At 36.6% G+C, this 58,414-nt stretch overlaps 4 protein-coding genes across 5 annotated transcripts; 3 read left to right on the top strand and 1 right to left on the bottom strand.

Moving 5' to 3' along the window:
- Positions 1–13,721: 13,721 nt before the first annotated feature.
- Positions 13,722–17,361, top strand: LOC121808792 (protein XRI1-like). The gene is made up of 9 exons (XM_042209372.1): positions 13,722–14,024; positions 14,954–15,009; positions 15,132–15,254; positions 15,696–15,823; positions 16,105–16,168; positions 16,253–16,343; positions 16,452–16,495; positions 16,584–16,667; positions 16,741–17,361. Exons 1-9 carry the CDS (start codon positions 14,005–14,007, stop codon positions 17,010–17,012), a joined length of 882 nt encoding a protein of 293 aa, XP_042065306.1. The 5' UTR covers positions 13,722–14,004; the 3' UTR covers positions 17,013–17,361.
- Positions 17,362–19,052: 1,691 nt separating this feature from the next.
- On the top strand, positions 19,053–21,678 carry LOC121808784 (serine/threonine-protein kinase STY13-like). Its single transcript, XM_042209366.1, has 7 exons — positions 19,053–19,246; positions 19,639–19,988; positions 20,355–20,476; positions 20,557–20,762; positions 20,839–21,013; positions 21,106–21,240; positions 21,311–21,678. Exons 2-7 carry the CDS (start codon positions 19,664–19,666, stop codon positions 21,515–21,517), a joined length of 1,170 nt encoding a protein of 389 aa, XP_042065300.1. The 5' UTR covers positions 19,053–19,246; positions 19,639–19,663; the 3' UTR covers positions 21,518–21,678.
- LOC121808802 (protein RDM1-like) lies at positions 21,671–25,223 on the bottom strand. The gene is made up of 4 exons (XM_042209379.1): positions 25,097–25,223; positions 24,591–24,725; positions 22,301–22,443; positions 21,671–22,220 (listed from the first exon to the last, which is right to left on the bottom strand). Exons 2-4 carry the CDS (start codon positions 24,719–24,721, stop codon positions 21,847–21,849), a joined length of 648 nt encoding a protein of 215 aa, XP_042065313.1. The 5' UTR covers positions 24,722–24,725; positions 25,097–25,223; the 3' UTR covers positions 21,671–21,846.
- A 14,155-nt stretch (positions 25,224–39,378) lies between these two features.
- LOC121808770 (type IV inositol polyphosphate 5-phosphatase 7-like) lies at positions 39,379–43,961 on the top strand. Of its 2 annotated transcripts, none has more exons than XM_042209359.1 (12): positions 39,379–40,040; positions 40,123–40,210; positions 40,724–40,792; positions 40,970–41,072; positions 41,155–41,259; positions 41,358–42,105; positions 42,190–42,383; positions 42,462–42,570; positions 42,659–42,807; positions 42,916–43,119; positions 43,241–43,307; positions 43,387–43,961. In XM_042209359.1, the coding sequence occupies exons 1-10, from the start codon at positions 40,011–40,013 to the stop codon at positions 43,010–43,012; spliced, it is 1,692 nt and encodes a 563-aa protein (XP_042065293.1). In that variant the 5' UTR covers positions 39,379–40,010; the 3' UTR covers positions 43,013–43,119; positions 43,241–43,307; positions 43,387–43,961. The 2 variants fall into 2 exon arrangements, with proteins under 2 accessions (XP_042065293.1, XP_042065287.1); XM_042209353.1 differs by having other exon boundaries at positions 39,383–40,040; positions 42,879–43,119.
- Positions 43,962–58,414: the final 14,453 nt, after the last annotated feature.

The following is a 58,414-nucleotide window of genomic DNA, read 5'->3' as shown; positions in this document are numbered from 1 at the left end:
AACCCCTCCGCGTTCAACGAGCCGTATATATAGAGTTTTTTTAAAAAAATTAATACCGGACGTCCGACCCACGCCACAATGGCGGACGTCCGCCCGGACGTCCGAGGACATCCGACGTCCTTACGGGACGTCCGTATCCGAGTTGCTTCGTTACAATGGCGAACGTCCCGGTCGCCCGTCGCGGATGTCCGACCGGACGTCCGCCATTGGAGATGCTCTAAGGTAGTTAGAAATTAGTATTTGAGAATAAAGTACCTATTCTATCATAGTATTAATATTAACATCATATATGTACCTTGGTCCATCCTACAGATTTGAGTCCAAACCATTATCCGAACTAGTATAAAAAAATTTTTAGTGCCATATTAATTACAGCGAGTTTTTCATAAGTTTAATGTTTTCTAGTAGTACTACCATTTAGTCAAAAAAATATTAACAACACAGACTGAATTTTAACTACTCCAAGGACAAAATTTAATCAAAATTTTCGATTAATTGCAGTACTATCTACCAACTTTTGATTTTTTGGCCAACTATTTTACTTTGTCAAAATCTACCTCTCCATGGTACCTTTATTCTATAGTCCCTTGAAATTTGCACACTCATCCTCCCTCTGTCACATGACTATCTCACATCTTTCTCCTGAAGGCTAAAGTATACATTATTTTATTTATATATAAATTATTAGAAATGTTTGCGATCCGTGTGTATGCTTTCCAAAATTCCCACATTATTATATACAACAACTTCATGTGTTATGATAATGTCTATGCATGCTTGGTCTGGCACATGACAAACCATTCATCATTCGTCTTTTTTACTTTGTGAGATACTGAGATTCACGATTATTAGACTAGGTTACGATAGATAATTATAGCGACTTGGAACTTCGAAGTCCAAATTGTCACCGGAACCTTGAGCTACCTATAATAATATTCAGTCTATAAGGTTATTACTAAATCAGTTACATGCTTGACACATACTTATCCGACAATATAGCTTTGATTAAGAAACTTCTACTAAATGACATCCATTTGTTGCGGGCTTGCTATCTTGATATCCCAATAGCTCGATTTGAAGTCATGTCATGTTTTTTTTTGTTCTCGGGGCGGAGCTAGCCTTTGCCTAGGTGGGGCAATTGCCTCTCCTCACCCCACTCACCCTTCTATATTTTGGTACTAATTTAAAAATATATATCAAGCTCTTCATTAACTATGTCCCCTTATTAAAATTTAAAAAATTGTCCTACATATATGTTTTTGCCCCCTCTGGTATGATTTTCTAGCTACGTCCCTGGTTCTTGAGGGGAAAGTGATGTTATTTTGTAATTTGTATTGCCATTAGTACTATATTGTGTTTAAATCTATTGATTATAATCAAATATGTACCTTCAAAAATAACTGAAATTGTCTTCACACTACTTAGACTTAAATTTGATAAGGGTAAGATTCCATCCACATGTATAATTAAATTGATAAAAAGTTGACTGAATGCGTATAACACTGAATTTAATAAGGAGTGATGTGATTACAAGTGGAAATAGACAAAAAAAGGAGTTGTTAAAGACATAAAATGTGATTAATCTAGGTAGTAGTGTGGAATTTGAGTCCAAGGCACAAACAACCAGCTTAGTTGCATAAAATATCAGTTTTGACAATGTTAGAAAAATTAATTGCCTTTTTATCTCACTGGTTTTTCATGGAAATTTGTGCTAACAATATTTGTGCTGTGGTAAGAATTTGTCCAAACGTAACAAACTAATGTAACCAGCAATACTTGTCCCATTATTACTCTTCTTGTTCTTGTCCAAAAACCACATATATACACACTAGTTCATTTATTTAAAATGGGCCATTTTTTCCTATATATTGTGGCCTTGTAGGGTTATTGCATTAACAATTGATCAAAATCCAGTATTTTTTACCTTAATATCATCCCTGGTAAAAGAAGAATTATCAAAATACAAGGACAATTATAATATGTAAATTCAGAATAACACTGGTAAAAGAAACAATTTTATCACATACAAAAAAAAAATATTAATATAAAAAAATAAAAAATTACAGTCAATCCTGATAGTTCCTAGTATAACAAATAGTATCTGTCTAATCAGAGATGAAACATCCCATGATTACTGTATTATAATTTTATCAATTTGAAAAAAATTCTCATGCAACATGACATAGCAAGATTTCTAACAACCAAATGCTTCATTAATTCCGATTCTTATGCATCACGTGACCAGAAAAATCAAGATATGTTTTAGTTATTATATTAGTCAACAATCATATCTATAATAATTTGTTTGCAAGAAAAGTCTGAATACGTTTTAAATTTTAATGTTATAGTCAACAATCATATTAACAATATACTGCTATTTTATACTCCCTTTGTCCCGAGTTCTATTTAGTTTTGGCACATATTTTAAAAAATGTAAAGAAAATAAGTTGAATAGTATAATTCACATTTATATATATAGAGTAGCTTATAATAAAATATGCATGTAATAAGTTAGTGGAATGTGAGATCTATTTACTATTTATAGTAAAAGTAAAATACTAAGACTTTTAATGGGGCGGACGAAATTGACAAAATAAGACTCTGGTATGTTTTTGTTCTACTTATTGCTTAATTATATTGTTTTTATGATTTTATCATAAGTGGGGGTGCTCATTGACATGTTTTCGTACATTTATTTATTTAATGGCATAGTCGAAATAATTTACAATTTATAGAAAAAATAAATGTGATCGCTAAAAACCTAGTCCTATGGTAATATATAGTAGGAGTAGTACTTATAACCATCTTGATTATTGACCAATGATTGAATGATAACATTTCTTACACCAAATGTGAATTAATCTAAAAAGACCCAAATAATGTTAATATTATTACAAACTTGATCTTTAGATATAATGATTGAGTGGTGGAGCGTTGTCGTAAATACTAACAATTTAAAGAATTAATTAAAGTGAAAGTTTTACACTTTATAACAGAAATAGTCAAACAGTAATTTTAGTTGTTTTTTACTTCAATAGTAAAAATACACTACAGAATTAAGATACAAGATATACAACTAATGTTACTTCTAACTTCTAAGAAGAATTGACAGTCAGGCCTAATTTTGATGACATAACAAGAATTTTATTTACGAGAGGTCTTTAGCTCAAGCTTGCATACAAACATATACTTTCGGTCAAAACTCACATACAAACATATACTTACTCGAATAGACTTATTTGAGTTACAAAAACTAACAAAATGACATATATGATGAATCCAAATCTTGAATTTGAGTACTAATAATATTTTGAATTTGAATAAGTATGTATTAAGTCCACGTTAGTTCATCATCTTTGTCATCACATCATTTTTTTTATGATCCAAATGAATAAAACACGCAGCAAAACATACATGCATGTTACAAATTTATATAGGAACTTGGGTAGTTGAGCAGCTCAGAATCAGATTAAAGAGATTTAACTTCATTCCAAGAAGGTGGTCCCATTTCAGTTTTAGATTCATTATGACTCATCTTCGATTATTAAGTAGTTCATGTCTCAATCTTTTAACTTATTCATTTTTCTGATTTTAAGGCCAATTATTATGATTTATTCGTGGGGTTCTGTACATTAGGGTTTGGAAGTAGCTGGACATATCCGATTAGAATTGTAGGATGAATTAGCAATTATTTGAAAAAAAATATCTATTTGGCCATATTAATATTAATATATCCATGTAACTTGGTCCCTATTCTGCTATAGAATAATTAAATTATTGTTGATTTGAATCCAAGCCAATATCCAAATCGACTTATAATATTTGGGAGTTCAAAGCATCTGAGCTATGAGATTAATAATAATAATAATAATAATAATAATAATAATAATAATAATAATAATAATAATAATAATAAAATAGTGCTATATTACTTTCTTCCATTATACTCCCTCCGTTCCTTGTTAATTGAGGCATTTTTTTCAGCAAGGAGTTTAAAAATAGTGTGTTAAATTGAATGTGAAAAAAATAAGAGAGATGAAGACATAATAAAGTAAAAAGGAGAATTACTTTTTGCTAAAAATAGAAATGACTCAATTAACTTGGAATTTCCCAAAATAGAAAAATTATTCTATTAACATGGAACGGAGGGAGTAGTATATATATACTGAAGAGGATCATGCATGTGTTTAGTACTTACTTAGCAAAATTCTTGTGTTTATTATAGGTAAATAAACAGAAATTTAAAGATCATATTGCAGTGGACTAAAACCTGAATATTAACGATGCACACTAAATCTTGGACTAGGCTATCCACTAATTTTATTTTTGGCTAAATTTTATGTACTTTGTAAAATTGTTGTAAATTGAATTAATGTATCTTTATTCTATAGTCTCCTTGAAATTTGCAAAATATCTTTCATCTGTCACGTGACTAAAGTACACATTAGATTTAATCATGCATATATTGTAAGGTGTTATTAGAGCATCTCCAACGGCGGACGTCCGGTCGGACGTGCGCAACGGGCGACCGGGACGTCCGCCATTATGGCAGGGGAGGTCGGATACGAACGTCCCGTGAGGACGTCGGGTGTCCTCGGACGTCGGCGCGACGAGCGGGCGGACGTCCGCCATTGTGGCGTGGGTCGGAAGTCCGATTTTTAATTTTTTTTTTAATTTTTTTTAAACTCTATATATACGGCTCGTTGAATTTTATTTCATTCGCACCACTTGTGTTAACAAGTTTCTCTCTCTACATCTCTAATTTCAAGTATATCTAGAATGTCTAGTGACAGTGATAGCGAGAATTTGCACCACTTGACGTTGATGTTAGTACTTTTTTTTGTTTTATTACTATGTAATTTTTTTTTCAAATCATGTATGTTTTTTTTAAATGAAGTTGTTAATTTTTCTCGTTCGTATTCGTGTTGAAATTTTATTTCCGTAAACGTAAATTGTTTTATTTGTGAATTTGTGATTTTTTTTATTGCGGGAAGTCCTAGTGAGAAGGGCGATGAGAAGGGCGGATTGTGAAGGGGATGTCCTAGTGACGTGGCACTGGGATGGGAAGTCCTAGTAACGTGGCGAGAGGTGTTTTCGGGATGTCCTAGTGGATGTCCGAGTGGGACATCCGCCCAGTGGAGATGCTCTTAACAATGTTTGAGATTTGCGTATGCTTTCCCAAATTCCCACATTTTTTTCACAGAACAAATTCATCTGTAATGATAATGTCCATGCATGCCTGGTTTGGCACGTGACACATCATTCTTCAATTATTTTCCTACTTGATTTTCTAACAAAAGTTATTTCTTGATAAAAAATTGTTAAAATAAATGTTTCGTATTTACTTAGAAATTAGAATAGTAGATTCAGCATGCCCCCAACAACAAAAAGATAGTAGTATAGTACATTTTATAAATTTTAAATCGTAATTTATTAGTAATATAAATAGTTACTAAATCAACTACATGATCATATATGTATTTATCCAAAAACATAGCCTTGAAACACTAACAAATTATATTCATTAATTAATAAATCACGATCTTTCATAAAAGAGATGCTACTTAGAGCATCCACAAGGCGCCCTATAGCCCGCCCTATAGAGCGCCCTATCTTCCGCTACATCAGCATTTTATTCTCCTATCCATCCACCTATAGTGGGATGCCTTATAACCTGCCCTATACTCCGCCCTATAGCATTTTATTTATTTAAATAAATAAACACTACAAAATTTGAATTAAAAACTTTATTTTATTGAAAGTTCAAAGAGTACAGTATGAAATAAAAAAACTACAAATTCAACTGCCATTACGGTTCCAAATTTCTTCAACCATGTCGGACATGAGCCGAGCATGGTCTTGTTGGTTGCGCATTGAGGCATGTCTAGCTAGAACCTCATTGTAGCCCGCCGCTAATCCTCGAACATGGGGCGGGGTCGCCGTGCTGGAGCTAGATCCAGCTTCATTATCGCCCCAATCAGTGACTCTTCCACCTTCGTGTTCGACTATCATGTTATGCAAGATGATGCATGCATGCATGACATCGGCGATGACGTCCTTGTACCAGAACCGCGCCGGACATTTAACTATTGCCCACCGCGCTTGGAGCACACCAAATAACCGCTCCACATCCTTCTGCGCAGCCTCCTGCTTTTGCGCGAATAAAACTCTCTTCTCACCCATTGGGCAACTGGCCGTCTTCAAAAAAACAGGCCACCTCGGGTATATGCCATTGGCCAAGTAGTACCACATATGATGTTGGTGTCCGTTTGCAGTGAACTCGATGGCCGAGCCGTTGCCATTGCATTGCTCGGTGAAGAGATATGATGAGTTCAGGACGTTGATGTCGTTGTTCGACCCCGCCACACCGAAGTAAGCATGCCAGATCCAGAGCCGATGGTCAGCGATGGCTTCGAGGATCATCGTCGGGTGGCTGCCCTTGTATCCACTAGTAAATCGGCCTCTCCACGCCGTCGGACAATTCTTCCACTCCCAGTGCATACAATTTATGCTCCCTAGCATTCCAGGAAAGCCGTGCACCGTCTCGTGCATCTTCATCAGGGCCTGGCAATCGTCAGTAGTCTTCGCAAATATGTGTTGCTGTAAGCCTCCATAACTCCCCTACAAAATTTCTTCAGGCACTCGTGGCCAGTGGTCTCCCCGACGTGAAGGTACTCGTCGAACATGTCCGCTGTGGCGCCGTAGGCCAACTGCCGGAGCGCAACCGTGCACTTCTGCAACGGCGTAAGTCTGGGTCTGCCGATGCCATCTTCCCAATACTGGAAGTAAGGATCACGTGTCTCCAACGTTTGGACAATGCTGAGAAAAAGATCTCGCCTCATCCTAAACCGGCAGTGAAAAATCGTCAGGCCCCACCGTGGTTCCTCGGCAAAATAGTCTGTGAACAGACGTTGGTGAGCTAGGTCGTGCTAGCGGCGGACAAACGTCCGACGGCGAATCGGCCTCTGGATCTGCTCTACTTGGACCTGCTCCGCCGCTTCACGCTCGCACTCCATTTCGGCCAAGCATTCCGCCGCAGCCTCATGAACGCAATCGAACAAGGCCCGAGTAATGCCCTCATTTTTTTAGTGAGAGAAATATTGGTGTGTGGGGAAAAGAGAATTGATGAGAGATGGGAGAGAAAAGTGTGGAAAATGGAATGAAAAGTGAGGTATATATATAGATAAAAGAAATTTAAAAAAATTGAAAAAAAAAACGAAAATGTTGCATCGTCCGCGGTATCGTCCACGTCGCCCGCAATGAGGCAGACGATACCACGGACGATGCGCGTTCCGACGCCATCTTCCGCAGGACTACAGTGGTGGACGATAGCACGCCCAATGCATTAGTCCCCCCAAATGTGGATGCCATTAATGATAATTATGATATACTAGTAACTAGATTATCCAGTCGACTTAAAGCATGACTTCACCAGTACTTCTATAAATATTTCATGTCTAATTGTTTATATTAGTACTATCAAATTTGTACTACTACCTTTAATCATGAACTGAAAATTGTCTTCGCTCTCCAAGACTTTTGGTAAAGGGTCAGATTCCATTCGTACGTAATTAAAATAATTAAAAGTTGACTAAATACAACACTAAATTTGATAAGGCCGGGAGGCGTGATTACAAGTGCAAATAGAGAAAAAGAAGTTGTTAAACTATGAAATATGATTAATCTAGGTAATAGTGTGGATTTTATTCCAAGGCACAAACAGCCAGCTTTCTTGCATACAATATCAGTTTAATTTGACAAATGGTCATTTAATTATCTCACTGATTTTCATCAAAATTTGTGCTAACAATATTGGTGCTTTAGCTATGGTTTTGTCCAGACGTAACAAACTAATGTACTAACAAGCAACATTTGTCGCATTATTAATCTTAAATACTTGTCCAAACTCACATATATACACACTCGTTTTTATGTTTGAGCAATGCATGGTTTTCCTATTTTTTTTAAAGATTATTGCATTACAATTTATCAATAATCCGATTTTTTTTATCTTTATATCGTCCGTGGTAAAATTAGAAGCATTGACGGATGAATAAATTTATTTTTGTGGAGGTTATATATTCTTAATTAAGCTATGAGTTTTGAGAGATAATTTTTCTATGTTTTTCGTTGTGGTGATAAGAGATTTTGCACAACTACTCACAAAAAATAGCAAAAGTTCAACATTGTTACACAAATAAATAAAAGAATTTCGTTAGTTTGGTGTGGCTTAAACCCCTACTTGTTTTTATGTGTCTGCCACAGTGCCACCGATTAAAATACAAGCACAATCAATATAGTATAAAGAATGATTTTTGTTAGGGATATTTACTCAAATGTGAACAATAGGATCTCCTGAAAGGCGTAAAACACTTTCAAATCAAATCAATTTGGTGGTTCTACCAATATTTGATCGGATACAATTCAGGTTTAGAAGTTTCGTATGTTGATTCTGGGATCACAACTTTGAACCGAAAATGATCAATAAGAAGAGGCCTGAAACGAAACGTCTCGTCTCTTCACGAAACGTCGCGTCTCTTCGGATATTAGCCGATTTTAACTGTTTTTCAAGGGTTTCGAAAATTGCAAATTAGTCCTTGGACCCTAGCCAGGGGCTCTGCCCCTTGGACCCCGCTACTCGGGGGCGCTGCCCCGAAACCCCGTCTAATCATAATGAATTCAAATAAGCGTGCACTCCGCACTTCCCAACTTATATGATGTCTCATTATAACAATATTGATCAATCAAGTTAATCCAATTACACTAAAATAACCAACAATTTTTATCACATGCAAAATATATTTTATAAAAGATAAAATCAACCCTAATCATCCTATTAATATATAGAGAGAGGTCGACCATATTGGGTCGTAGTTTTATACAAAACATGACACAATAAATGAATTCCATTTGCATTATGGGGTAAGTTGTCTAATCAATGTATAGAATTACGTTCCCAATATTGTTATAAAATACAAAGGAAATAGGAGCCATAATTTTGTTAGCAACCGGACATGCAGCTACTCGATCTAAGTCATTAAAATTTTTAGTAGGAGTCATAATATAATCTATTTCTATAGTATAACTTAGAATGTGTAATACCAAGAGAGAGTGGTGAATATATTATCATGTTTCACGAATGAATACGAATATTATGGTTTCTTTCTGATTAATTAATGGACCTATGCGAGACGTGCAACAACAGTTTAGGGCCCAAAGTTGGACTATAAACTATTTTGGTTTCGACAAACTAAATCTTCTATTTTTATAATTATTTTATATGGACGATTTTTAACTTTTAATTCAAAAGATTAAGGAATATGAAGAAATAAAATTGAGAAGTTACAATTTTCCATAAGTAAATGCTCTACTGACTACTATTCGCGATTCATATAACATTCAAGAATATCTTTAAAAAATCAAAATAGTTTGACATTTTTCATAGAATTCAAAAATTCATGCAACTTGTTTAAATTCTATGGATAATATTATAAAATAAGTTTGCCATAACTACGACAATATTGTTAAATGAACATAATTTTAAGGCCGTGTTACCATAGACTAGAACTAGGACCTTTAACCTCGAGCATTAGCCATTCTATCACTATGCTAATATAACCCAATGGTGCCTCAACGTTGCCACTTGAGTTAAATGTCATTGGTGGTAGCTTCGTTAGCTTATTGTATATTAGTCTAACAAACATTGCACTTATATATCATTATATTCGGGTATGGTTTGGCCTACATAAATGCATACACAAACTTTTTTTGATAATGAACTAAATTAATGTTTAATATGGCTTGCTTAAATCAATTACTAACTCTTAATCGGACACAAATATATCATAATAACAATTAATTAACCCTTGATAATATACGGTCAAAATCCTTTGTGTCCTATATTTAATTCATAATTCCCCAAGTCGATTAAACGTATTTTTGTAAGATGAGATATATTTATCTAGTGCTTTCGATTCACACAAATCATCCCTAAAAATAAAATGGTATAGTATCTTAATTATACCTATCTAATTATCTTATTATTCGGCCCACAAACGAGTTATGGTTCATACAAACAAATTAATTATTTGACCAACTATTAGAATTCAATATACGTTTCCGTAAATTATAGGAGTACAATACTAGTAGTTAATGCGAATAATAAATTTTCTTCAGTGATAAAAAAAATTAGTATCGTCAATATATAGATTCCTTATAAGCACAATTAATTAACCACGCCGCGAATTTCTATCCACATTGTTTTAGGTTTTAATATTTATAATCTCCAATTAATTAGAATAAAAGTCATTTGTCTCATATAGTATGAAATTCAATCTCCACTATCCTCTTTTATCACAGAAAAAAAAAAAGAAAATATATAAATCTGGAATTTTATCATCGAGTGACAGTATGGATACCACAATTGAATGCTCAACTACCAAATTCGTTGTGGGTAGATATTTTTTTCGAGTAGAAGGTTGAGTGCAATAATAAGTGTGGTATCATAAATTATTTACTATCTCTAAATTAAACATACTAATCGAAAAACAAAAGCAGTGTGATATCATAAATTACTTACTCTGTAATTTAATCATACTAATCGGAAAACAAAACCAGATTAATTGAACTTTAATGCAGTACTACTCAGTCAATCTTCTGGGCTTACTATTTTTTAAGTTAGTGTTGAAAATATTATAAATTACACCCTAACACCTTTCTTTGATATTTTCAAACGCATAATAAGTATTTTGTCATGAATCATATCCTTAATAATTATATTCTGATGATTCATAATTCTCAACCACTTTACTTTTTCTGACAAATAAACGAATACTAATAAATTTTCACTTATATTTTTACTCAAGTACAAATGGTGTTTATTTATTTTAACTACTGTTAAAATTGTGGCAAATGTCACTCTGGTTAAGAAATCAATTGTTGCTCTGATTTTGATTTGACCAATGTGTAAGCAAAAAGAGAAAAAAATATATACTTACTGGGAGTACAAAATATGAAAATATGATAACGAAAATCTCAATTTCATTCAAACATAACTATCGAGTCCTTAAAACAGAAACTAAAGTTAGGATCACATCCATTCATTATGGCATAGTAATTTTTCATCATATTTAAATATGTACAATATAACTTTGATCATATTAGTACATCCGCGACATTAAAGGTGGATGTCAAGCACGCCCCCTAGCTCCCCCGGCCACCAATCACCGTGCAGCGCAATGTTTTAAAAACCGGACCGACAAGCGAACCGGCGAAACTACTGGTTCACGGTTCAACTGGTCAGATCGGTCCAACCACTGGTCGGACCGTTTTACTGTAGCATATATAATTAAATATATATTATATAAATATATCAAATTTATTATATAATAAAATGTAGTTTTGATCCAATTCATATATATTTTTATATAATTTAGTGAAAAATAAAATATTACTATTAAACTTAATTGAGGATAAGTATAATTAAATTTTGAAAAAATATAAATATAAATTATATAAATATATAAATATATACCTAATATATTAAAACTTATATTTAATTAAACATATACATGACAATATTGAAATTTAGTGTAATAAATTACTATTAAACTTTATTAAATAACAAATTTAATTAACATATTTTATTTACAATTAATTCTAATGAATTAATCAATTTATAAAAATAATAATTAATCATAGAATGAATGATAATTTATTTATTGATTATAAGAATAATTAAATTTATTTTTATGCTACAACAATTGAAGTGGTGGAGTGGTAGTGAAGTTAGACTTACATACATGATTCTATGGTTTGAATCCCATTGGACACGAATTTTTGAATAAAAGCTGAAAATTTCAAAAAAACGGTTCAACCGGTTCCCGGTTTCCAATCGAATCGGCCGGTTCATCCGGTTCAAAACGGCTCAACCTCTCGGCGGTTTTAAGTGGTGGTGCGGCGTGATGCCCACTCGCTAGGGTTGAAAAAGGTCATTTTTTATGACCCATATTTTTATTTAAAACCATAAAAATAAATTTACTTATAAAAAATACTTTTAAATTACTAATACAACAAAAATTTGATAATGGCTCGTACTTAGTCATGGTCGTAAATTAGTAAAAGATCATATTTTATGATAGTACTATGATTCTACATACCAATTGGGGTAATAATACTTTCAATATATGTAGAGAGCCTTTTATAGGTAGATTTTCTATTCGAACATTATTTATGAGTTCGATTTGAAATATTGATGTTTTTATTTAGGAAACTGTTGGATTAAAAAAATAATACTTAGTCCAATAATAAATTAATTTGTATACGTAAGTGATCTGTACGTGAATATAATATGAATATTAAATTTGAAATTTTAATTATACTGCGTATTTAATTTGTATATGTATATTTAATATTTAATGACTTTCATATTTTAATTAAATTAGAAAAATATTTTAATTGTAATGCACGTTAAATAAATTGAAATAAGAAATAAAAAAGTGAATCCCATAAATTGTTGTTTCTTTACTAAGGAGTAATATTAAAAAAATTGTTGTAGGATCGATGAATAACGAATGAAATGAATTGTTTAAGGAATGTAGTCGTAAATTTGCTTCAAATACTAAAAATACTTTAAACGTCCCAGTAAAAAAATTTAGTTTTAATTTATTTGTATTTATAGTATCTTACCAATTAGTTTGTAGTCGCTTTAAAAAAAAATTAAATACACACCTATATTATCAACATTTAGTTAAATGGCATAACATATAAATATGGCATGTATCTAACTTACTATCCCCTATATGAACCTATTAAATTACAAATTTACCATATACCATAATATTTACAAGCCCCAATTTATTGTTAGAGACATACAGTCGTTACTCACAAACTCTAAACTAGATCGTTAGAAGCACGTGGCATCATCGTTTCTTTAAGATTTTGCATTATACCACAACTTCGATTTCAATGTTAAAATTGGAATGGAAATATCTATTTATTAAGAAATATTCTATTCGTAAAGTAGTAGTAGTTGAAATAATGTAGATAATGTGACGCAATCATTGCGTAATGGAGTGATATAATATGCTGTGAATTTTTTTTTTAAAAAAATAACAACATTAATTTCAATAGATAGATAAAAATGATATATAAATAGACTATTTTTAGAGACAAGAAAATATGGACTTATAGTTTTGAAATTAATAAAAACCAAGTAAATCATACCATACACTCCAACGTTCCCCTCTCAACCATCTCCGTTCCCCTCTCAACCATCTCCACCCCATCTTTCCACGCAACCAACATGCAACAACACATGATCTGACCAGCCCCTCCTTAGGCACGGAGCAAGACCCCTCCACAAGTGTCGGCTGTGGTTCGGAGCCGTTCCCATCCCCAACAACATGCGGGACGGGACCAGACCCATTCCACCCTATTATAGATGGGCTAACAACATTGTAACACAATTAATTAAAAATATATCATTCAGTTAAGTAAATCCTACTAGTATTTAGCACAGGAAATGAACACATGCGATGAATCCTAATAATTAGCAACGATTTCCAAATCACATATACTATAATTAACCCAATATTTAGGAGTTTACTAGTTTATAAATCATAATCTTTTATTACCGGTAATTAAGATCTGATTAGAAATTAGAAATAGAAGAAAACAAGGAGAAAAAAAGGAGGTAAAAAAAAAGGAAACTGAGCCCAGTTTCAACCCACTACATCACTCGCTTCTGTCAGTTTTCAAAGCTGATATCTTTTGCTAGTATTTTTTTATGCCCCTTTGAATTTGGCGAATTTCTATTAACATTTCTCAGTTACAGATGAGTTCTCAGAAACTGTGCTCTAATACATGAATACATATACACTCAACGGCTATATTTAATGGTCTTCGTTTGTCGTGGCTGGTTCGATTAGACTCTCTGCGCCTGCGCCCTTTTTGTTTTCTTCTCGATTTGCAGAGGCAAGCGATTGAGTGGAAAAACGGGGGGAAATGATGAACTACAATTGCAAGTGAGTGCTCGCCTTGAATTTCGGTTGAATTTGGAGGCTATGTGTAGATTTAGAGGCTTTGCATTCCTTTTTTGTTGATCTTATTTTTTGTGGGTCTGTGATTTAGTGGCTGCTCTTTTGGGGATTTTGATGTGATTTTGGTAGTGAATGCGTCTTGGGTTTTGATATTTTTGATGAATTGTGCGCGTGATGTAGCGATTGGTTCGTGGATTCAGGTGTGGAAGAGCAGGTTAATGCTTCTAGGTTGTGTGTTAATGAATGATCTGTTGTTTTCGTAATTTTAGCGCTCATTTCTCGTGTGTGTTAACATTTTGCTTGAATATGCTGTGAGGTTTTACTCAATCTGCTGAATGCTGTACATTTTGGTTATTTTTGTCGCAAAGATCGCGTCATGTGTCTGTTGATTCGTGAGTGTAGAAGAGCAAGTTAGTGTTTCTAGAATGAATGTTGCTGAATGATTTGCTGTTGTCTTTACATTGGAGCTATGTTTAGTCATTATTTGCAAGATATTCGATATTTTGCTTGGAAATGGTGCACATTCTGGTTATTTTTGTTGCAAAGTGGTCTCATGGTGAATTGATCGAGTCATGTGGCTATTGATTCGTGGATTAAAGTGTAGAAGAGAGCAAGTATATATGTTTCTAGAATGAATATTGCTGAATGATTTGATGGGGTCTTAACATTGGAGCTCTTTTTTAGGAGATATTTTGCAAGATATTTGATATTTTGCTCGGAAATGTTGTGCTGAATGATGTACTACATTTTTGTTATTTTTGTTGAAAAGTGACGGCATTGTAGTTACCAACTCACTTTGTGTTGAATGCACCCTTTTGAGACTGCAGCATCATGTTCTTCACATATATTCTGGTTTGGTGGATGTATCATTTTGTTACTAATGTTTTTGTGTATACCGATTCACATGTTACTAGTGAGACGTGGGATTGGCAAGGTGATGATTGCAGTCTTGAAGATAATATGAACATAGGTGCATCTGCCTGTCCTACTCTAGATCCATCTTTCATGTTATGTTTAATTGAAGAAGCCTATCTATAATTTAGTCAGTGTTGTAAGACATTGATATTTAGCTTGTTTCCTTACTTTCGGCAGAAATGCCTCCGTGTCTACTGAGTGGGTTGAGCCAAAACGAAGAGCAGCTCCCTTGTTCTTTTGAAGATGCAACTACACCAGTTAAGGCTTGTGGAGATTTAGCTTACCATGTAACCAACAATGGTAGGAGGATCTTGGATCTTACATTTTCATTCTCATTATTCCTATCTGTTATCTAATTGTGATTAGTTTACTTCAATCTTTTCATTTTTTCAATTGAATGACACTTGTCTAAATTATCTATATTACTTGAAGAGGACAATGGATGTAACACTGAGAGACCAGTGCCAAAGAGTAGAGTATTATGTATTGGAATAAGTGATTCAGAATATCTACGCTTGGAGGTTACGGTCCTAATAATGCTTATGCATGTCCAGGATGCTTTTGGTTTAAGAAAATGAGCTTCACTGCCAGAATTTCCGTCTGAATGAATCATGTTTTATTCAGGCATTAAATGGTTTTATGCATAAAGCACTTGCATAATCGACCTAGTTTCTATTAGCACCAAGAAAAAGGTTTATCTCGTGCACAATTGACCTTCAATACATTCTAAATGAAATGCAGAAGTTACGGGGAAAGAGCTAGAGGAGAACAGGGAGCCTCCCTTCCAAGTAAAAAGGCGTAGGCTACAGTTTGAGTCTGAAGTCCTCGATTCTACTCCTTTCCATGAGGAGATGTTTCTGAGATCTAAGGTGATGCTTCCTTATGCTCGTCATTTGAGAATTTCCTTTCTTAGGTTGTGTGCTGCCAAATGTGAATAAAGTATCACTCCACCTTCTAAATCATTTCTTAGAAGTGAATTCCATCTCAAGTGTCACGTTTTGTCTGAGTCTATTGTCATGCTTTGTTATTCAATATTCTTATCATTTTTGCTATGTTAATTTTAGATATGAAAAATATACGTACTTAGCCACATGTCATGTTTATTAAGCCAAAAAACAGTCTGTTCACTGTTGTTCAATTCAATGCTCAGGAGACACAAGATTCACTCGAAGATGCTATTACTGATATGTCAGAGTGGGTTGATGGATTTGCAGGTTCGTTTTCTATTTAGATAGGAGTATAAGATATGAGTTGGACTGATTTGTCGTATCTAGTTATGATTACGATATTTGAAGCAGGCCCAGCTGAACCCAGTGGCGTGTATTTGGAAGAAGGGTGGATCGCGGATTGCTTCATTGATGAGGAGATGAATTTCAACGCTGAGGATACGTACGTCTTCTTAATTTCATTATTCCAGTCGCCAAGAGATGATTTCACTAATTTCATTATTCCAGTTGCCAAGAGATGATTTCACTAACTAGCTTTTCACATCAACAGCAATGGCGAGGCTGGAGCATCTGATGTTCAGGTCAACTACGGAGGTACTCTATACACTCGTGTTTTTCAGTTGTGGCTCTACATCTGCATCTTCTACTTTAATTCCTTATGATGGATAGTGTTATATTGCAGAGCTTCCCAACGCTGCTCCTGAATACGATGCTAATGCAGTCGAGAAACATCCAGTCCATACCCCGGGAAATGTTGTTTTCAAAGGTATTGTTTCTTTTGGTTTGATTATGATGATTCGTGTGGACCTCGCCGTTTTATCCATCTTCGACACGCGCAGGTAGGAAGTCATACATGCGCACACCTCCTAAGCTAGCCTCGTCCGTTGTCTATCCATTCACCTTCATCAAACCATGTGGCGTGCACGGAGACGTGACCTTGAAGGACATAAACAAGCGGATACACACTCCGCCCAAGTCAAAGCAAAACGAGCAGGACCCATCTGTTCCTTATCCCACCTCAGCATTTTCTGGGAAGCCCGTTGTCGGGAAGACCAAGATCCGCACAGAAGGCGGAGAAGGCAGCATTACAATTCTTCGGACCCGAGGGTAAGACAGTGACTTTACCGGCTGTGCACTCGTTTGTTGTCGCTCATGTTAGTTGTATGAGTCTCTGCAAGAGGCGCTAACTTTATGATTAATATTGCTCTTAGAGATACGTCAATATGTGGTTCTACTCTACTCCCCAAGTTTTTCTTGGCAGAGCTGTGTTATTTACATATTTTCTGTATGCTTTGGGAATTACATGAGGATTTTAAGCTTTCTACTTATCTATTTGGTATGCTTCTCATGTGAGAAAACCTATAAATCATGTTTGTACTAACTTTTTAGTCATTGTTTTGTACTTAGAGCTTGAACATTGTTTGACAAAATAAGGTTTCTGCTCTCTAATTTTCTATTCACTTTCTCACTTATAAGCTCAATTATCAATTATTTTGTCTATTTCTAAGTTTTACATCTTACAAGCCTTCAAACATCTTCTAATCTGTTATGTTCAGGAGCTTTGGAAATTCCCAAACAAAAAAAATGGAATTAGAGGTGGCTTGCTTGATAGTATAAGATCTGTATGTTAATGTGTACTTGTGGAGTTGTTGTCACAAGATTTTAGTATTTTAGTTAAACTACTCTCACCATTAGTAAAATGTTGTCCACTTTTGCCATTTCAGTCTGGATGCTGTCCACTTTGTTTTTTTGTTTTTTTCCCCAATTTTTTTGTAAATGAGGCTCATTTTTCACTAACTCGTTACACTAATATTCTACTATAAAATTAATATATAAATGAGTAATCCACGTTCCATTAACTATTTCTATTCACTTTTCTTCACATTTTTTAAAATTCGCACTGAGTTAAGCATGAACAATATTTCATGGGCCGATGGAGCATTCAACTAACAAAGATAATTTTAGTGAGGAGGCTAATTAAACTATGAAAAGTCTTTGGATAGGCCGAGCGCTATTCAAATAAGGCTACCAAACACATCAATTGTATTACAACGAAACAAGGGCTTTGTTTAACGTAAATAAGATTGCAAGGCATTGGTTTTGTTAGAGAAAAGTTCGGTAGCCATTTTTTTGTTGTTGTTGGTAATATATTATTTGAGCGACTTATTGTTATTTGCACTAACTCACGATTGAGTGATTCTTGTATTAATCACAAAATGTAATATATAAAACAACGCATCTGCCATCTTAAGGATGACAATTTGTGCGGTTCGGTTATTATTGCGTCAACTTGATAACGACTCAATCGCATAAAGCCTAACCCGAATCAGACATGTTAAGAGAAATTTAAACACGGACTCGAACTTAACCTGTCATCTTCAAACCTGAACACTACTTAGTAACGACACGATATAATATCGGTTGGCACAACACGATAACAACTCGAGCCTAATTTACACGATTAAAGCCTAATACTATGTTATTATTAAACTTGATTTACACGATTTAAACACATTCACACGAACCTAGAGAATAAAACTAAAGCATATTTAAAAAAATAAAAATAATTATATTATTTTTTAATGAATTATATGAATCCAACTTGTAATAAGGGGTTTCTAACTATTCAACCGGATAAGACCCCTAATCCAATAAGACTTGATCCAAATCTACTAAATTTGTGTGAATTTTTGTCGTATCGAAAATTGATAATCATAGTCACTTACATCGAAATCTTATAGTATCAAACTTAATTGAAGATATTAAAATATAACCGCTATTCCGTTATTGCCAATGACATACCGTTAGTCCATAACTGCCAATGACATACAAGTAAAAACAAGAAAAGAAAAAATAATCTTAACTAAAATAAGGAAAAGACAATTTATGATTTATTTCTATTTCTTCCAAAAGAATAGAACAATTACTATTTGAAGTAAACTTCATCAATGGAAAACTTCCAAAAATCTAATTTGAGTATTTAATTTATAATGAAAGTCAGTAGGGGGGCATTTTCGTCTAATCGTGATACGTTACAGTTAAATTCGTTGGAATAATAGGATGCACGGAACAGTACAAATGTACAGTACAATTGTCTTTATCCCACATGTAATAATGAAAAATGAATGAATATTCTCTCTCTCTACTTCTATTTCTACCACCATCGAAATAAGGAAAACCTCAATTTTAGGCAAACTCTGCGCGTTTCCCTCTCATTCTTTCTCTCTCTAAGCCCTTTTTCTTCTACTTCTCCCTCTGCACTTATCGCTCTCTCCTCTCTCATGATATAGTATATGATTGTTGACCAGAATTTCTTCGTTGATTCAATCAAAGACCTTTGAAAAGGTACTATTCATTTCGTTATTTTCATTAAATTAAGATTGACTTTTACTTGTTCAATGAATTATTCAGCCAAAATGTTTGGTGATGCCATTTAATTTTTTTATAAAAGTCAAATCCTTTTCTTCATTCTTCTTGAGTGATTGCTTCTCTGTTTTCAATCTTGAGCACAGCTGTTGCGTTTGACTTCTTCCATTCAGGTTGTATTTGGAGCACTTTACCAAAAAAAAATCTCATTTTTATGAATTTTCAAGTGTTGTTTTTTATTCATAGTATTGGTGCATCCTTTTGATGATGATATTCAGAATAAAAATCTGATCTTTGTGAAAGAAATTATACCAATTCGATTTTTGTTTAATGTTATTGATTGTATTGGATTGTTTCATATGAATTGGCAGAAGAAATTTCTGAGTCTATCCAAATATGGATACAAAAACTAACGAAGAAGAGCCTAAAACTGAAAGATCATGTAATGTGGATGCGGTTTCCAAATTGAAGAACCCCGAGTCCCATAGCAGCAAGAACATGATTTTTCGGGCTGATAAAGTCGACCTCAAAAGCTTAGATGTGCAGCTTGAGAAGCATCTAAGCCAAGTTTGGTCAAGAAACATTGATAGCCACAGCAGCCAGACGGCGCCTAAGGAGTTGTGGGAGATCGATCCCACAAAGCTGGAGATCCGGTATCTGGTGGCTCAGGGAACCTATGGAACAGTTTATCGCGGAACTTACAATTCTCGTGATGTTGCTGGTACTTCTACAACATTGGCTTATTGAATTCAATGCTCCTTTATGTTTTAACTGTTTGGGATGGATATGTGGAGATGTTGATATGGTCTTGTTAGTTGATGCTTGTTACTATGCAGTTTGAACTCGTATCGTTCATTGTTCCGGATAAGTTCTATTTTATGTCTCTTGTATCTTATCCTGTATTAGGCCTCCAATAGAAAGGGGAGTCTTTCCTCTGTAATGAGCTTCATGTCCTTGCGTTATACAGACTCTCGATAGTCCTTGCGTTCACACTCGACTGTTGAAATATAGCTGATAAATTTGAACTTGTTGAGTAATGTGATCTCCCGATTTCCTCTCGTTAAGTGATATCAATTCTGTCTTATAGTGAAGTTGTTGGACTGGGGAGAGGACGGCATGGCCACAGCTGCTGAAACTGCTGCAATTAGGGCGTCGTTTAAGCAGGAGGTTTCTGTTTGGCACGAGCTCGACCATCCTAACGTTACTAGAGTATATTGCCCTTAACTTCCTCAGTTTGTCATTTTCTTGGGGCGATCCTTTATTTATCACGTTATCGTTGTTGTTGACAGTTTGTTGGTGCTTCAATGGGAACTTCACATTTGAAGATTCCTTCGAAAAACCCTTCTGATGGTTATACCACCCTTCCATCGAGGGCGTGTTGTGTTCTTGTGGATTTTGTATCCGGAGGGACGTTGAAGAGCTACTTATACAAGAATAGGAATAAGAAACTTGCCTTCAAAGTTGTTGTCCAACTTGCTTTGGATCTAGCTCGAGGGTAATCACACATTACTCGCGTATATCCAATCGAGATTCTTGCATTGAATGTTGACTCTGTCTAATGCAACTCGCAGGCTGAGCTATCTACACTCGAAGAAGATTGTGCACCGTGATGTCAAAGCTGAAAACATGTTGTTGGATACTCAACGAACGTTGAAAATTGCTGATTTTGGCGTCGCCCGTGTAGAAGCGCAGAATCCCCAGGATATGACCGGTGAGACGGGAACTCTTGGCTATATGGCGCCAGAGGTATTGTAACTCGTGTTGAAAGCATTCTTCCTTCTAAATATTGATCATATATATGTATGAATATTGATATTTATGTATGTCTGATCTCTCAGGTTCTGGATGGAAAACCCTACAACAGAAAATGCGACGTTTACAGTTTTGGCGTATGCTTGTGGGAAACATATTGCTGTGATCTTCCTTACATAAACTACAGCTTTGCTGATGTTTTACATTCTGTCGTTCGACAAGTAAGACTTCTAAATTCGCGGTTTTTTTATCTATCACTCGAAGTAAACATCCATATTTTGTGCACTACAGAACCTAAGGCCGGTTATCCCCCGGTGTTGTCCAAGCTCTCTAGCAAACATCATGAAGAAGTGCTGGGATGCGAATCCAGAGAAACGGCCCGAGATGGACGAGGTGGTGAGGTTGTTGGAAGCAATCGACACTAGCAAAGGAGGCGGGATGATACCCGAAGATCAGTCTTCAAGTTGCTTCTGCTTCGCGCCTTCTCGCGGCCCATGAGTGCTTGATCTGCTATGCTGGTGAAGAAGAGTTTATACATCTTTCTATTTTTTTTTTGGGGAAATAATTTCCATTTGTTATCATTCCTTCGGCAGTTTATACTGCAGATGTTGAAACATTTTTTCAATCAATTATCTGATGGAAGGAATACTATTTGGTTTTGTTTGTGTACTTGCTTCATTTCTCCTTTTCTTTTAGAATATAAATCACAAGTTACATTAAGAAACACAGATAAGATGATAGATAGAAAAGTTGCTAGAGATACCAAGAGAAGCCACTAATTCCATACACACAAACACCTTGAAAACAAAGCTACAAAATAGGCCAAGTCAAGATCCACGCTTAGGGAAAATGGCGTCGATAAAGGTGTGATACATAGGGTCAGCTGACCAGACCCGAGCAAGATGCTGCGGAGATGAGCTTTGTCGGTGTATCTCTTCCATGAGCCAGATGGTGGCCTCGGCTTTGCAGGGATGAATGATCAGGTCGAGTGAGACGTCCTCATCCTCTGCACCGAGCCTCTCCCTGTCCATCTGCTTCAAGTGGATGTTGGTGAGGTAGTGCAGAGGCTGCTCATACATCTGCTTCATTGACGCTCCCAGTCCAGCCCATGATATGTACGGAATAACAGCGCCACGGATGATCGGTATTGGGATTGACTTCATGTATTCCTGGTAGCTTTTTGCTCTTCTAAACAGCCATGCTGCCAAACAGTTTAACATCAGCATCAAAACTCAAGAAAGATGACTAGAAAGTTCAGAGTAGAACTAAATATTGGAATACCTTCAGAAGACAGTTCCAAGGTAGGTTTTACATTTGGCTGCTGGCTCTGCGAAACATCATTTTCTGCTTCAGAGGAAGACGAGTCGTCTGATGAAATCTCGACTTGCTGACTAGATGCAGGCCTCTTCATGGCTACACCTACACTGTTATATAGATAAAAAAAGAGCCAAATGCATAAAAAATTCACACAAAAAGTTTCAGAATTTAATTAATTAGGAAAGGGGTCCATTGAGATAGAAAAGGAAAGAAGATTTGCAGATTCAAGATCCGAAATCCAAAATATATCTTGGAGTAGCCATCGAGATTAGGATGAAACTATAAGGGCACAAAAAAAGTTCAAGCTAAACAGAATCAGTGAATCAAGAGGATGTTCCCTCTACATGAGGCAGTGCAATAAGACACATAATTCTTTTTCTGTGGAAGAGTGGAGGGTCACTAGATTGAGGAGACAGTGGTTAGAGAAACTTATGGAAACTACGGTTAGAGATTTCAGTCGAGACATAGGGACTCTTTTTTAGATGAAATGAGGTTGAAATAATTAAATAATAGCATATAAACAAACAGCATTCCACTGACCAACAGCACAAAATCCAGATAAGTAACATTTACTATTTCTTTGCATTTCGAGAGACACACACTTGCAAGTGTGGGCTACAGCATAGATAATGCATTTGCTCAGAAATAACATATACTCCAATAGGCTAAAAGAGTAACTGAAGGTCAAGATTCATGGGAGTAAAGACTGTAGAGGCCTGGTCTATTCCCAAAATTGAAAAAAAAATCAGACAAGCTAGTCATTGCATAACTAATATGTTTGGTTTTACACATCAAAATAAGGAAACATTTCCTTTAATGCCAACAGCACTTGTGGTTGTGTCATGAGCTCACTGGCCAACTGCTAGAGACTAGTCTTATAATCACAGTGTAGATCAATAAAATATAGATATGTGTGGAGAAGTATATAGACATAGTAGAGAATAGTAGTAGGTATATTTCATTACTCAACATAGGCCACATATATATAGTATATATATAGTACAAGAGACTATGCTAGACTATGTCACACCACCACCGATGTGGGATACTAATATTCTTAACACACAGCACACGAAAGGAATTTTCCATTTTTCTCGTATCAATAGCTAGTGTTCCTCTTTCCTGCATTTCATTTTGTAAATGATAAAATAAGAATGTGCCTAGCTGCTAAGGTTGTTGATATTTTACGTGTACTTATGCACACTACCATGATCTTTTAAATGCAATCAGCAACATATATTTCACCATTCAAACAGATGCCATACGTAGATCACCTAAAATTGAAACTTCAAGAAACTATAATGGCGTTCTAGGAATTGAGTTTAGATAATTTGAGACTTATGACTTTCTCAGTTCATGTACAACTAAACAGATTTTCAGATACTTCCGATGGTTAGGCTAAAAAGAATCATGTTTTCAATGACACTTGCCTTCTTATGACCTGGCTCTCTTTCCATTTCCTTCTTCCCCGAGCCCCACGTACACATTACTGTTATCTTCTTAATCGGGACTAACAGAAACGTTAGAGCTTAAATTTTCGCCCGGCATGTCATCAAACATTAATCACTTTCCATATCTAGCAACTTCTCTCTCTCTCTCTCTCTCTTTGAATCATGAACCAAATCTAGCACGATAGAAACTCCAACCTCTCTTATCGAAGTAGTCACAAACTACTCAAACCAACACAATAAAAGAGTTCAAACACTCGAGATACAAATCATATAACCTCATAAGCACGCAACAACCAGAGAACTATCCTAGGTTCCAACAAGAAAGGAAAAGATGTAAGTACAAAAATACATGTGATCCTCTACAAACCATTATAGTACTTGATTCATATTTTAACAAACAAAAGTAAAACGAGCCAAAATTATTATGCCCCATCATCTCCAACAAAAAAACCCCTAAACTGAATATACCGAAGCCCTTCATTTCCAGAGAGTCCTTACCATATAAGCATTGATGTCATAATAAGCAAAACCAAAACTTCAATAAACTAAAATAGAAATTACTCTACAACTTTATCACATCAGAAAGCTAAATTCCAAGAAAAACAAAAACTAATAAATGAATTGTAAAACAGGCATGCAATGTATCGTCTGCTTTTAACTAATGTGTGAGCATTGAGCAAGAAAGACTTGAGACAAAATCCAAATGCTAGCAGCCCTTAGAGCATCCACAACGGGATTCCTTCTCCCCACGCCACTCATATTAATTTACATTATTAATTGTTTTAGTTGCGAAACTAAAATACCTCCGCCGAGCAGCTGCCCCCGTGCATCGAGCAATCTCGTTCTTAATTTCCGTTTGAATTGCAGGCATGGCCTCCATGACGATATCAATAGCATGATCGAGGAGGGCATTCACATCCGGGATCGGATCCATTTTTCTAGAGTGATAAATTTTGTGAGAGATGAATTATGGCTGTACTTATTCAGTTTTAAATTTGGAAAAGAAAAAAAAAAAAAAATTCACCGACCCCACCCCACGGAACCACCACCACCCCGCCACCGTCGGCCCCCTCCACAAAGGGGGTGCTCTTATTAACTTCAACATCAAATTTACAATTATCAAAGCGAAATGTATAAAATATATAATGTAACACAACATATCATTTCAACGATTTGGCAGAAAAAGAAGAGGAAGAAAATGGCGACAAACAAGAAGCGTAAAATTAAGAAGATAAAAGCAACATTAATTCAAATTGTAGATTAAAGAAGGTTGGATGTTGGGAATTCTGTGGTATAGTAGCTCACTTACAGTCAATTAACAAAGACGAAACCTTCAAGGCGCGGACGGAATGAGAGAATCCTGTTTTAATTGTTTTACTTATAAATTCAGTGCTTACTCTTAATTACAGTATTTTGATTTTATGCACCAAATTACAAATATTTATTCACAAAGCTAATTAAATTGGTCGGAGTTAATTACAAGCAAGACGTAAATTTAAGCATGAATTCACCAGAATAATTATCCAATTAATATAGGACTGAACATATATGGTAGTATTTCAAAAAATTCAGTCGAAGAGCCCTAAATTAAATACCCAACAGTCCTGATTATTGGGCTGAAAATAGCCTGAGCCCATTCAGTCAACCGGGAGATAAGTGAGTTACATTATTTGAATTATAGTAAGACTACTTTATTTTTCAAACATTTTAAACTTAATATAATAATATAAAAAGTTAAATGCACTTAAAAATGTATTTTAATTCACATTTGAAAAAATCATTTCATTTACATCGTATTTTTATTGTAGCACTAAGCATGACATTGTTTTGATGTATAAATTAAAACAAATACTAGGAGTACTTGCTTACGAAAAATGTGTATTCTTACATCCTAACTCTTGATAACAATAAAAGTTTTATATTTCGAAATTAAATAAGATTTCTTCAAATATAAAAAAAAAAGTAAGTACACCAGACGAATTATTGATGCTGTAGTACAATCCAATTGATGAAAAAGGTACCTGAAAATCTAGTCAATGATTTTCCCGCAGAGTCGCTGTACTTGATTTTAATACTATTAATTTGAATGTTTATCATTTTGTATTTTTGTGTTTTTACTTTGTATAGAAAAATGAGAGAGCTTGATTGGCCCATTTTGTAAGAAAATCGAATTCGAAATGTTCTTTCTTTCCTGGAGACAAAAAACTTTAATGGGCCGTATCAAACAATGAAAATTAAGAGTCTAATTTGGCACTACAAAATTTTGATCGAATTTACAATGATTAATGGTTAGAATTTCATATAACAATTAACAAGTAATACTGGAATCAGAAAAATTAGAAGATTTATTAGTTTAGAACATATATCTCGAACGGAATTTATGTTTCAGAAAGTTAAAAGAATAAGTTGTTGAATAAAATAAGTACTACAATTTTCATTCTCAATTTCAAGTGTTGCAAAAAAAAACCCAGTTATATATTGGTATTTTATATCGTAAATTTGTAAAAGAAAATGACATGTAATTGCAATGTATTATATGCATATATTTTACAGAAAATGACTGGAGAAAAAGGGGAGATTTTGAACGTAGAATAGTCAAGAGACCAATCTTCAAAAGAAAAGAATATAATCTAGTTGATAAAATAAAAGTGAAAAAGAGAAGAGATAACTATTCATTCCATGGGATCATAAAGCTATTCCTTGACTGCCTCCTCACTCTTTGATTTCATACCTTAATTTGATCTATCAATGAAAATGATACTATATCTTATATGGATAGAATTGGTTGATTTCTCAAAAAGTTATTGCTTGATAAATTATCAAATTATCGTATTTGTATCAAATTATATTATAATTAATGTCATGATGTTCACCCTAGGAAGCTACGTTCATATGATCACATCAAAATCAGATAAAAATCAAGTTGTTTCAATTATATAAAAACTATTTAAACCTATTCTAATCAATGCTCAGTCAAGTTCAATTCGAAAGCTATAGAATTTCTTCTAGCATTTTCTCTCTTTCCCATCAAGATAATGATATTATTTATGGAGGCGTTATGATTAATAGATGTTAATAAATGTAGCCTATTCTATTTTCCAACGAGGCATATTAATATGAATGTGACCCACAAGAGAAAAAAAAAAACTAAGAAATCAACCAAACTCACTTTTTAAATTTTAATCATGTCTTGGTTGAATGTAAAACCAAAATTATTTATCGTGTCACGTAAATTTGTATCACAATTTCGATAAAGATAATCAAAGTAGGACCGACCATATATATTCATTCTTGCATGCCCTTTAGATATTCACTTCCCAATAAGGGCCCATGTCTCTTATAGTTTTCAAACACTTCCCTACTTTATTACCTTTACATTATGTAATTGTATTTTTAAATATAAAAGAAAATATGCACTAGTTTTGCATGATAATATACGTGATTTTAGAATAATTTTTTATTTTTGTAATAAGTATTAATAAAATCAAATAAATCGAATTTGTATAAGTTTTAGTAACTAACTATGATGATTGATGAGATATCTATCATACTCGACACAGGGATAGCTAGAGACAGGAGAGCTTTATTGAGATAGTCATAACCTAAACTAATAACAAAAGTATAATTTTTTAGAATGGAGCATGATATCAATATATGATGACTCAATAAACCAACATATACTTAGACACAACAAATTGATAATTGAATCTATATTAATTTTATAAGCTCCAGTTTGAATCATAAATAGTGTAAAGGTAGTAATTTAAAATGTCAAATTATAATTGCCCGGGTGTAAAGAAAGAATTTGTAGCTTAAAGTAATTAATAATAATGCATATAGTACTAGTTAATTTAGCTTATCTCAATTTCTCAATAATGCATTCCTTCACCAAGCAAGGGAGATGTATTCACCATAAATTAAATCTTTATAATTGAAGGACTGAGAATGATTCTCTATTCTTGTTTTAAATTAGTAAATCACCATATGAAAGACGACATTATAGAACCATCATAATATATGGAGTACAATAGAACCATTATGCTACTTATACTATACATGCGAAATATAAATATTTGACTACCCCCACCATATAAGTGAGACTTTTGCAATAGTGGAAAATATATTACACCACATACATAAAGAATTGAAACCAAGATCTCTAGCTAAGAAATCTTGGATGTTTCAATATAGTCTTTTACAAGGTTCATTTTTATTCATAGATTAGAGATACATAAAAAAATTGCAATCAACATCATGGGCACATTGGCTTTAAATTTGACAATCAAGTTACCCTCCCAATAAAAAATAATTCTCCAAGCATGCAGATGGCTTTATACAAAATAATAATCATCACAAAAATTTGGGACCCGAAAATAAGGTCTAAATGATAGTGGATGCTTCACTTGTTATATAGTTAGTGGAGTTATTTCCATTACATATATGTAGGAGTATATTTTTTCTTGTTCTTAACTAAGGTTATTAACATTTATGGGACCAAATATTAGCACTTGCGCCGTCAGCTAAATTATATAATAATGGAGTACTAGTATTTTTTTTTCAAATAATCATATAATATCGTTAATTAATTTGCTGCTGTGTCCAAACCCCTTATAAAGAATTATGAGAATTGATTAATGGCAAGCCAAAAGATATGGACAGCTAATCTCCTTTTTATTTTGAATGTTAGTGAGGATTTTCAAGGCCAGTCAACTATGTATTATTATAATGCCAAAATTAAATTAATGATATTTAGTGCTTTTTCTTTACTACTATTTCTTTTTAATTTTTTTGGTTGGCTTTTGCTGCTTTTCTTGTTGAGCATGATTTTTGAGTATTGAGCCGCGGGGTGGTTGCATGAACTCCGATAAGGACGGCGGATGCCGGCGCCGGAGTTGCCGTCTGTTAATGCATGGTGGTGTGAGTTTGTTGAACAAGGGACAAAAGGCTCAAGGACTTACATGGGAATTAGCTGCGAAAAGAGTTAGTTATTTTGGTTGAGAGGTGGATGCTTCGAGAAGGCTAAGTCATCTACCGTGAAGCTGATATATAATTGGATCCTATCTCTTGTAGTTAGTTAGTTACATCAACACACTCTTTTTGTGAGATCTATTCCAATCTGTGTGAGTTGCAAAAGAGTGATAAAAAAAACTCAATCAAAGAAGAAAGTGACTTGAGTGTTTTTGAGTGTGTGTAACAATTGTAATCTTCATTCTTGTCGATCTAGTAAATACAACAGATTATCTCCTCCGTGGACGTAGGTCATTTACGGCCGAACCACGTAACTCCGGTGTTCTTCATTTTAGTTCATTATTCGCGATTATTAGTTCTCGGCCATCAATCACAATCACAAATTGGCGCCGTCTATGGGAAGGAGCTTGATCGTGATTACGATGGCGACAGCAAAATTCGACTTGGAGAAATTTACCGGTAAGAATGATTTTGGTCTTTGGAAACTCAAGATGAGAGCAGTGATGATGTTAAAGGAGCTGATGCAGATGAGAAAGCAGCTGTACCTAGCCAAGATCTCCAAGATAAGGCCTATAGCACCTTAATCCTTAGCCTCGGTGACAGGGTGCTTCGAGAAGTCTCAAAAGAGGAGACGGCTGCAGGTGTGTGGGCGAAGCTTGAGTCGCTTTACATGACCAAATCTTTGACAAACCGCCTCCATCTGAAGCAGAAACTTTTTACTTTCAAGATTCATGAGGGTAAGAATGTTCTTGAGCAGTTGGAGGATTTTGGAAAATGTATAGATGATTTGGAGATGATTGATGACAAGATCAAAGATGAGGATAAAGCCTTGATGTTGTTGAATGCTCTACCGGCCTGCTATGAGCAGTTTAAGGATGCTATCCTATTGGGTAGAGATTCAAAGGTGACATATGAGAAAGTCTACTCTGCTTTGAAGTTAAAAGAAGTGCAGAAATCAAATTCAAAAACCATTGATGCAGCGGCTGAGTCTTTGAACATCAAGGCAGATAGCAAGAAGTTCTCAAAGAAAAAGGGGCAGAAGAGGGCTTGTAAAGACAAGTCAGGTGAGGGAAAGGAAACCAGATCTTATTTTTACTGCAGGAAACCAGGACACATCAAGAAAGATTGCCATGCTCTAAAGAAGAAGTTGGCTGAGGAGCAAAAGGCTCAGGACACAGCCGACCTCGTTGAGCAAATTGATGCTGCTCAAGTGATGAATATCACTGATAGGCAGATCTCAACCTCTTGGGTGATGGATTCGGGGTGCAGTTTTCATATGACATCACACAAGGATTGGATCATGGAGATGGAGAAATCTGAGGGATCAGTGCATCTTGGAAATGATCATGTGTGCAAAGTCAGAGGGATGGGCAAGGTCAAATTTCTAATGGAAGATGGATCTTTCAAGATTCTCACTGATGTGAGATATATCCCAGAGATAAAAAGAAACCTCATATCTCTAGGCTTATTGGAGGCAAAGGGTTTTGAGTTCGAGTCCAAGAATGGCATAATGCAGGTGAAGAAGCTAGAGATAGTCATGATGAAAGCCCAAAGATATAATAATCTCTACTACCTTCAAGCAAAGGCAGTCTGCAATGAGGCAAATGTCACAGAGAAGAAGCCTGATCTTGCTGTGTGGCACAAGAGATTGGGCCATGTAGGTGCATCTGGGCTCAAAGAATTGGTCAAATTGGGAGCCATTCTGGCAGGATCAGAGCTTGATGAGGAGCTAATCTCCAATGTGAGCAGTGTATACTCGGGAAAAGCAAGAAGCTTAGCTATCAAAGAGGGAAGCACACATCAGAATTCCCTCTAGCATATGCGCATAGTGACATTTGGGGGCCTGCACAGACTCAGAGTATAGGTGGGGGGAAGTATTTCTTGACTATTGTGGATGATTTTTCAAGAAAGGTATGGCTCTATGTTATGAGAGAGAAGTCTGATGCTTTTGCAAGGTTTAAGGACTGGTGTCAAGAAGTTGAGACTGAGAAGGGATGCTCACTTAAATGCCTTAGGACTGACAACGGTTTGGAGTTTTTATCTACTCAATTTGATGAATTCTGCAGATCAAAGGGAATCAAAAGGCACAGAACCGTGCCAAACAATCCACATCAAAATGGTGTGGCTGAGAGGGTAAATAGAACTCTACTTGAAAGGATAAGATGCATGCTTCTTGGCTCAGGGATGCTTAAAAATTTCTGGGGTGAAGCTGCTGCTACAGCTGCTGTACTTATAAACAAATGTCCTTCATCAGCCATTGAATTCAAAACCCCAGATGCCATGTGGTATGGTTCATCTGGTGATTACAGCAAGCTAAGGGTTTTTGGATCAAGAGCATATGCACATTTGAGGCAGGGAAAGCTTGAGGCCAGGGCTATCAAATGTGTTATGCTTGGGTATCAAAAGGGGGTGAAGGGTTATAGGTTGTGGTGCACTGAACCTGGAAGAAATAAGGTTGTAATTAGCAGAGATGTTGTCTTCAAGGAAGATGAGATGCCTTTTCTGAGACAAAAGTCAGATGATATTCAAGTTGAGGTGGAACCATCTAGTGTATCTGAGGTGGAGCCATCTGGTGTGTCTGAAGCTAGTGATGAAGTATCAGAGGATGAGACTACTACACATCAAGGTGCTAGAGAAAGACATGAGTATCCAGATAGAGTACCAACACCAAAGCCAAGCAGACCAAAGAGACAACACAGACTTCCAGCAAGGTTTGCAGATTATGATATGGTATATTATGCATTGACAGTAGCAGAAAGTATTGACTATCATGAGCCATCCACCTATAAAGAAGCAGTGAGGACTCCAGAGAAGAGCAAGTGGCTCAGAGCCATGCAAGAAGAGATTGATTCCCTATACAAAAACAAGACCTGGGTGCTGGTTTTGAGACCAAGAAATCAGAAAGCAGTGGGTTCAAAGTGGGTTTTCAAGAAGAAAGTAGAGGCTTTCCAGAATGACACTGTGAGGTATAAGGCACGTTTGGTTGCAAAGGGGTACACACAGAAGCAAGGAATCGACTACAATGAGGTGTTCTCACCTGTAGTTAAACATAGCTCTATTCGGATCTTGTTGGCTGTTGTTGTGCAGAAAGATTGGGAGTTGCATCAGCTGGATGTGAGGACAGCTTTTCTACATGGTGATCTAAGAGAAACCATATATATGGAGCAGCCTGAGGGTTTCATCAAGAAATGAGATGAAGGGAAAGTGTGTCTACTCAGAAAAAGCTTATATGGTCTCAAGCAAAGCTCGAGACAATGGTATCTCAAATTCGATGAATATATGCTGAGAATTGGTTTTGAAAAATCCAAGTATGATGATTGTGTTTACATCAGAAAGGTGGATGGAGAAGTCTCAGCCTATCTATTGCTCTATGTAGATGACATGCTAGTGGCAGCCCCCAACTTGGCAGAAATTCAGAAGGTTAAGAGACAGCTGCAAGAGGAGTTTGACATGAAGGATCTTGGCAATGCCAAGAAAATCCTTGGGATGGATATGGTAAGAGACAGAGGGAAGGGAGAACTGAGACTAACACAGAAAGATTACTTGGGAAAGGTGCTCAAGAAGTTTCAGATGCAAGACTCAAAACAGGTTACACTCCCTATGGCTCAGCAGTTCAAACTCAGTAAAGAGCAGTGCCCGTCGAGTGATGAGCAAAGAGAGGACATGGATAAAATTCCTTATGCTAGTATCATTGGAAGCATAATGTATACTATGGTATGTACTAGACCTGATCTTGGCCATGCAATGAGTGTAGTAAGCAGGTTCATGGCTGACCCTGGTTTGGAACACTGGCATGCGCTTAAGTGGCTGATGAGATACCTTAGAGGGACCACTGATTATGCTATAGTATTCAGAAGAAGCAAGAATCAAGGTGGAGACCAGTTGATTGGATTCTCAGACTCGGATTATGCAGTGAATTATGACACTCGGAAGTCTCAGTCTGGTTATGTATTCACCTTAAATGGTACTGCTGTGAGCTGGAAATCTTGCCTTCAATCAGTGATGGCTCTCTCTACCACGGAAGCAGAGTATATTGCCCTTGCAGAGGCAGTGAAAGAATCGTTCTGGCTGAAAGGGATTCTCGGGGACTTTGGAGTTGAGCAGAGTTCTGTGGAGATAAAATGTGACTCTGCCAGTGCAATATGCTTAACTAAGCACCAGACATTTCATGAAAGAAGCAAACACGTGGACGTGAGGCTACACTTCATAAGAGATGAGGTGAATAAGGGAACCGTGAGGGTGACAAAGGTAGCAACTGATGATAATGCTTCGGACATGCTGACTAAGGTGATTCCTAGCACCAAGCTGAGATATTGCTTGGAGCTAATTGGTTTGGAACAGAATTAGGAAGGATGAGGAGGTAATCTGGCTCGTTCACCAATCACAAGGTGGAGATTTGTTAATGCATGGTGGTGTGAGTTTGTTGAACAAGGGACAAAAGGCTCAAGGACTTACATGTGAATTAGCTGCGAAAAGAGTTAGTTATTTCGGTTGAGAGGTGGATGCTTCGAGAAGGCTAAGTCATCTACCGTGAAGCTGATATATAATTGGATCCTATCTCTTGTAGTTAGTTAGTTACATCAACACACTCTTTTTGTGAGATCTATTCCAATCTGTGTGAGTTGCAAAAGAGTGATCAAAAAACTCAATCAAAGAAGAAAGTGACTTGAGTGTTTTTGAGTGTGTGTAACAATTGTAATCTTCATTCTTGTCGATCTAGTAAATACAGCAGATTATCTCCTCCGTGGACGTAGGTCATTTACGGCCGAACCACGTAACTCCGGTGTTCTTCATTTTAGTTCATTATTCGCGATTATTAGTTCTCGGCCATCAATCACAATCACACCGTCGGTCAAAGAGTAGTATTTACAAAGATAAATTAATTTAATTGTAAAATGAAATTAATGCCTTCTAGGGTAGATTTATGTTTTTTAAGTTTGACCATTTCGAAATTTGAAATAAGTTTGTTTCATACTATGGTACTGTGTTAATTATATGTATGTTTTCCACACAAAAATAGTGCCTAAACCTATAGATGCATCGAATCTAGGGGTGAGCAAAAAAACCAGAAACCGAACATCCGAACCGAACTAAACTGAAATTTTGAAATTCGGTTCTGTTATTTCAGTTTTTCGGTTCGGTTCGGTTTTGAAAAATATAAAAATTTCGGTTTTTCGGTTCGGTTCAGTTCGGGCGAAGAAAAAAACCGAAAAACCGAAAAACCGAATTATATATATATATTCTATTAATTTAATATATTATATTATATATAATATATAGTATATTCTTTTAATAAATTCTACTATATTATATATATTATATGTATTATTAATTTTATATTATATATAAATATTCTATTAGTATATATAAAATAAAATAAATTACACACACATATATATTAATATTATATTTATTTTTTCGGGTTTTTCGGTTTTTTCGGTTTTGTTCGGGTTTTTCGGTTTTTTAAGTTCGGTTTTCGGTTTTTCGGTTTCGGTTTTTTGGTTTTTCGGGTTCGGTTCGGTTTGGATTTTGAACTAAATTCGGTTTTGGTTCGGTCTTGACAAAAAACCGAACCGAAACCCGAATGCACACCCCTAATCGAATCAGTAGCCCCCTTTATAAGTGTATATGCAATTTTCGGTAATCACAGTTAGATTTTGGTACTTTTCCTTGCAAAAGTCTCTATCTATCAATAAATATATAAAGAGGAGTTTTGGAGATATTTACAAAATTGCCATTTAAAATTAAAAATATAATTTCATTAAACCTGATTTTATAATCAATATTTGTACATCTTACCCGTTCAGTTATAGTATAACACAATCTTCAATTCCATTTAATCATAGTACACTACATATTTAGAGAGTCAAGGACGCTACATATTCCCCAATTAATAAGGACTATTTTAATTTCACTCAATCCCTGTAATGTTATTCATTATTTATAATCATAAAAAATGGGGATATTACAACTTTTAGTTAAATACGATATTTAGTGGAGTAGTATTTTTGTTATCTATATCTATGCATACATATTTAAAAGGTGATTTTTGGAAAAATACAAAATAATGTCATTTTAATTAAAAGTTTATCTATCAATTAAAATTGTCAAATAATTATAACTCATTTACCCAAACGTTTAGAACTAAAATACTCCATCCAACTGCTTTTCATGAAAAAAAAGGAATCCCAAATTGAAAATTTGAAATACTCTGTACGTATAAATTTGGGACTCGTATGCATAAATGACGTGAGTATAAATGACGTGAGTAATGGAATGTGATCATGGTAGCCCTTTAGCTTTTCACCTCTTATAACCTTAATTATCTTAATTTTATTGTTTAAGGTGTGCCTTTCTATATTCTCATTTTATGCCTATAAAAGGCTTGGATTTGTATATGTAATACACAACACTAAAATTCTCCCTAATTTCTCAATCGCTTGACATTTTATTGCGTATTTTAGGAGCACTGTATTGCTTGATTTTTGAAGTTCCATTAAATTTTTCAGTGCGTAGCGGGTTTGAAATGTTTCTACATGCTAAGAGGAATTCATTTTATTTTTGTAGATAATATGTCAATCCAAGAGCATTAGCACAACACAATTTGTCTTGTAGAAAGATGACTTTCCTCGACTCGACTTATAATTCGTATCTTTTTTTAATTATTTTCATTGTAATTTTCAGTCCTCTTATGATTGCTTTTTTTTCAATTGTAATAGTTAGAGCATCACTTGTATATGGTTGAAGAATTTTATCTAAATATTTCTAACAATTCTTAAGAAAATTGGGACATCCCTAAAACATGCTCATCTTTAAAATTGAGAAAGTGAAAAAGTTTTACTAATATTTAACTTTTGATAATTAGGAAAAAGAAAAGTTGAAAAATTCTTAAAGAATTTGTCTAGAACTGTGTGTGACATCAATTTAATTCACTTGCAAAAAATGTTTAATTGTGAATATGTGTTACTACTGGAAAAATAAATTGTTTCTCACTTAACGGTCCAACAATAAAGTAGTTTATTTAAGTAGAATATTAATTGAGTAATTCTCATAATCTTACTACCATTTTAATTTAAAATTTATAATTTAATTAAAATTGTATTTTTTTAATGAATTCAAGGGAATTAATGTATAAAAATAAATATGATACTCTATTCTTAAACGCATTGAGAGAGAGAAAGAGTTTTTCGGTTTCAAAAACTTCTTGAATTCCCAACCCTTTCTTCTTCCCACTCACTATTAATTTTCTAAATCTCTTTCAACTTCTTTTTTCCTAAACCCTAAACCCTAACCCTAAACCCAAAATCTCTTGTAATCTGGCGAGGAAGGCACTCGACTTGCTACGCGAGCGCAAGGATTGGTTCGATATTGTGATCAGTACGTCTAACATACCATGGACGGTTTGAAGCTTCGTGAGAGCCTGGAGATGGATCTGCCCCCTTCATACGAGCTTGCTTCCTTACTCCATGGAGTAGTTTGGTAATCGAGAGAGATAGACTAGGGGTTCATATTTGTGTGTTTTCATTGTATTGTATCACATGTTTACAGCATCAGCTAAGGTTGAATGTATATATAGTTTATTGATTTACAATGTGTTGTATTGGGTCGAATATCTTTATTATTAATTTGGAGAAAGACAACGACATTAATATATTTAATAGGTTAATTTAGGGAAATTAATTATGTATAGGTGATAATATTGTTAATAGATTTAACTATTAGTACAATTTATTAATTACGTTGACAAAATACCTAAAATGGAATATAATAGTGGTAAATCGTAGTAGTATAAAATCATGAATTAACTGTATTGTTTTTGAATAAATTATAACACACCCGAACCAAGAAATGGTCTTGCTTGAAGCTTTCCGTGAAGCTGGTCTGAATGAATTCGCAAAACAGATCTTTGTCCACTTTTATAAGGTTTCAACTAAAAAGTTTGTCATCCATTTACTTGCACGGCCAATCATCCGAATTGATGTGCTTCGACGAGATAAATCCACGAGATGGCCTTCGAGAAGTACTAGGCCAGCCGTCCGTTCGTCGCCATATTGCTATCAAGTTTCGTCTTTAGAGAAAAAGGGAAGATAAGAAATATTTACCTTTGAACAAACGCGAAGAACTCTTTGCGCAGGGAAGAAAGAATAATGCGCAGGGAAGAACTCTTTTCCATACGGAGTATTATATTTGTATTTTAGTGCTCGTGGTACATTTCATAATTCTATTATTCCAAGTAAAAGTCGGAATAAAATAAACGAGATAGAAAACACCAAGGCTTTTATTATTTTACTATTTAATAATAATAATAATATTTATCATTTTTATTATTGATATAATGTTGTAAATTAATAACTTATGGCGCAACACTTAATGTAATTTTAAAAATTAGAAATCATACTCTATGTTAGATTAACTTATGGATATTTTTATTTTAATTAAGAAGATCTTGCTTCAAGTATTATGTTTACGTTCGTTACTTAAAAGATTTGACTAATGTTTAAAATCTTAAAATTAGTAATCTATCGAAAATTATTAAATTTATAAAAATCAATTCTCAACAATAATTGTTTCCTAAATAACAAATGGGCCATATACTTACTCTCCTATTTTGAGCCTCAATTTCTTCAACAACATTTATAAAAAATAAAATAAACTTGAATAATGTAAAATACAGTATGTGTATGTGTTACACTAACCACATGAATACTATACTGATTTCTTGATAGGGTAATAATATGATACATTGGATAAATCATGAGCCTCAATTATTCTGGTTGCGAGGGCTACTCAAAATAATTTAAGCAAGTCAACCCCATCACACGATGCCAACCATGCATCTATGAATGAGCCTAAACCTTGTAGATTTAGAGTAAACGCGAGGGCGTAAAACTCGTGGTCGAAAAGACTAGGAACATCAAACAATTGTGATGGACGACGCGTTTGTTTCAAAACAAGACTTATATTTTGTGGGGAAAAGTGTGATACTAGTTCTGTGAATATAATATCCAATATTAAACTTCAAACAATTACTGGGCGCCGCCTACCCAGACATAGTATAACACGGACTACACATACTGGGCACCGCCTACCCAGACATAATATAACACGGACTACACATATTGGGCGCCGCCTACCCAGACAATAAAACGGTCTCTAACTACTATAGTTAAAAATAAACATAAAATCAAATAGCATGCTTATCACATAAGATATCAAATAATGCTCAACAAATAAAATCAAATTTTATTCTCTAATTAAATGTGGATTTAATTATATTAATTCTAAATTAATATAATTATATATATATAATATTAATTCCAAATTAATATTGTGTTGTGGAGTATATATTATCATTTCCAGATGATAACTATGTCCCAATTTGTTAATCTAATTAACGAAATTAATCCAATCTATATTAATTCTAAATTAATAAATTTGTAAATCAAGTGATAATTCCAAATCATCATCAAGCACACATATATTATTTATTATTCCAAAATAATAATATTAACAAATTCTTGCTCATTAATCCATTAATCCAATTAATAAATTTATTATCTGATCTATATCAATTCCAAAATAATATAAACAGATATTTAATATTAATTCTAAAATAATATTAAAAACACACTTATTATTAATATTCAAAATAATGATAAAATAATAATTTATTAGTTTGAAATCTAAGTTGAAGATTTCGTTTGATAAAATAATAATTTATTAGTTTGAAATCTAAGTTGAAGATTTCGTTTGAATTTCGTGAAAATTCCAATTTTGAATGAATCAAATCAAATCGGATTCGATTGCAAGAATTTTGAAATCTTATTTCATAATTTTGATTTCTAATATCATCCACAAAATAATTAGGAAACAAAATTAATTATGAATCAAGCCCGAGCTCTGATACCACTGTTACTTGTATTCATCTAATGAGCGCAGCGGAAATTGCATACAAGAATAACAGATCTAGATTCATAATCATATTGCAAGTTGAGCATGTAAAACACAACGGAACTAAATCTTACTTGTTGTTGTGTTTCCTTCTACGATTGTGTCCTGCAAGTTGAATCCACTACTATCGAGGTCCACGTGTATTCTGATCCGATGCAGGAACAATTCCTCGGTACAATCGCTCTATAGAGAAAGCTTGGAATTCTCTACAAAGCTTTACGTATTTTCTCTCTAATGTTACGATATTTCTCATCACCCACAATGGAGAATAAATAACCATTATATAGACAAAGAGTCATTAGGGTTTCATGATTGTTTGGGCTTATGGACTAATTATAATTGTAGCCCAACTATAAGTATTTAATCCATATTAATCTAATCTAACCCATATCCTTTCAATAATATGATACATTGGATAAATCATGAGAATGCTCAAGATTCTATGAAAAATGGAGTAACAAAAATTGACAACTACTCACTCCTACATTCATAAATCCATGCAGAAAAAAATAAATTCGCAGAGCCCAAGAAAAGCAGAGGAAACAAACATTGGAGTAGTAGTACTAAAAAGCAACAGAAACAACAATGAAAAAACCTAAAAAGAATAACACAAAAATCAATCATATACTCATATAGATATAGATAAATGGTGGTTCAGCTACAATAGCTGCTACGGACTAAACTCTCTCTTTTTTTGCCCTCTCATTATCTGCTTTAACTTTGTTGCCAACACCAATGCCAAAGGGGAAACAAATATTCACTCTTTTTTACCAATTCTCAACTTCTCTCATCACTTTAAAGAAGGAAATGGCGTTAGTGCATCGCTTTATTCTATTCAAATTCGATTGATTCTTTGCTGTTACTACGATTTTGCTCTGTTTCAGGAAAAAGTTCAAAATTGAAAAAAGAAAAGCTCAACCTTCTCTCTCTGTCTCCCATAATTGCATTGTCCTGTATTGTTCTTAAGTTGGTCTTGTCTCATATTTGAGTCGAGGTTGTGAAGTTGGGCTCTCCTTCTACTCTCTTCTCTCTCATATAGTTGCATTCAGTGAGTGCAAGCGCGCACCATTTTCATCAAGATTGAATCTTGTGAGAGATTCTTGCTCTGAAGGGTTGAAGCTGTTTGCAAAATTGAGTGTGCAAATTTCATTACTTTCTACATCAAAGTTGCGGTTTGGAAGAATTCGAAGACAGAGAACAGGACTTTTTGTTGTTTTTGAGTTGATTTGAACAAAAAATTGGATTTTTCTGGACTTGGGTGGGGTGGGGGTGCAATTTGCCGCATGAAGAAATAGTGTGCAAAGATGAAAGATGGAAATTCCAAGAAATCCAAGGTTTTTTTTTGTCATTTTGCTGAATTCCATGTAATGTTTTGTTTCAATTTATTTTTTCTAAGATGAGTTTGGTTTTTTGAAGCTCTCATGGTCCAAGAAACTGATCAGGAAATGGTTCAATATCAAGAGCAAAAGTGAGGAGTTTCAAGCTGATGAAGCTGTTTATGGAGGTGGGTGGCATATATTTTTTCTATTAGTTTATTGATATATTTAAATGTTTTGCAATTTTTTTTTTGTAGTTTCTGTTCTTCTTCTGGTATTGTTTTTTTGTATTTGAGTCTTTGACTGTCTCAATTATATTAATGAAATCTATAGGATTCGATGCTTCAAATGAAAGCAAACAATTTGCTGATTCTCAGTGCTGATGCCTTTGTCTTTCACTGGTTTGTCTTTTGTTGAAATACAATCAAGCATTGAAAATTTAATTTTTAATAAAAACAAGATACTAGTGGTACAGTACTATATTTTTACACTTGAGCAGTTCTACACAATTTAAACATAATCTTGATTGGCAAAGATCCACCTGCTATGGTGAATTCCTATGTTTAAATTAGTAGAGATTAGGGGGCTGTTTGATTTAGAGAATTGAGGTAAACTAAGTTGTATTTATATAAATATTTAGAGAATTGAGGTAAACTAAGTTGTATTATATAAATATAGTAATTTTGTATCACTCTCTTTAGGTGGTGATGCTGAATGGAGGAACAGCTTTTCAGAGAGGGAACCATCTACAGTCAAGAAAATTAAAACAGGTCAGTGGGATCACAGTTCTGATCTTCTTCCAAAAACTCAAAAAATCATGATTCTCTGGAAAAATATAAAGTTCACTAAAATACAATTAGTATGTTGTAGTCATAAAACTTGTTCTGTTTCTTTCCTCTCCATTGATGAAAGTGATCATGAAGAGAGTAATCAATTTCATTCTGCAGAAAAATCAGCAAAGAACATCGAACGCTCCTTTTCACGTTCCCGTTCGAGGCGTGGGAGAGCCTACCTTGATCACCCTCAGATCATAAACGTACAAAACTACAGGTTTGTTTCCTTTAATTGATTCCATCAATTTTCAGACCTTTTCATTGCATGAGGTTTTGAAATGTTGTGTTTTTTCGAGCAGTCTCTTTGTATCGACATGGAATGTAGGAGGAAAGACGCCACCGGGAAATTTGAACTTAGATGATTGGCTACACTCGGCACCTCCTGCTGATATATATGTGCTTGGGTATGATTGGTGATTCTAATTTGAGAGAGGACTTGATATTATCTGATTTTTTGGCAATGATTTTGTAACTTTTTTGTGTATTTTTTCAATATGAATAGATTTCAAGAGATAGTTCCTCTTAATGCTGGTAACATTCTTGGTGCTGAAGACAATGGTCCTGCCAAGAAATGGCTTGCCCTTATCAAGAGATCACTAAACAATGCCCCGGGATTGAGCGGGGGCAGTGGGCGTTGCACTCCCTCGCCTGTTCCTGATCCCGTCTCTGAGTGGAATGCTGATTTTGAGGGGTCAAGCAGGCACAAGGCCTCAACTTTCTTCCCACGTCGATCATTCCAGACGCCGCAGTGCTGGAGAATGGAGAATGACATGTCTGCCTCTCAGCCTCGCCTTGATCGGAGGTACAGTGTGTGTGATAGAGCAATTTTCGGTCATAGGCCTAGCGATTATGATCCAAGGGGTTATAGGCCGAGTGACTGCTCTTCGAGCCAGAGGGCAAGTGATTACTCCTCTGGCCCTCGTGCAAGTGACTACTCGTCCAGTAGGAGGCCGAGCGACTACTCATGGGGCCATAGGGCGAGTGATTTTTCACGTTTGGGTTCTGATGAAGATTATCTGCCCGGGGAGTCGCCTAGCACAGTTTTGTATTCTCCTATGTCTTACAGCACGAACGAGACGCCAGAAAATGGATGCGCTGTTCCTGGACACTCGAGATACTCTTTAGTAGCTAGCAAGCAAATGGTTGGGATTTATCTCACTGTTTGGGTTCGTAGCGAGCTGGCAGAACATGTCAAGAACATCAAGGTCTCGTGTGTTGGCAGAGGATTGATGGGCTACCTCGGAAATAAGGTATGTGGTTACATCAACTAAACAGTTTTTCGTATTGAAACATCAAACAATCGATTAATAGGTTGACATGTGATAACATTGCAGGGATCCATCTCGATTAGTATGTTGTTGCACCAGACGAGCCTTTGCTTCGTGTGCAGTCACTTGACCTCCGGTCAGAAAGAAGGCGATGAGCTACGACGAAATTCTGATTTCATGGAGATCTTGAGGAAAACAAGATTCCCTCGAGTCAATGGTGTCAATGAGGAGAAAGCACCCGAGACAATTCTTGAACACGAGTAAGATCCCCTCGATTCTATGCCTAGTAAAACTAGCTCTTGTTTACCTGCTTACTGATGGCAAACAATGTATCGTAGTCGAATTATCTGGCTTGGAGATCTGAACTATCGTATAGCGCTGCCTTACCGGTCTGCTAAAGCACATATCGAAATGCAAAATTGGCGAGCGTTATTGGAAAAAGACCAAGTATGATACTAATGCTCTTAAATCTGTGTTTGAGAACTATTTGGTTTTGTTATTCTTTGCAAATCGACTAATACAAATTTTTTGACAGCTCCGGATAGAGCAGAGACGGGGTCGTGTTTTTGATGGATGGAGAGAAGGGAAGATATATTTCCCTCCTACTTATAAATACTCACATAACTCAGATAGATATGCTGGAGACGACATGCATCCGAAAGAGAAACGAAGGACACCTGCTTGGTACGGAATCAAGTTTTCTGCACGTTTAAAATAGTTTGAATGCTTATAGTAAATGGTGTTAACGTATGAAGGTGTGATCGAATCTTGTGGTATGGCGGTGGGCTTCAGCAATTATCTTACGTTCGTGGGGAGTCCAAGTTTTCGGATCATAGGCCTGTTTCTAGTGCGTTTTGGGTGGAGATCGAGTCAACACCAAGCCGGCTGAGGAGAAGTATGAGCTGTTCCTCAAGAGTCGCGGTGGAGGAGCTGTTACCTTACTCACATGGTTATACAGAACTCTGCTTCTTCTGAGAATGGGACGGAACGAATCTGGTACGAGTAAACACCATCCCTCTCGTTTAGCTGTCTCGGACCACACATATCTAAACCTCTATATGTTTTGAGTTGCTTTTGTTACATACATTTGTGCTAAAAGTTGCCCCCATCTCTGCAGCTCGTGTCTCCGGGCTTTTTCTACAGAGGAACGATGGGGACATCTCTTTACCCAAAAATCGAGAAAGGTAAGCATCTTTCAACACAAATGCTAGCATGCCTCTGATCACTTTTCTTGTCTAACTCACTTACTCATATCTTCCTCAGATGTAGATATTTAACATTTCGGAGCGCCCTAACTTTACACGACATGGCTTGATCGTTTTCTCCTTTTTTTCGGAGCCTAATTCGTTTTCAAGATTCTTGGATTCCCATCACTAGGGGACGACTACTGTCTCTCTGAGGTCCGAAACACGCGCCTCCTTCACCAGGTACCGTGTTTGAGTCGTTCTAACGGTTCCTCGTTGGCAAACGATCGAGTTCACGGAGATGTTAACACGCGCATAATGAACAAAGACAGCCAAGTGGCAATGCAAGATTCTTGTTTTTCTTTCTCTTCTGTTTTAGATTTGTGAGATTCTTTATTTGTTAAGACAAGAAGGGAAGAGTTAGAAATGGTCAAAATAAAGACCCTTCTTTTCCTCTTTTATTTTTGCATCTTGAATGATGAAAGGGAAGAGAGTGTGTGATGTAACACTCATTGCCAACATGGTATGAGCAAAAACAAAAATATAGTACTGAAATTTGGCCAATGATTTTTGCTGACAAGTTGCTTTCTTTGATGCTTTCCGTCATTCTCTTTGTCTACTTTTTTCAATGGAAAAACAGAGTAATTATTCCAATCAGCCCTTCAATTATATATTGGTATACTTATTATTTATTTCGTTGGATATTGTTACAAGCATGGATTTTTTTCAATTATTGTGAGAGAGCATGCTTGTCTCTATTGTCAGGTTTCATATGCTTAAAAATTAAATTTTATATTGCTAGAAACTATGGTTTTGATCTTCTATTGACGTTGTTTTTTGATAGTATAAGATTTCCAACCTAATTCAATAAGTAGATTTTAGCATGTATAGAAGAAATTCGATTTTGACCATGAATAGATAGTGTCCTTGCTAATGATAAGACTCAACCATTATACGAACGGTAATTATAGAACGAGTAATTAATTATTAAAGACTCTAAAAACAGCGATGTAGATAAACATTAATTTAGTGACGAATGAAGCATTATTAATTTATATTTTGATGTTAATGTTGTCCATAAAAGTTGGTGTCCTTGATTAATTATTTCACTGCCTCTTCAGATAAAAAAATCTTTATTTTCTATTTTTAATATGCAATCTAAGTTTTTTTACAATTAAATCACATTATGTGTTGAGAGTCTCATTATTCACAAATCCACTCTAAAAGACCGAACCACCGAACCATACCAAATTACGGTTTTTAGATCTAGTTTTTTATGGATGAGAGACACAAATTTATCAATTATTTTCGCCTTCATCACGAGCCTATTTTAATTCATCCGAAGGTAAATAAGTCATACTAACATGTTACGAAGATTTAACTTCATTCCAGTAGGTTTTTACTTCATTCCAGTAGGTTTTTACTTCATTCCAGTAGGATTATTACTTCATTCCAGTACGTAAATGAGGTTTCGCCGTCGCGTGTCGTTCTTTCTCTCTACAATATCTATCACCACCGCCACAACGCTGATATGATGTAATAAACACATGGAATGATGTAATAAATTATTAGAATGAAGTATGTGTAGAAGCATTTGAAGTCCTACTGGAATGAAGTAAAAACCTTATTCAATGAAGTAATAACGTTTCTGAATGAAGTAATAAACGCACTTGAATAAATTACATTTTTTAATGTAAATAAAGTAAAATTTCAAGTCAATGAATTCAAATGAAACATATGTTGAATCATTTCAAAACCTAATGGAAGAAAGTAAAAACATGTTGTAGTTTCAAGGTATTACGTACGGAATGAAGTAATAAACCTATACAATGAAGTAAAATGGGCTTGTAATGAAGACCGAAAAATTTACACAGCAGCACATCTCATCAAAAAAACTAGATCTAATGGCCCAGATTTGGTCTCTAGTTCGGTCTTTAAAATTGGTTCGACATTGATCATAACTCTATGTGTTGAACTGTATATATATTATAGAGTATGGACTATTGGCCATTAAAAAAACACATATAACTATCTCAAGTTGGTGTCAAGATAGAACTAAAACTAGTACTTATATAAGAGCATCCGCATCGGTGCTCTCTGCGGAGAACGGCGTCCGTGCTGTTGACGCGGCAACCCCCTGTCCACCGTTGTGCTCTTGTCGCTGGCACAACGCTTCTCGATACATCGAGCACGTCCGTGCCGCTGAGCAGACGACGTGGCGCGTTTCTATTCGCCAACAGATTAGCCGTTGGATTTTTTTAAAATCGAAAATAATACCAAAAATTAAAAAAAAAATCGGATTCCCAAAAATATAGCTGTTTTATTACCGTTTTTTTGAATTTTTTTTAATTTTTTTAATCCCAAAATCATCTATAAATACACACATTCATCATCCATTTTTCACATCAAATTATCTCTCATTCATATTTTTTCATACAACTCATCTACATCTTCCTCTCTCACTCAAACCCTCTCTAAAAATTCAAAAATGGATTTCAACGATATCATTGCGGAAGCGGAGCGCTAAGAACAAGAATACTATGAACAATATCGTGCCGCCTATGAAGCCTATGTCGCCGCCACTACCCCCACCCCTCCTCCTCGACCAACTAGATCAAATCGCCGCTATATCCCTCGTGACCGGGAGGGAGCCCACGAAAGGCTCGTTGCCGACTATTTTTCCGACCGGCCGCGGTTTCCGGAAGATTACATTCGGTGCCGTTTTCGCATGTCAAAATGGTTGTTTATGCATATTGTCAACACATTGTCCGCTCGTGTTGAATACTTTCAATCACGTAGAGACGCAACCAGTCGGCAAAGTCTCTCGGCGTTGCAGAAGTGTACTTGTGCCCTCCAACAACTTGCTACTGGGTAAACGGTTGACCTTTTCGACGAGTATTTGCATATGGACGAGTCAACTGGAATCCTATGCCTCAAAATTTTTTGCAGTGCCGTTCGTTCTGCTTTCGGTGAGGAATTCCTTCGGGCACCCACCACCGAAGATTGTCAATTGTTGCTCCATCTTCACGAAACAGTCCACGGTTTTCCCGGTATGCTTGGCAGCATTGACTGCATGCATTGTGATGGAGTACGTACTAAACAAGCCCAACAGCAGTAAAGCCCAAGACAGAGTATCAGTTCGGCATGACTAAAGAGTATCAGTCCGGCGTGACTAAAGAGTTCAGTTCGGTACAACCAAAGAGTTCGGCCCCAGCCTACAGCTCGGTGAAAGCCAACTCATCAAGCTCTGCTCTCAGGTCGGCATCAAGCTCTACTCTCAGATCGGCAAAAGCTGCTCGGCAATAATTCAGCAGTTCGGTCTCAGTATTCGACCGAACTAGGAGATAGTGGACTCATACAAGATTTCCACCTCCACTACACCGACGATCTATTTAGTGGTGTCAAGCAGTCATTAACTCATGCAGGATAGTGGACCCATGCAAGGTCGCCACGATCTCCACGACATCCACTACCTAATAAATGCTGCATGCCACGATCTTAGTTCACTGTATAAATAGAACCTAGGTCAGATAGATAAGGTCTTCTGCTTCTTCTTTTAAACTCTAAAAAAGCTCTCTAGAGAGAATATCATAAAGCAGGCCAGTGTTGTAAGCTGTAATTCGCAGATCAAGCAATACAAACCTGCCCCCATTTCTCCTCGTGGACGTAGATTTACCTCAGTAAATCGAACCACGTAAAACCTCTGTGTCGTAATTTATTTTTACGTGCATTAATTACCATCGAAAATTCGCCGCTTCATCACTGGCGCCGTCTGTGGGAAACGAAGAACCAAATTTGTGATAAAGCGAGTTTTTGATCCTCTTCTACCAAAAAAAAAAAAAAAATGCATACCAGATCACATAACACCCGTGCCTCCGTCCGTGATAACCATGAGGAAGCTAATCCAGCAGCCCATAGGCCTGGAAAGCAGCCTCGTGAAAAATCTACTTCCAGTTCTCACGGAGAAGGAGCAAGCCGCTCAAAAGGTCCACACACCGAGTCTTCCCAGCAGCCTGATTTGAACGAGGCTGTCAAGCTGTTCTTGGCCGAGAAGCAGGAGGAGTTCTTAACCTTCCTGCAGAAGAGCCAACAGTCGGAGAAGACAACGGCGGATTCTCCCTCCTCATCCAGACATGAAAGTCACTACCGCAGTAGTGACGTGTCTTCCAGGAGAAAGAATCCTCAACCCCGACATGTTCCTCCTCGGTACCGGAACCACAGGAGAACTCCATCTCCTCCGTACCGAAGAGATGTCGGGTTCGCCATGTACGGAGCATTAAAGACTCCATTCTCGGACGACATCACCCGGACTCCTTTGCCGCGGAACTACCGGACACCGTCAATGACTTATGACGGGCTAGAGGATCCTCATGACTTCTTGGGACGCTATCAATATAATATGGCGAACCAGGGTCTCAATGAGGTCCACATGTGCAAGCTGTTCCCCGAGTTGCTCATCGGGAACGCCAGAAGGTGGTTCGACAGCCTTCCTCAAGGCAGCATCAGATCCTACCGAGATCTCATGGATGCTTTCCACAGGAGGTTCTTTCAGAAAGCGGAAGCCCGAATCACTTCGGCTCAGCTGCTTTCTATACGTCAAGGTCGCGACGAAAAGATCAGCGATTTCCTGACGAGATTCCATAAGGAATGCCTACAAGTAGATAATCTCAATGATCTACTTGTCATCTCGGCATTCCAAAATGGAATCCTGCCCGGAGCTCTCTACAGAAAGCTCGTGGAGTGCGGTCCGCAAACAGCTCAAGAAATGTGGGACATTGCGGACCAGTTTTCTCGTGCGGATGAGGCAGACCGTCGAAAACGGTCGTTAGACAGCTCATCCCAAGGAGACAAAAGGAAGCCCGATCAAAGCGACCAGGTGCTTCCTCGCCGAACTCCTTTTGAAAGAATTCAAAGGGCACCAGTACAAGGCAGATTGGGACCACGTCTCCATCCTGAGAAGCCGCCCGCTCAGTTCGTACCATTAAACAAGTCAAGAGCGGAAATTTTCGAACTACATTCCGATATGTTCGAAAAACCAAAGCGGATGACGAAATCAGCCGCACGGCGACTTCAGGATCAATATTGCTCCTTCCATCAAACCCACGGTCACGATACCGAGGAGTGCCGAGATTTGGCTGCAGGTATTGACGTTCTTGTGAAAACAGGAACGTTAAAAAAATACCAAAGCAAGCAGCCGAAAAAGAACAAAAGGCAGAGAAGTGCGAACTGCAATCCTCAGGATCCGAAAAGACATGAGGATCCCGAAGACGACGACGAGCCGCAATACGATGGAGTAATCCTGACTATTGATGCTCTCCCAGCCGGGAAGACTAAGTCGTCCCTAAAAGCAGAACGCAGAGGTTCCAATCAAGAGGAACCAACACATAAAAGGCTGAAGAAAGACGAAGTGATTACATTTTCAGATGCCGATCCCGTCCCAGCCATCTCTCCTCACCAAGACGCTATTGTCATCCAAGCCGGGGTGGCAAACAAACTGGTCCACAGAGTATTTGTGGATACAGGAGCGTCAGTCAGCATTCTTTTTAAAGAATGTTTCGATAAAATGGAAGTGGATCCAGCTCGGCTCAGTCCGGCTCCACTTCCTCTGAAAAGTTTCGCCCAGGAGGACACCCGCCCTGAAGGTATTATCAGCCTTCCGATCACGGTGGGAAAAGCGCCTACAAGCTCCAATACGATGATCGAGTTCTTTGTGGTGAAAGCTCGGTCTCCGTACAACATCATCCTGGGGAGGGACTGGCTCAACACAGTTCGGGCCGTTTGCTCTACTTATCACCTCACCATCAAGATTCCCACTAAAAATGGGATAGCGGTCATCCGAGGTGATCAAAAGAGAGCAAAAGAATGTCTGCAGATTGCGCTAAAAAGTGCCGAACAATCAGTTCGGCACCATCAAGCATAGCAATCACAGCAACCGGAGTCGGAGGCAAGCGAGATGACCGAAGTCACTTCAGAGCCGAACTCAATGACCGTTCAGTTATACGAAGATGATCCATCCAGAACGGTCAACGTCGGCTTCGCAGGAACGCCTCTACTCCGGGAAAAGACCATTCAGCTCCTCAAGGAGTACAAAGATGTCTTTGCATGGTCTCCGTTGGACATGACCGGAGTGCCCCCCGAGGTAATCACTCATCGGTTAAATATTGATCCTTCAATCCGGCCAGTAAAACAGAAGCAAAGACTCTTTGCGGCAGAAAGAAGCCAAGTCATCCATGACGAAGTCCGCCAATTACTAAAAGCGGATGTACTATTCGAGGTGAAATATCCTTCTTGGGTGGCCAATCCTGTGATGATCAAGAAAAAAGGAGGAGGATGGCGGATGTGCATAGATTTTACCGATCTAAACAAGCACTGTCCAAAAGATTGCTATCCCCTTCCGAATATAGATAAAAAAGTAGAAGCTTTGATCGGCTTCGAAATTTTCTGTTTTCTTGATTTATACAAAGGATATCACCAAGTGTTGATGGATGAGAGTGACGCTCCGAAAACAGCTTTCATCACCGATTTCGGCATTTTCGCTTATAAAAAGATGCCATTCGGTTTAAAGAATGCCGGAGCCACTTATCAAAGGATGGTAGACAAGCTTTTTCGGCACCTAATCGGGAAACAGGTTGAAGTGTATGTCGACGACATAGTTGTCAAAAGCAAAAGCACTTCGGAGTACGAAGACAACCTCAAATCCACTCTCGACGTGCTCCGGAAAGCCAACCTCAAACTCAACCCCCAAAAATGTACCTTTTTGGTAGATTCAGGAAAATTTCTGGGTTGTTGGGTTTCAAAGGACGGACTCAAGGCAAACCCTTCAAAAGTCCAAGTCATTCAAAACATGGCAATGCCGAAGTCCATACATGACGTGCAAAGGCTAACCGGATGTCTAGCCGCACTGAATCGATTCCTTTCCCAAGCAGCCGAAAAGCAACTGCCGTTCTTCAAAGTGTTGAAAAAAGCACCAAAGTTCGAGTGGGGAGCCGAGCAGAAAAAGGCCTTTGACGAGCTCAAAAGTTATCTAGCCGAGCTTCCTATTCTCTCTGCTCCAACCGAAGCCGAAGTAATATTCTTATACTTAGCGGCATCAGATCAAACCATCAGCGCGGTGCTTGTACGAGAAGAAGGCCTAAAGCAGTTTCCCATCTACTTTACAAGCCGAGCATTAAGAGGTCCAGAAACAAGGTATCAACCTCTGGAAAAAATTGCTCTGGCGTTAGTAAATGCAGCAAGGAGACTGCGGCCATACTTCTATGCTCACAAGGTATGTGTCTTAACCGATCTGCCTCTTCGGCAAGTTTTGACCAAGCCAGAAGCATCAGGCAGAATCGCCAAATGGGCCATAGAGCTGGGAGAACACTCGATCGAGTACCTACCTCGGAAAGCCATCAAGGGACAAGCCTTGGCAGATTTTCTTACAGAGGCCAAGTTCGATCAAGCAATCCCTGTCATTGCCGAACAGAAAAAGTCTGCCAATGCCGAACTTGCACAGCCCTTGGAATCCGAAGTAGAGCCGCCAGACTGCTGGAGCGGATTCGTAGATGGAACTTCAAACAAGATGGGAAGTGGAGCTGGTATTTTACTCGTCGCTCCCGACGGACACGAGGTAACCTACTCACTTCGGTTCCTATTCCCCACTACTAATAATGAAGCCGAGTACGAAGCCCTCCTGGCCGGACTTCAGTTAGCGCAAAGTCTGCTCGTCAAATCTCTCAAAGTCCATTGTGATTCACAAGTCATAGTAAATCACATGTTGGGTACCAGTGAAGCCCGTGACGAGAGAATGAAGAAGTATTTGGACAAAGCGCAAAGCATCAGCCGAAGTTTCTCCTATTTTCGGATAATCCGCGTTCCCAGAGCGGAAAATAGCCGAGCAGATACCTTAAGTAAGTTGGCCTCAGATCCGAGCTCAAAGGCGGAAGAATTAATGCATCGAAGCATTGATGAAGCCGAGGTACATTCGATATCCAGCTCGCCGAACTGGATGACGCCGATCTTGCAATATCTGGATCAAGGACAATTGCCCGAAGATAAGAGAGAAGCTCGGAAGATCACGTGCCGAGCACTTCGGTACGAACTTCATGAAGGAGTCCTCTTTAGAAAGTCTTACCTCCAGCCGTTATTGCGGTGCGTAGGACCAGAAGAGACGGACTACATCCTCAGAGAAGTTCATGAAGGGTCGTGCGGTAGCCACATCGGAGCTAGAGCTTTAGCTAAAAAAGTTCTAAGATGGGGATATTATTGGCCAACCTTGGTACAAGAAGCAGTGCAGCTCGTCAAGACATGCCCGAAGTGCCAAATCCATGCAAATATCCCAAGAATGCCGCAGACCGATCTATCCACTATGCAAAGCCCTTGGCCTTTCATGCAATGGGGCATAGACATAGTGGGACCACTTCCTCAAGCTCCTCGGCAAATGAAGTTCCTAGTCGTTGCCGTGGATTACTTTACGAAGTGGGTAGAAGCTGAACCATTAGCTACGATAACGAGCTCGAAGGCATTGGATTTCGTCTGGAAGAACATAGTGTGCCGATTTGGCATACCCCACATCCTCATCTCGGATAACGGGACTCAGTTCACCGACAAGACGTTCAAGAATTGGTGCCAAGAGCTGAATATTCAACAGCGGTTCACTTCGGTCTCTCATCCACAAGCAAACGGACAAACGGAGGTAACAAATCGTATCCTGGTGAAAGGGTTAAAAGCTCGGTTAGAACAAGCCAAAGGACAATGGGTAGAAAATCTCCCTCAAGTCCTATGGTCCTACCGAACTACACCCACAACCTCCAATGGTGAAACTCCATACAGTCTGGTGTACGGCACTGAAGCCGTAATTCCGGTGGAGATCGGCGTACCCAGTCCCCGAACTCTAAATTTCTCCTCAGAAATGAATGACGACGGACTGAGAGCCGAGCTAGATCTTGCCGAAGAAAGAAGAGAATTGGCATGCATAAAAGCAGCCAAGTACAAGGAGCAAGTAGCCCGGTATTACAACCAAAGGGTGAAGAAGCTGCAATTTCAAGTGGGAAATCTCGTCCTGAGAAACAACGAAGTAAGCCGAGCAGAAAAGCTGGGCAAACTCGAACCCACATGGGAAGGTCCGTATCGGGTATCAGAAGTCCTCGGCAAAGGGTCTTACAAATTGGCTCACATGTCAGGAGAACAGGTACCCCGAACATGGCACATTTCCAACCTCAAAAAGTTCCATTTGTAAGAGACAGTCCGGTCAGTCAGTCTTGAGTCCTGTTTGCTCAATGTGCTTTATTTGGTTTACTTGGTCTTTATTTGTCTCTGTGCGTTTTGTTTGTGTGTTTTGTCTGTCTCTGTGCGTGTCGTCTCTTACAAATGTTACTGAGGTATCTTGTTCTTCGAAGACTGATCCCCTTCTTAGAACATATACAAGCTAAACAATTGTGAGTCAAAGCTTCTAAAGAGGATACAAGACCACAATTCAGCTTAAACAAGCAGTTCGTCTGAAACGAGCTGCAACAAGCCCACGATTGTGCGTCAAAGCTTCTAAAGAGGATACAAGACCACAATTCAGCTTAAACAAGCACTTCGTCTGAAACGAACTGCAACAAAAGTCCAATTCTCGCGATAAAACTTGCCTGAATTAGGACTAGGGAAAGTCCGATCCACGCGATAAAACTCGCCGAATTAGGACAAGGGAAAGTCCGATCCCCAAATTAGGACAAGGGAAAGTCCGATCCCCAAATTAGGACAACGGAAAGTCCGATCCGAGCGATAAAACTCGCCAAATTAGGACACAAACCAAGTCCGGTCAAAGAAGAGTTCACTTCATGAGACCGTGGACAAACATCAACTTACCCCATACTTTTTTCCAGAATGCCGAAGTGATTCACTTCGCTTTTCGGGGGGGGGTAGTGATGGAGTACGTACTAAACAAGCCCAACAGCAGTAAAGCCCAAGACAGAGTATCAGTTCGGCATGACTAAAGAGTATCAGTCCGGCGTGACTAAAGAGTTCAGTTCGGTACAACCAAAGAGTTCGGCCCCAGCCTACAGCTCGGTGAAAGCCAACTCATCAAGCTCTGCTCTCAGGTCGGCATCAAGCTCTACTCTCAGATCGGCAAAAGCTGCTCGGCAATAATTCAGCAGTTCGGTCTCAGTATTCGACCGAACTAGGAGATAGTGGACTCATACAAGATTTCCACCTCCACTACACCGACGATCTATTTAGTGGTGTCAAGCAGTCATTAACTCATGCAGGATAGTGGACCCATGCAAGGTCGCCACGATCTCCACGACATCCACTACCTAATAAATGCTGCATGCCACGATCTTAGTTCACTGTATAAATAGAACCTAGGTCAGATAGATAAGGTCTTCTGCTTCTTCTTTTAAACTCTAAAAAAGCTCTCTAGAGAGAATATCATAAAGCAGGCCAGTGTTGTAAGCTGTAATTCGCAGATCAAGCAATACAAACCTGCCCCCATTTCTCCTCGTGGACGTAGATTTACCTCAGTAAATCGAACCACGTAAAACCTCTGTGTCGTAATTTATTTTTACGTGCATTAATTACCATCGAAAATTCGCCGCTTCATCACATTGGAAGTGGAAGAATTGTCCGAATGCTTGGAGAGGGCAACACTTAAGCGGCCACAAAGGCGGCGGCCCAACGCTTATCCTTAAAGCGGTCGCCGACTATCTCATATGGATTTAGCATGCATATTTCGGTGTTGTCGGATCCAACAACGACTTGAACGTGCTCTATTCTTTACCACTCTCCAATGATGTTTTGAATGGTGTAGCACCGGTGATTGACTTCACCGTCAACGGAAATCCATACCACATGGGTTACTATCTCGCCGATGGTATCTACCCGAGGTGGTCGGCTTTCGTGAAGACGTTCAGCAATCCGCAAGACCCGAGACGAGTTCTTTTTTTACAGCGTCAAGAGTCTGCTCGGAAAGACGTCGAAAGAGCTTTTGGGGTCCTTCAAGGCCGATTCAACATTGTGAAGGCCCCGTCTCGGCTGTAGTACGTTAAGAATATCGCCGACATCATGTACATGTGTATTATCTTGCACAACATGATTATGGCTGACGAAGGACCGAGGGCGGCTAACTTTTACGACGAGGATGAAGCCGGAAGCTCAATCGCAAGGTCTCCTCCACGCCGAGGTGTGCATACGACAATGCGCGAGAGGATCGAAACAAGACACACAATGCACGATACCAGAACCCACATTGAGCTACAAGAAGACCTAATCAATCATATTTGGGCGAAATTCGGCCACGAGTAGTGGAGTTTTTTAATTTTATGAATTTAATTATGTAATTTTTAATTTTTAGGATTTAAATTATGTAATTTTTAATTTTTAGGACTTTAATTATGTAATTATTAATTTTTAGGATTTTAATTGTGTAGTTTTTAATTTTTTAGTAATTTGTAATAGTATTCAGGTATTTTTAATGCATTTTAATATTGTGAAAATATTTTTATTTAAATTGAATAATAGAATGGTGGGACCCTTGAGCATGTCCTTGCGGAAGAGCATGAATGTTGGTGTTGTGCTTTTGGGGAAGAGCAAGGAGTGAAAAATGAATAAAAGTGGATCCGAACCAACTTCCATGCTCTTGCCAAAGAGCATGGATGAGGATGCTCTAAATCTCATGGATCACTCATAATATCACCAATTGGTTAGGAAGGAACATATGCATTTCTATCATAGACTTTTGAATAAATAAGAAATTATATCCAAGAATGTGATACTTCTTTATTTTAGATGAAATTTATGTGTTGTATATTTAAAAAATGTTGATTTACCAGTAAAACGATATGGTCAAATGCTGAAAATATGAATGTTCTTATTTTTCTAAAAATATCAAAAGATTGCATGTGTCTTAAGTAAAAATATTTACTACATGATATTTACGGAAAAGATTTCTGTAATATATAATTCGCATTAAAAATTATTACTAGGATGATCATATAAAAATTAAAAGTTTTACTATCTGTTAATTTTCAGTCTTCCATTTGAAATTAAAGGAATAGTACTACTTACTTCGTAAGAATTTAATTTTCATACAGTATAATTTTTATATGCAATAAATGTAATCATAATTCGATATATATATCGTCGAAATTCTCATCGATCATCCCGTCTATTACTACCAATTTGCATGGAAAAATTCATGTTTAACATTTTTTCATCTTGTTATTAGATTTTGCAATTAACATTATTGTAGTAGCATTCTGATACGAGCATATCTTCAGGAATATCCCCATATCTATATTATTTAGTTAGTTATTGATTTACCATATCTTTTCATATTTATTAGGATTATTTTCTTATTCCTTAAGTTAGAGTATCCACTATTATAAATAGTGGACATTGTTATTCATTTGGATCATTCAAGAAATATCAATCCAGTTTATCCTTTATCGTTACTTTATCTTTTATTGTACTTTATTTTCCGCAAGTTCATCTCGTCAAACCCTAATTGACCGAGAACCCTAGGCTGCTCGACGGGAGGATCCCGCGAACGAACCTAACTCTTCTCCGGCGACTTCGCGCTGCCGGAATCGATACGAGTACCCTCGTATCACATTCTCTCGTTTAATTTAAATTAATAATGGGAAAATGATGAGAGTAAAATTAGTTAATAGTAGGTTAATGTATCATTATAGAAATAGAGAGAAATTGTGACACGATTCCACGCCAGTGCGTATAAGTGAAATAAATTAAGAAGCAGCATGGCAACATCGACAAACCATATTTATTGTCCCACACTCTTCTTCTTCGAAAGGCTGGGCTTCGAAGGCGAATTGTCCCAATCAATCTGATAATCTCGGCATGCAATGGAGCAAAGCGCTTGAAAGCAACTGCGTCACCAAAAAATTACAACAAAAAAAACAAGTATTAGCAAATACTATCAAATTACAACCTACGTTCAAACCAATTAAACCAATTAACAAATACTATCAAATACTATTATGGAACGGAGGGAATACATAATTTGGAGTTACAAGAGATAGATAAATAGAAAATACATACCCGTACATGTATATGTTTTGATGCTCAACTATTTTTCTTCCGCAAAGATAACATGCATCAAGAAAATATCCTTGACGTCCCCGGTCTACGTCGTCGTTGTCGCGCTGCCGCAAATGGACCGTGAAAATAGAAGCTCTGGGCTTCTCAGCCGGCGTTTGTGCTAAACGCTTCATGGCTTTTAGAGTTTATATAATTGTATGTGTAGAGAGAGAGTAACGCGTGATTTGGGATTTGAAGATATAGTAGTATGATTTTTGAGATAGTATGGTTTATATAGGATTTTAATCGAATATTAGTAACACCAATTATTTTCAAACATTGCTTTTACTTTTCGTGTTTTCCTAATTTACACGTACGTAACTTAATGGTTAACTAATTTTTTTTATATATAAGTAAAATAAAAATAAAATTTGAGCACGCCATTAATAACATTAGCGTGTTCCGTTTCACATAATAATTTTAAAAAAATTCTCAATTTCCTAATTTTCCGTTGCTGTGTTTGGTACACGGAATTGGAGGTGGAATTGGAATTGAATCATTCAATTCCAAATCTAGTACTGTTTGGTAGTATTATAAAAATTCATGGATTTAGAATTGAATTTCATATCAAAAGTAGTGGAATTCCAAATATTCTCTCACACACACTACACTACACACATTTCACACACTTCACACATTTCACAAACTACTCACACTTCACACATTTCACATACTACACACACCACACATTTGAACTGTGTGAAATGTGTGTAGTGTGTGAAATATGTGTAGTGTGCGAAATGTGTGAAATATGTGAAATGTGTATATTGTGTGTAGTGTGTGAAGTGTGTGGAATGTGTGAAGTGTGTGTAGTGTGTTAAATGTGTGAAGTATGTGAAATGTGTGTAGTGTGTGATAAGTATGTGTGAAATATGTGAAATGTGTATATTGTGTGTAGTGTCTGAAGTGTGTGAAATATGCGAGATATGTGAAATGTGTATAGTGTGTGCACTGTGTGCATATTTATCAAACATGTCAATTCAATTTCATATCAATTCTCATTTTACCAAACATAGGATTTAGAATTGAATTCAATTCCTTCCAATTCAATTCCATAGAATTCCAATTCCAATTCCGTGTACCAAACGAGTTCCAAATTCAAATGTCATCTTATATAAATTAAGTTCTAACTCAAAATAATTATAGATTAAACAAATTACTCATGCATATACATATGCGACATGATCAAAGATACATGTATACAAAATTTGAAAACTTTTGGAAAGCTTTCCTAATTTATATGCATGAGTAATTTATTCCAAATTCTAACAAAATTATCCCTAGTACTATATTGGGAACGCTTTTGTCCAAATTCTAACAAAATTCTTCTTTTATTTAACAACCAATACCTACTGCATTTGGAGTGAAATTATCATCGCTATTAATAATATATTCTTCGAATTCCACCACTCCTTCACTAAATTCTCCTTTAAATGTTAAAGATAAAAAATATCCTTTGAATTCCACCACTCCTTCACAGCTTCACTATATATTCTCTTTTAATTATTGATGTTGCTAGAGTTAATAAAAAACGAAAGTCATCCAAAATTCCAAATAAGAACTCTAAAAATAAGTTAATTTTTTTTATATAGATTGAGTTTTCTTAATAAAAAGTAAATAAAATGATTTTAGTTAAAATCATATAATAACCGAAAATTAATTGGATTTTGAAAGTTAAAATCAATGTAATTTTTGTTCGCATCCCAAATACTAGTATAAATTATGAATACGTTAGTGACTACTGTTAATGTTAATGTAACCGAGAAAAGTGTTTATTTTATGTTAATAAAATTGCCGGTCTACCACTTTTTTTTCAGTTAGTGGTGTCTTGGTGAGCATTTAGTTTCTGATTTGTTTGTTATTCTATCAAAACCAAATCCAGCTCATCGAAAATTTGAATTTCTCTTATAAATGAAATCAAACTTAATTGAAATCCACATAAAACTAATTCAAATTTTGAAATTATATAATAATATCCAAAAATTTGAAAATGCAAAAAATCAAATGTCATGTGTGCTTCATATATTTCATTGATGAAAATGATG

This window comes from Salvia splendens, chromosome 1 (assembly GCF_004379255.2).
Source record: "Salvia splendens isolate huo1 chromosome 1, SspV2, whole genome shotgun sequence".
Taxonomy (NCBI): domain Eukaryota; kingdom Viridiplantae; phylum Streptophyta; class Magnoliopsida; order Lamiales; family Lamiaceae; genus Salvia; species Salvia splendens.
This window is presented reverse-complemented; position numbering and strand designations above follow the sequence as displayed.

Bases quoted from the DNA above. Each gene is read 5' to 3' on its own strand.
- LOC121808770 (XM_042209353.1), top strand. From the start codon at position 40,011: ATGAAAGATGGAAATTCCAAGAAATCCAAG. The intron at 41,073-41,154 runs GTTTGTTTCCTT...TTTTTCGAGCAG, and splicing joins ATAAACGTACAAAACTACAG to TCTCTTTGTATCGACATGGA. The intron at 42,808-42,878 runs GTACGGAATCAA...TAACGTATGAAG, and splicing joins AAACGAAGGACACCTGCTTG to GTGTGATCGAATCTTGTGGT.
- LOC121808802 (XM_042209379.1), bottom strand. From the start codon at position 24,721: ATGGATCCGATCCCGGATGTGAATGCCCTCCTCGATCATGCTATTGAT. The intron at 22,444-24,590 runs GTATTTTAGTTT...TCTATATAACAG, and splicing joins GGGGCAGCTGCTCGGCGGAG to TGTAGGTGTAGCCATGAAGA. The intron at 22,221-22,300 runs GTATTCCAATAT...ACTGTTTGGCAG, and splicing joins CTTGGAACTGTCTTCTGAAG to CATGGCTGTTTAGAAGAGCA.
- LOC121808784 (XM_042209366.1), top strand. From the start codon at position 19,664: ATGGATACAAAAACTAACGAAGAAGAGCCTAAAACTGAAAGATCATGT. The intron at 19,989-20,354 runs GTACTTCTACAA...TCTGTCTTATAG, and splicing joins CAATTCTCGTGATGTTGCTG to TGAAGTTGTTGGACTGGGGA. The intron at 21,014-21,105 runs GTATTGTAACTC...CTGATCTCTCAG, and splicing joins TTGGCTATATGGCGCCAGAG to GTTCTGGATGGAAAACCCTA.
- LOC121808792 (XM_042209372.1), top strand. From the start codon at position 14,005: ATGATGAACTACAATTGCAA. The intron at 15,255-15,695 runs GTAGGAGGATCT...AATGAAATGCAG, and splicing joins TTACCATGTAACCAACAATG to AAGTTACGGGGAAAGAGCTA. The intron at 16,496-16,583 runs GTACTCTATACA...GTTATATTGCAG, and splicing joins TGTTCAGGTCAACTACGGAG to AGCTTCCCAACGCTGCTCCT.